Genomic DNA, 70,655 nt, shown 5'->3' on the forward strand with positions numbered 1-70,655 from the left:
AACAAAGCAGGATCATCAAAAAAAAATGAAAACCACTGGAGATGAGTCTGCTGCCATGCCTCAAGCTGTACATGTAAACAGGTCACTGGCATACAGACTGCATTTGGAGATTCTGGATATTGATTCAGGTAACTTCTGTTTCAACACAATTTCAGTTTAACTGTTGCTCAAAGTGTCATTAATTCTTATACCTTGTAGTCTCTGCTGTTCATAAAACAGTATATTCAGTGAATGAGAGCTCAGGTTGAAAAAGAAGAATTCATAGGAGAGTTTTTTTACTCTCATCTACTAAAAAGTGGGTCTATTGAAGAAAGTGACCATGGGTATCCTGTATCAGCTGTATAAATTGTACTATTTAGGTGTTGCATGTAAGTGCTACAATCCCAACTGGATGTGTGACTTAGTAAAACACATTTAGAACCTTACTCTGAATTGGGCCTTGACTCAGATTTTCTTCATCCTAAAATACAGAGAGGTCACGTCTAACGAGTTAAGTTGCTTGCAAGAAGACAAACATCTGTTGTTGTATTTCAGACTGGCAGCAGATGCAGGAAGTTTGTATGTTGGTGCAAAACTGCTCTTGTGTCACTGGAGAAAATCGCCTATGTGTAACCAGAACGTACCGAAGTGATACGATATGAACATCTAAATGCTAAATACCTTGTTCATTTAGCTTCAAAGTCCAGAGAAAATGTGATATCAGTGAAACTTGTCTTTAAATGACCAATAAAAAAATATGCTGCTTACATTTACTATCTTATCAGAATTATTTCCTAAGAGAAAATAAGCATGACTGTATTAATAAATCTTATATTTATGAGAGGAGAGAGAGTGTCCTCTCAACCTTTGCTAAGTTTAATTGCATTGGGGTTTTTTTTGATGGTAACTATGTTGTGTGCTGATGAGTGTCTTCTAATCAGTCTTTTTAGTTTTCCTGTAGTGGAGGATTGTGGCTGTGACCCAGATATTGAGAATGAGCATGGTTATGAAGCGGATGAGAACTAAAAAGGAAAAACAAACAAGCAAACAAACAAAAACATTAAGCATAAATCCAAAAGAATCAACTGCTGACATTTCATAGAATCAACCAGGTTTGAAGAGACCTCCACGATCATCCACTCCAACCTAGCACCCAGCCCTGGCCAATCAACCAGACCTTGGCACTAAGTGCCTCAGCCAGGCTTTGCTTCAACACCTCCAGCAACAGCGACTCCACCACCTCCCTGGGCAGCCCATTCCAATGCCAATCACTCTCTCTGACAACAACTTCCTCCTAATATCCAGCCCAGACCTCCCCCACCACAACTTGAGACTCTGTCCCCTTCTTCTGTTGCTGCTTGCCTAGGAGAAGAGACCAACTCCACCTGGCTACAGCCTCCCTTCAGGGAGTTGTAGACAGCAATGAGGTCTGCCCTGAGCCTCCTCTTCTGCAGGCTGCACACCCCCAGCTCCCTCAGCCTCTCCTCACAGGGCTGTGTTCCAGGCCTCTCACCAGCTTCACCACCCTTCTCTGGATACCTTCCAGTATCTCAACATCTCTCTTGAATTGAGGAGCCCAGAACTGGACACAGTGCTCAGAAGACACATCATTTTGTAAACCTTAAGTAGTGTACAAAAACAGCCTGGTTCCCACTCTGCAACTCTGTTTATTCTATTAGTTTAAATTACCATATTCAGCAACCCAAAAATTCTCAAGGTAAGTAGAGCAGAGAAAAGCATTTAGCTGTTGCAAATGATACTGGAAAATAATGCACTACATTTTGCTTCCTTTATGATGAAACCAGGAGTAGCTGCTTGATGTATAAATACATAAATTCGTATTTACACCTAAAATTAAACTCTGGGGCCACAGCTTACGTGTCCTTTCTAGTTGCATGTGATGTTTATAATAAAAGGGTTATTTCCTACTGCCATCTGTTAAGGTTAGGCTTCAGAGAGACAGGAAATACTTGTATCTGTCAGATTTTAATGAGGGGAAATCTGATGACTGAGGAAGAAGAAGCTTGATTAACTTTCAGATAGTTTAGAATCCAAAATAAGCACAGTATCTCTACCTGTGAGACCACAATTTAAAGCAGATGTGTATCTAATATTCCAGTTGGTACCTGGAACATTCACAGAAACAGAAAACTTGTTTCAGAAAGGTGGTATTTGAGAGTTTCATGCATGTGTACAAAACCAGGACAACCATGCCAAAGCTTTCAATACTAGAAGGTAACTGTGAACATTTTCCATTATAGCAGCACCGTATCAATATTTGTCTAAGTGCAAGGTCCTGCATTTGGGTCGAGCCAATCCTAAGCACAAATCCAGGCTGGGCAGTGAGTGCCTGGAGAGCAGCCCTGAGGAGAGGGACTTGGGGGTGCTGCTGGACAAGAAGCTCAACAGGAGCCAGCAGTGTGCACTTGCAGCCCAAAAAGCCAAGCAGAGACTGGGCTGCAGCAGGAGAAGTGTGGCCAGCAGGGCCAGGGAGGTGATTCTCCCCCTCTACCTGGAGTACTGCATCCAGTTCTGGAGCCCCTATTACAAGAAGGATGCAGATGTGCTGGAGCATGTCCAGAGAAGGGCCACAAGGATGCTCAGAGGGCTGCAGCAGCTCTGCTATGAGGACAGACTGAAAGAGTTGGGGCTGTGCAGGCTGCAGAAGAGGAGGCTCCCAGGTGACCTTCTTGTGGCTTTCCAATATCTGAAAGGGGCCTACAAAAAAGCTGAGGAGGGACTTTTTAGGCTCTCAGGGAGCAAAGCTGAAAGTGGGTAGGTTCAGAGTGGAGGTGAGGAGGATGTTCTTCACCATGAGTGGTGAGAGCCTGGAACGGGTTGCCCAGGGAGGCAGTTGAGGCCCCACCCCTGGAAGTGTTTAAGGCCAGGATCCAGCTTCGTCGCCTTTCCCTGGACACATTCCAGCACAATGTGATGTTGTCTTGATTTTTGAGCTATTTAAAATTTACTGCACCCCTTAGTTCTTTCATTTTCACAGGGCTGGTAAAACGATGCTTAATAAACAGCTTTATAAAGGAATCAAGCTTGAAATTATATATTCGAAGGCAGGGCTTTGTGAGTGCCTTACCAGCCTACCATTTCATTTTCAGCCCAACATAAATATTCTGCATGTTGTGATTAAAACTGCTCATTTAATAAGCTGAACCTCAGTTCTCTAGAATAGTGTTTTTTTAATCCACAAACTCCAAAATAAGAAAAGGAAACTCAACAGTGAAAATCCATCACCCGATTATTACAGAATTTTGCAGTTCTGTTTTACTTAATGTATTTAAAGATTTTAAATGCTTTATTCTGGTATCTTCATAACTTTTCTTAGTGCTTTTGCCTTTTGAAAGAAACTGATTTGGGACTGTTTGTCACCATGTGATAAGCATAAGCAGGTGCTTTTATTTTTCTCCAGGTATTTGACTGACTTGTAACCCTCTACTACTTTTTTAACAGCAACTCCTTCCCTCACTGTGTTAACCCACCAGGTTCATGGCTTCTTCTTCTGAGACCAGGCAAGTGCTTTTACACAGCAGCTGAAAACTACCATGGCAGCTGTTCACAGTATCACAGTATCATCAGGGTTGGAAGAGACCTCACAGATCATCAAGTCCAACCCTTTACCACAGAGCTCAAGGCTAGACCATGGCACCAAGTGCCACGTCCAACCTTGCCTTGAAGTTCCTTGCAAAGGTGGAGCGTCCCATGCTTTACTCACCTACAAGTGCCATTGGAATGGGCTGCCCAAGAAGGTGGTGGAGTCACCGTCCCTAGAGGTGTTCAAGAAAAGCCTAGATGAGGCACTTAGTGCCATGGTCTGGTTGACTGGCTAGGGATGGGTGCTAGGTTGGACTGGATGATCTGTGAGGTCTCTTCCAACCTGGTTGATTCTATGATTCTAAGATCATTTGTAGTCATTACAGTTATAAATACTCTTGCTGTAAATGGAATGAATTGTGATTAGTGGACTACGTGTGACACATTTATACCGTGCTTTACTCACCTACAAGATCATTCGTAGTCATTACAGTTGTAAATATTCTGGCTGTAATATGAATGAATTGTGATTAGTGGACTACATAGGACACATTTATATGTTCAGAATGTGATGAAATACCTGGTTTGAAATGGTGGCTAATCGTGCATGAAAATATACATTGTGTAGACACTGCCACTCTTAGTGCATCCACTCCCTTTTATCTTCATAGAAGAGGCTTTCAAGGCTGAGTGACACTGTGTTAAGGGTCTTTTTAAATTGGAAAATCACTGATAGAATTTTTAGATCTGTATCTATCTAACTCTAATATTGGACTGGCTGTGGTTTACTGCTTCTCTTTCTACTCAGCCTCCTCCTTCAGCAGTTGATAGCAAGCTACACCCACAATCAAGCTAGCATGACTTAACCATTGTGAACTCGCATGCACACTTGTAGCCTTCTGCAGATCTGAGGAATTCAACTTTCCTTCCCACAGCAAATTTAAACATTAATTATTTCTCATTTGCAGCAGACTATAAAACCAGATACAAAGTTTGTTGCCATCATTCAGCCAACATACCACAGCTTCTCATTACTGACTTAAAAACATTTGTTTCACAGGGAAATAGATCCTTAGTTGATAGTAAGGCTATTTTAAAGAAGTTTTGTGAATATGACAAAGACACTTCTGACAAATGGCTGTAGTAAAACTGTTCATGCAGACCAGTTGGTAATTAACACATAGACTGCAAAGATCACTGCTCTTGGTACATTCTTAATTTCTCCTCTGTTGAGAAATGTATTCTCATGTAGTCATAAAGATATTTAGCATTAAGTGTATATTCATTCATAATCCAGGATGACTTAGATAAGCATTGTCTGCTTGTTTAACTTAAAATCTAGCACCTTTGCATGACTTAATTACCTACTAGAACACTGAAATCTTTTCTTCATAAAGACACTCAGCTATTTCAACTGTACCAGGTTACCTTGACCATATTTGCATGATTTCTAAGTCAAGAGTGTCACTGTGGCAGAGGTTGCGTCAATGATAAAATCTGATCTCAAGAGACTGTGTGGTATCCGAGTTTCAGAAGTCAGCAGTAAGGGAAACTGTATTAGGTGAGGATTTTTACCTACTATGACTGAGTGAAGGCTTAGTCAAAGAGGCACTAGGAGGAGATGGGCCTTTAAAGAAGGAAAACTCAGTGTTTTGCACCAAGCTGCCCATGTCTTACTTGCGCAGGTATATGCAGACATAGTCCAGGTCAAGGCGCTCACTTGTCCAGACTCTTTTGTCTGCCAGAGGCACCGCAGCTGAGCCACCTTACTGGCTGCACTGATGAATGTGCAGAGATTCTGAAAGGCAGGTACAAAAAAGAGACAGAACTCTTGATTCAGCCATTGTCTTAGCTGAATGTTTAGCTTATGGCTGTTAGCATGTAAGTTATCAAAAAACAGGGCTAGCTTTTTCACTTAGAGTTTACAACTATTGCAACCTGAGCATTTCAGCTTCTAAGGAACTGTGAAGCAAAACACTGAAGTTGCCAGAAGCCTCATCTAGGGTAGGGTGTCCCTGCCCATGGCAGAGGGGGTGGAACTAGATGATCCTTGTGGTCCCTTCCAACCCTGATTGATTCCATGATTCTAAGTGACTGATTTCTAAGCTACTGGCCAGAAAGAAGCTCAAAGAGCACCACTGCTGTTGGCAAATGTTTGATAGAGGCAAATACAATAGGAAGCAAAGACATAAAAAAGCCTCTCAACCTGCTGCATAAAACTGTTTATGAAAGTTAGCTAAAATGAGACTGATCTAGTCTAAACAGCAAGTTTGATTCAGACCATCTGTTACCATTATGTCTGGCAAACTAGGCCATAAAAGAATGAGGAAACTGACAAGAATGTGTGGAAAATTAGTCCAATTGGTGGGAAAAAAATAATGAACAGAACAGACTACTCAGTCTGTCATCCTTTAGGGGGATTTTGCAAAGGCAGTGGGTAGAGGAGACCTCCACACAAATATCTGTGCCATGCCTAGACAATTTCCCTTGGAAGTTAAGGGTAAGCATTAGGCTTAGAAGCTCTTATCCTTATTTATATCATCTTTTGCATTAGCAACTGCAGTTCATCTCAATTGAGTTTTAAGTCTCTTCTGATAAGAAGGGCTGAGACTATCTTTAACCTGTGCAAGGAATTATCAGATCATATTTTATTGCAAAATGCTAAGAGGAAAGGAGAAAAAAATCTTGTTAAGTATTTAACATTCCCTACTTCAAATACTTTTACTGATCCTCTTTTCACAGTATCACAGTATCACCAAGGTTGGAAGAGACCTCACAGATCATCAAGTCCAACCCTTTACCACAGAGCTCAAGGCTAGACCATGGCACCAAGTGCCACGTCCAATCCTGCCTTGAACAGCTCCAGGGATGGCGACTCCACCACCTCCCCGGGCAGCCCATTCCAGTGTCCAATGACTCTCTCAGTGAAGAACTTTCTCCTCACCTCCATCCTAAATTTCCCCCGGTGCAGCCTGAGGCTGTGTCCTCTCGTTCTGGTGCTGGCCACCTTAGAGAAGAGAGCAACCTCCTCCTGGCTACAACCACCCCTCAGGTAGTTGTAGACAGCAATAAGGTCCTCCCATGTTGAAGGGTTATTAGTGGCGATTATGACATGATGACTGAAAACATGAATCTTTTTTCACCAAGAGTGCACTTGTAGCCCAGAAAGCCAACCAGAGCCTGGGCTGCATCAGGAGAAGTGTGGCCAGCAGGTGGAGGGAAGTGATTCATGGTCTACTTGATTGGATAGGGCTGGGGGACAGGTTGGACTGGATGATCTTGGGGGTCTCTTCCAACCTGGTTGATTCTATGATTCCATGATTCTCCCCTTCTACTGTGCTCTGCTGAGACTCCATGTGGAGTACTGCATCCAGTTCTGGAGCCCCTATTACAAGAGGAATGTGGACACACTATGAGGACAGATTGAAAGAGTTGGGACTGTTCAGTCTGAAGAAGAGAAGACTCCGAGGTGACCTTAGTGTGGCCTTCCAGTATCTGCAGGGGGCCTACAAAAAAGCTGAGGTGAGACATTTTAGGCTGTCAGGGAGTGGCAGGACTAAGGGGAATGGAGCAAAGCTGGAGGTGGGGAGCTTGAGAGTGGAGGTGAGGAGGAAGTTGTTGAGCATGAGAGTGGTGAGAGGCTGGAATGGGTTGCCCAGGGAGGTGGTTGAGGCCCCATGGCTGGAGGTGTTTAAGCCAGGCTGGATGAGGTTCTGGCCAGCCTTCTCTGGGGTAGGGTGTCCCTGCCCATGGTAGGGTGGGCTGCAACTAGATGATCTTTGTGGTCCCTTCCAACCCTGACTGGTTCTATGATTCTATGAGAGATTTCACTGATAAAGACTTTCAGAGGGCAAAGGTAATTTCACGTCAAATTCAAATCATTTTGCTGCACTTACCATAGCCAGGTCTATTATCCACTTCTGCAGTGTTAGCATGTACCAGCCCCCCCAGAATCTGACATTTTATTAAGTTTCATAGCACTGAAAAATCAAGGATACCAAAGCTCTTGAAACTGCCTGAGGAATTAAGATTTTTTTTTTTTTAAACATCTGGAAATAATCTTACTGAAGCTGTAACAGACTACACAATCTATGTAAAATGTATTAAGGAGTGGTTGAAACACTAAGTATTCCTATTTTCCACACTGTTTCTGGTTGAATATTGCCTGCAGTTTAAGATCTGCTCCAAAGCACAAAACTTGACATTTCATGCCAAGTCTATTGAAAGAAAAAAGCCAAACACTGCTGCATTCCTCACAGCAACTACAATCTGCATGGATAGGAATCAAAGGGGGGAAAAAAGAGCTTTTCCACTTTGCATCTCTAGTATAGAATTGGTCTTATTGCTTTATCAGTTGTAGGCCTTCTCCAGCACCATTACATATAAAGCTTACTCCTTGTAGAGATTTGACAGGACTAGGGGGAATGGAGCAAAGCTGGAGGTGGGGAGATTCAGAGTGGAGGTGAGGAGGAAGTTGTTGATCATGAGAGTGGTGAGAGCCTGGAATGGGTTGCTCAGGGAGGTGGTTGAGGGCTCATCCCTGCAGGTGTTTAAGGCCAGGCTGCATGGGGCTCTGGCCAGCCTGCTCTAGGGTAGGGTGTCCCTGCCCATGGCAAGGGGGTTGGAACTAGATGATTCTTGTGGTCCCTTCCAACCCTGACTGATTCTATGATTTTACTACTATCCCAGAAATCAGCATGTGAATGTGGAATGCACATCAAGGGGTGGCTGAAAATTATTTACAATGGTAGCACAAAACAAATTCTGCTGAAAATTATTTACAGTGGTAGCACAAAACAAATTCTGCTGAAAATTATTTACAATGGTAGCACAAAACAAATTCTGCTGAAAATTATTTACAATGGAAGCACAAAACAAATTCTGTCAGAGCTGCTATGGAAAGAATGACCAAACAAACTACATAAAGCACAATGCCCCAATTTGAAAGGATACATGACTGCATAGAACAAAGCTCCTTTCGTGTTCCCACTGAAATGCAGAATAAGCCAAAGGAGAATGACATCTGAAATACATAAAAGATTGCTCATCAGAGAAGGGAGAGGAGAGGTCCAAATCCACTCCTAGACAGTTCCCATTTGGCACCATGCCTACAAAAATGTTTATTGCAGGTTTTACCTCTCAAGTTTGATTCACGTTCAAAACATTGCAAGCTCTAAAAATGAAGCTCTTAAGAGTCTGGGGTATTTAGAATGCTTCTCTCCCAAGGAATGACTGGATAAAGGATGAGCTTACACTGCAACTCCATGTATGAGATGTTTATCCTCCACCTGACATTGTCTTTTCATAAAATTTATTAAGATTTCAATTATATCTGAGGTGTTCATTCACCTGACATTGTCTTTTCATAAAATATATTAAGATTTCAATTATATCTGAGATGTTCATTCACCTGACATTGTCTTTTCATAAAATGTAATAAGAATTCCATTATATCTGAGATGTTCTTTCCCCCTTCCAGACAGGAACTGGTCAGTGGATTCACAGCACTGCAGTGGAGCACTGTACCTACACGCAGAGCCTTGTAAGTGCTGAACAAGTATTTCCAAAACATTTCCAATTACCTTGTGCAATGATGATGGGATATTCCAGGTATGTCTGCAGAGGGTAACCATAATAGATCTGGTACCTCAGAAACACAAGGAAGCTGAACAGAAAGACACAAAACAGTGTGAATGCATGAAGGGACAGGACAGCGCCTTCTCAACTCAACTGTTTTGGTTGCACCAAAAGGCTCCAGATGAGTGTAACTGCCTAAGTGATCAAACAAGTATGAAGACAAAGTTCAAGCCTGATGATTCTGTCATCAAAGACTGGATGAGGCACTTAGTGCCACGGTCTTGTTGACTGAATAGGGATGGGTACTAGGTTGGACTGGTTGATCTTGGAGGTCTCTTCCAACCTGGTTGATTCTATGATTCTATGATCTCTTTCTGTTACCCCTCAAATAGAGTAAGATGCAGAGAGCTGCCCACACTTCTGTCTCACAAGTGGGTAAGATATAATTTTATTCATTTACAACTGATGAGAAAGAAAGGCTTCCAGACCTAGAAGACACCTTCTCTTTGTAATTGCCTTCAGATCTCTGCAATAAGTTCTTTCTTTCTTTATGTTTGTAGTTCAGTTCAGGTTCATTAAGCAAGTTTTAGAGGAGTAGTCAAAATCATCCAGGTGGCCTAGACTACACTGTTACAAGCCTGGCCTGTGTACTAGTACCCAGACCAAGTCTGTTCTTAAGTGAACCAAACAATGTCAATTGTCCCTCCTACCATTCCACAGTGTAGTATCTAAAGGGAAATTAACTTTTATCAAGTTTTCTTTACTTTCTTTGACTTTCATGCAAGGCCATGGGGTTTGACAGGAATTTCAAGGCTACAAAGAAAACACAAAGGCCTCTTAGGGCACAGTTTTAAGTAAGGAAAGCTTGTTGGGTTTCCAGCATAGAAAACTGTCTGCCATGTGAGAAACTTGTGCCCAGGTGGCCAAGAGAGCCAGTGGCATCCTGGCTTGGATCAGGAACAGCGTGGCCAGTAGGACAAGGGAGGTTATTCTGCCTCTGTACTCAGCACTGGTCAGGCCACACCTTGAGTGCTGTGTCCAGTTCTGGGCCCCTCAATTCAAGAGAGATGTTGAGATACTGGAATGTGTCCAGAGGAAGGCGACGAACCTGGTGAGGGGCCTGGAGCACAGCCCTGTGAGGAGAGGCTGAGGGAGCTGGGGGTGTGCAGCCTGCAGAAGAGGAGGCTCAGGGCTGATCTCATTGCTGTCTACAACTCCCTGAAGGGAGGCTGTAGCCAGGTGGAGTTGGTCTCTTCTGCCAGGCAAGCAGCAACAGACAAAGGGGACACAGTCTCAAGGTGTGCTGGGGGAGGTCTAGGCTGGATGTTAGGAGGAAGTTGTTGGCAGAGAGAGTGATTGGCATTGGAATGGGCTGCCCAGGGAGGTGGTGGAGTCGCCGTCCCTGGAGGTGTTCAAGCAAAGCCTGGATGGGGCACTTAGTGCCATGGTCTAGTTGACTGTATAGGGCTGGGTGAGAGGTTGGCCTGGATGATCTTGGGTGTCTCTTCCAACCTGCTTGATTCTAGGATTCTGTGGTTCAATGACTCTATGATTCTATGATTTTATGGCTCCTTGCCATGAGCACCAGGCTTCTGTGTCACTCCTCTGCCAGGTCCCTGCACACTGACACTGTAGACCTATCCTAGTTTGCAACAGTAGCCCACAAGAACTAGAACCTGAGGTGTATTAAGGGTAAACAGCAACAACAGGGTTTAAGTGCCATGGAGAAATGCAGTCAGGGAATGGCAGCAGTGGAGACCATGGGAAGTCTGCACAGCTGCATGCAGAAATGTGTCTGTAATGTAAGCCTCTGCAGCACCCAGCCATGGTCAGCAGCTCTGCCCCAAACAGAAGGTGAGACACCGCCGCACTCAGAATCAACATGCCGTTTTCCTGAGGTAATTGTTCTGACTAAAATCCCATTTCTAGCGTGGTGTAGAGAGCTGACAGCCATCTAGCTGAATGTTCTGGCCACCTCCACCGCTGGGTTTGGCAAAGACAAGGCTGCTCAAGGTATTTCTCTGACGCGCTTGTACCCACACCTGCAAGTGCGGGCACACAGCTTCTCTGTTTTTCATTCCACACGATCCTCTCCCGGCGGGATTTAACAAGGCTCATTACAAATGACAGCTCTCTGGAGTCTGGCATTGGCTGTGTTTTTCTTAAGGAATGATTACGTTTTGCTTCGTGGGGTGAGAGAAGCCTGTCTAACTGGTAGAATCACCTGCACAACAGGCCACACGGACCATTTAGTAGCCTAAATATGTGGCTGGGACCCAAGGGCAGGTGTTGGCTCCAGCTACATGGGTGGCCTGGGTTGGTTTTGAGCGAATTTTAAAAGGCATTTCCCTTTAACCAAGAGCACGGAAGCGCTTTAAACCAGCAAGTTTCTGCTCCGCAGAGGCTGTACGCCCAGCGAAGGCAGGACGAGGCATCCGCATGTGACAGCATCGCAGCCAAGCGCCAGCAGTTTCGGCGCAGGCTGCCCCGCAGTTAGAGGAAGGAGGAGTGGGTTTAAAACCCCAGGGAGCAGGGACTGTTCGCCGCCCGCTTCGAGCTGCCACTCAGTACACTCTCCTGCGTGACCAGCGCTGGGAAGGAAGTGATTTCCTTACTGACTGCAGCAGCAAAGAACTCCCCAGCACCTTAGCCTCTCCTTCCCCGCCCGCCTCCGAGGGAAGCCCCGCCGAGGAGAGGCGCGACCGGTGGGCTCCGTGTTGTCCCCGAGTCCTGCTCCCTGCCCCGCTACCGCTGCCTTACCCGGCCAGCTCCAACAGCAGGCTGCCCACGCTGACCCCCCGCGCCGACCTGGCCGCCAGCACCGCCGCCAGCTGCGGCACCTTGATCACCGTGCACACTGCCCAGGTGCTCCAGTGGGCCAGGTCCAAGAGCGTCGGCGCCATCCCGCTGCGGCCCGGAACGGGGAACCGCCGTGCTGCGCGGCGTGGCAGGGTGGGGCGGGCACCGCGCCCGGCCCGGCCCTGCCCTGCCCTGCTGCGCGGGGGCGGCTGTCACGGAGCGCTCATGGCGCCCGCGGGGTGCGCAGGCTGCCGGGGCTGGCACCGGGCATCCCTGCTCCGCGTTAGCCTCGGGCCTTGCCGAGCGTGAGGTGGCTACCGGGTGTTTCGGCCAGCCCCTGGGGGAACAGAGCGGCTTCCAGTCAGCCGCCCGAGAAGGGCGTCCCCACCACCCTCCCTGCGCCGTCCCCCCGCACGGTGAGCGAGGGAGTGGGGCTGGGGGCGCTCGTCTCTCCCGGGCCATCTCTGTGCCGCCGGGGGAGGCTTACCCACAGCAAAAGTTCCTCGGTGTCAGGTCTGAGAAACGTTAAGCTCCAGGTTGAGCACATTGGTCCTGAAATTACTCTTCATGACCTTAAACCCCACAAAACAGTAACTGTGAGATTCCGTTTTGGTGTGACAGGTTAGCCACAAGTTGTGTGTCCGCCCAGGAGCAGCGTGTGGGTCGGTTCTTGGTTTGGAGCTGTCTGCTGGAGGTTTTTCCTCCTCGCAGTGTTGGGACTCCAGTGTTCCAGCTCCTGTTTAGAATCATGGAATCATAGAATCAACCAGGTTGGAAGAGACCTCCAAGATCACCCAGTCCAACCTAGCACCCAGCCCTGTCCAGTCAAACAAACCATGGCACTAAGTGCCTCATCCAGTCTTTCCCTGCACACCTCCAGGGACTGTGACTCCACCACCTCCCTGGGCAGCCCATTCCAATGCCAATCACTCTCTCTGCCAACAACTTCCTCCTAACATCCAGCCTGTACTTCCCTCGGCACAACTTGAGACTGTGTCCCCTTGTTCTACTGGTGGCTGCCTGGGACAAGAGACCAACCCCCACCTTGCCTACAACCTCCCTTCAGGTAGTTTTCCACATCCCTCTGCCTGGATCACTGCAGTGCCAATTCCTGCTGCAGGGACGGTTAGGTTCTTACAGTGACACTTTTGGTTGCACAGAAAGAAAGTTCAGCAAAATCAAAAGTTTCTGAATGTTGAACTTGTCAGGTTATTGGAGATGGAGCAACTTGCCTGAAACGTACACCTACCCACCAGACATGGTTACACACAAAACCAGCAATGGGTGCTTTTGTTCTCAGCAGCTTGTCAGAACTATGTAAGAGCAGTTACCCAAGGAACATACACTTGTACTCATGCGGAATCTTGGCGCTTTCATGCTTACACAGGGCTGGGACTGCTCAGAGTATCAAATCACAGACTTGCCTGGAGCACAGAATGGTGGAAGTTGGAAGGGACCTTTGAAGATCATAGAATCATAGAGTCAGTCAGTGTTGGAAGGGACCACAAGGATCATCTAGTTCCAACCCCCCTGACATGGGCAGGGACACCCTACCCTAGAGCAGGCTGACCACAGCCTCATCCAGCCTGGCCTTAAACACCTCCAGGGATAAGGTCTCAACCACCTCCCTGGGCAACCCAGTCCAGCCTCTCACCACTCTCATGCTAAACAACTTCCTCCTCACCTCCACTCTGAATCTCCCCACCTCCAGCATTGCTCCATTCCCCCTAGTCCTGGCACTTCTGAGACCCTAAAAGGTCCCTCCTCAACATTTTTGTAGGCCTCCATCAGATTCTGGAAGGCCACAGTAAGGTCACCTCACAGTGTCCTCTTCTCCAGAATGAACAGCCCCAGCTCTTTCAGTCTGTCCTCATAGCAGAGATGCTCAAGCCCTCTGAGCATCCTCCTGCCCCTTCTCACCCCGTGGGAGAATTGTGTACTTGAATCATAGAATCATAGAATCAACCAGTTTGGAAGAGACCTCCAAGATCATCCAGTCCAACCTATTCCCCAGCCCTATCCAGTCCAGATTGTTTCTGAGAGGGCTGTTGTGTTTCTGTATTGCATCTTTTAATCTTGTGTATTTCTGCATATAGCTGTAGATATTGTAAACACCTGCTTGTATATTGTGCTAAGCTGTCAACATAAAGCTTCATTCTTCATTCTTAATTTCCAGCTTGGCTGAGTCTAGTTTGGGTGATTTTCTTAAGTGTGGGGGGGCAGGTAACACCCAAACCGTCACACCCATCACACAAGATTAAGATAGCTCGTTCAAAATTAAGTCTGAAGTGTAGCTGTGTCTGTCATTTCAGATAATCTGAGAATAATAGATAAGTATTTGAGGCAGAAGTTGCATATCTGCATTATTGTGTGGTTGCTGATCCAGCAGAGTGCTGTAAAATGTCTGTAATATGTATCCTGCTAGAATATCCTGCTGAGCTGATTCCAAGCTGATAAGCAGATCCATAAGCATGTTTTCATTCAACTACATGGACAGAGGCATTGAGTGCACCCTCAGCAAGTTTGGTGATGACACCAAGCTGTGTGGTGCAGCAGACAGGCTGGAGGGCAGGGATCCATCCAGAGGGTCCTGGACAGGCTGTACAGGTGGGCACAAGCCAACCTCAGGAGGTTCAAGTGCAAGGTCCTGGGTCGAGGCAATGCCAAGCACAAATCCAGGCTGGGCAGTGACTGTCTGGAGGGCAGCCCTGAGGAGAGGGACTTGGGGGTGCTGGTACATGGGAAGCTCAACATGAGCCAGCAGCAACTTGCAGCCCAGAAAGCCAGCCAGATCCTGGGCTGCATCAGAAGTGTGGCCAGCAGGTGGAGGGAGGTGATTTTCCCCCTCTACTTCGCTCTACTGAGACCCCACCTGGAGTATTGCATCCAGTTCTGGGGCCCCTATTACAAGAGAGATGTGGATTGTGGATATGATTCTACTTTTATGTTTTAAAAAAGACATGAAATGGTTATCTTCAGTCAGCATTCCAGCATTTAAGAGATGCATCCTGCTCTGCACTGCAAGCAGTCAGATAAACAAAACGGTTTACTGTGCTTCTGCTCTCCTATCCAGGCAATGATAGAGCTCTACATCTGTTTACTGACCACTTAAGTAGCAGCTTAGGGAAAGAACAGACGTCACAGTGCTGGACAGCCCTGTTCAAGGTTATGACAAAAAATTAATCTGTGAAGAGTGTAAGAAATAAATCCTGTTCTGTTTAAATGACTGAGTTTTAGATAACATTTCAGACTCTTCTACTTGGGTAGTTGCAGCAGAATGCAGAACAGCTTTACATTATAGTTCAGTGAATAAATTCATTACTTTCAAGCCTACAGTGCAGACTGCCTGTTCTGCAGCAGATGGGCAGTGATTTAACACTGCTGCACCTCAAATAGGAATGCAAAAGTTGATTCCTACTTAGGAAAAAAAAATAGAGAGGGAGGGAAAATAATCTTTCTGTAATAACCAAAGACAGAAAGCCAAACCAGAAATTTTGTTAGCTTATCATAGCTGAGTTTTTAAGCAAAATAATGCCTTGAACTTTGTGGTTTTGCAAGGAATGTAGAGAGTGCTGCTCTCTTGCTCGTTATTTCCACAGCCTACCACGTTAACTAGGAGTAGTTTGTTTTATACATAATTGGTGTTTAAGTTCCAGCTTAACATAAAAGGAGCTTCATAAGTGGGGAAGCTGTGGGGATAGAGACACTCCCAAGAGGTGTGTGAAGCAGGGCTGGGAAGGGCAGATTGGCCAGGAACAGCCTGAGTGATGGTGGCTTTGCTGACTTACCCTGAGAAGAGAATGTGGCACTGTGTGAGCACATAGTCCAGGAAACAAACCAGAGAAATCCATAGTGCAGTTGCAGAGCTGTGATCTCTTTGGGATCAGAGGGACAGGGTGGCATAGTTCATAGCAAGTGCTGTGAGGGAAGAATGCAAGATTTTTTTTCCCCAAAGCAGGAAGGAAAATGAGTGGAGTTTTCCTCCACTTTGGAGTGAGCAGCTTGCTGACTGTGATCTGCGAGGCTGGGATTGAAGGGGAGACCAGTACAGGGAATACTGAGAGGGCACCTGCTATAAATTACCTGATCAGAAAGAGGAAGTAGATGAAGCCTTAAATATCCAGGGAAAAAAAAAGCTCAAAGTTGTATGCCTAAGCTCCCTTGGGAATGTAAAATTGCTCTGACGTCTGGAGGAGCCACCTGGTGAGTTTAAAGCAGTCCAAAAGATTTTTCTGGGGCAACAAGAGCTTTTTAATTTTTTTTTTTACCCAGCTGCTAGATTTGTTACTCAGAAACAAGGAGGAACTAGTAGGCAGTGTACAGGACAAGGGAAGCCTTGGCAGCAGTGACTACAGCACCTTGGAACTGAGATCCTAAGCAAAGTCAGGAAGATAAAAAGAGATTCAGAGCTTCAGAAAAACACAGTTTACCTTGTTTGGGAAACCTCTCTGTCAGGATCCTCTCAGAAAACTGCCATGGAGGTGTTCTGGTTTGAGACTAACTGGGGTATTTCACTGAGAGAAATTAAATCCTTAGCTGTCAGAAGAAAGGAAAGAAAACAACCTGTGTCCTCTATCACCCATTCTTCTGCTGAGAAACGCAGCTGGTCAGAATATAGATAAGACACTCACTTCTCACACACTGCCCAGCTTTCACTTTGGGCTGTGCCTTCTTTCTGGCGGTCTGGTCTCTGTGGCTGCCTCTGCCTTAACTCTAATCCAATCTAACCCTTTTTCCTCTAACCTTGTGCTAGTTTGAAGCAAGCTGGAATGTTTTGGTAAAAGAGCTAGATAATGGGCAGTGAAAAAGTAAACATGGTTGTGTCTCTTCGCTCACAGACCCGCTGAGAGTTCTGGGAAGAAGAAGGAAAACATTTGATAATATTCTCCATTTTGTCTTTCATTCTGCCTTTGCCTTCAGACCTAGTCACATCTCCTTAACTCCACTGCCACTAACCTTCCTTCTTAACCTCTTGGCTGCACCTCTATTCTTCCTGGGAACTGGGGTAAGGTTGAGAGGGACAGGGGGAAGGTGCAGGGGTGGTTTGAGAGCCCCTCCTGGGGACTCAGGTTTCTGGGAGGGGAGTTGTGCTTCTGTATTGTTTATCCTTTGTATATTTCTGTTTATAACTGTATATATTGGAAATAGCTGCTTGGATATTGTGCTGCTTGTAAAATAAATAGCTTCATTTATATTCCTGGAGTCCCTTCTGAGTTAGCTGGGGCAAATACAAAGTGTGGGGGGTGGGTAAGAGCCCAAACCATCACAAACCTCCTTATCCTCTTTTTTTTTTTTTTTTTTTTTTTTTTTTTGACATCTCACCTCAGATCTCCAGATTTATCACGTGAGATACACATGGGTTGATTTGGTTATTTCTGAAGGGAGGGAAAGAGAGAGGAGGAAGGGGAGATTGGGTCGGGAACCCTCCTGGGGACTCTGATTGTTTCTGGGAGGGCTGTTGTGTTTCTGTATTACTTTCACCTTGTGTATTTCTGCATATGGCTGCATATATTCTAAATATCTGCTTGGATATTGTGCTAAGCTGTAAATACAAAGCTTCCTTTGTTAATTTCCATCCATATGAGTCTAGTCTGGGTGATTTCATAAGAGTGGGAGGTGGGTAACACCCAAACCATCACAGGAGGATAATGGAGACTAGGATGGTGCACCCTGAAGGGTGGTTGTGGCCAGGAGGAGGTTGCTGTCTTCTCTCAGGTGGCCAGCACCAGAATGAGAGGACACAGCCTCAAGCTATGCCAGGGGAAATTTAGGCTGGAGGTGAGGAGAAAGTTCTTCACTGAGAGAGTCATTGGACACTGGAATGGGCTGCCCGGGGAGGTGGTGGAGTCACCGTCCCTGGAGCTGTTCAAGGCAAGGTTGGATGTGGCACTTGGTGCCATGGTCTAGCCTTGAGCTCTGTGGTAAAGGGTTGGACTTGATGATCTGTGAGGTCTCTTCCAACCCTGATGATACTGAGACACTGTGATATTCAAAACCAACATGCTTATAGCAGTCTTGTCCAGTGAGCTGAAATTTGAGCACATGTAGCAGAGGAGCAGCTTAGATGAAGAGGCAACACCTACCTGAACCGAAAAACCAAAAGGGAGCGTTTGGAAGATAAAAGCAGGCATAAGCTAGCCAGGCAATACAACAGCATTGCCCAGGCATGAGGGAATAGAGTTCAGAAATCAAAGCTCACCTGGAGTTGAAATTGGCAAAGGATGTTAACACCACCCAGAGAAACTTCTGTAATTACTTTGACAACAAAGAAAGGTGAAGGAAAATGTGGACACATTGTTTGACAGGTATGGGGACCTGCTTAAGAAAGCTGTGGAAAAAGCCAGGGTGCTTGGTGTTTCTCAGTTCTGACTAGCAAGGTCTGCTTACAAGCCTCTCAGGTTCCCTGAGCTTAGTGGCACAGAGAGAGCAAAATGCTAACCATGATAGAGAAGTCAGGGACTACAGAAGCAAACTGAGCATACTGCTCTGTTGGACCACATGGGGTACATCTGAGGGTGCTGAAGGAGCTGGTCATTATTAATGTAAGGCTGCTAGCCATTTTTCATATTTGGAAGGTTGTGGTTATCAGGGGTGATCTCTGATGACTGGAAAAAGGCAAATCTCCTGTGGCTTTGCAAGAAGGAGGATTGAGAGCACAATGGGCTGGTCAACCTAACCTTGGTTACAAGGAAAATCATGGAGCAAGCTGCATAAAAGCCAAGACACTGATTGGGAGCAGCCAGTTTGGACTTAGCAAGAGCAAACAGAACCTGAATGAACTTGATTGCCTTCCCTGAGAGAGATGGCTTGGATGGGGGAAGTGCAGTGGATGTCTTTTACCTTGACTTCAGTAAGGCTTCTGATGCTGTCTTGCTTAGCATGCCTGTAGTGGAAGTGGGGAAATTCTGTCTGGATGGGAAGACTACAGGGTTGGTAGAAAAACAAGCAGACAGGCTCAGACAATAGCAGTTAGTGGGCTGACATCCAGTGAGTGGCCAGATTGTGGGTGGTGTTTCTCTGGGGCTGATTTTTGGGCCAATATTCTTTTAAGGTTTGCATTAACAATCTGGCTGAGGGGTGGAGTGCATTTTCAGCAGTACTGTGGAGGGGTGGTTGTGGCCAGGGGGAGGTTGCTCTCTTCTCTCAGGTGGCCAGCACCAGAACGAGAGGGCACAGCCTCAAGCTACATCAGGGGAAATTTAGGCTTGAGGTGAGGAGAAAGTTCTTCACTGAGAGAGTCATTGGATACTGGAATGGGCTGCCAGGGGAGGTGGTGGCTTGGTTTGGTCCTCTTTCTCATCACTATCTACAGCTGTGTACTAGTTTGAGGCTAACTGGAATATTTTAGTGAGAGATATTGGATCATAGGCTGTGAAAAGGAAGTAATGGTGATGTCTACTTCACTCGTAGACTTGCTGAGATGTATAAAAACAAGAACATAAATACAGATAACAGAGTTGCTCTCTCTGGCTGAGGCTGCCTCCCTTCTCTCCCTAACCTACTGCCTGTGTAACTAATCCTTCTGCTTTCTAACCCCCCTGGCCAATTCTCCAAACTCACCTTGCATGTAAGGCAAAGTCTGGGATAAGCTAGAGGAGTGGAAAGGAGGTGGAAGGGTGGTTGGGAGCCCATCCTGGGGACTCTGATTTCTGAGTGTTGTGTTTCTGTATTACCTTTAACTTGTATATTTGTGTATCTAGCTGTATGCATTGTAAATATCTGCTTGTAGGTTGTGCTAAGCTGTAAATAGAAAGCTCCATTCCTTAATTTCCAGCTTGGCTGAGTCTAGTCTGGGTGATTTCATAAGAGTGGGGAGGGGAACTGGCAAACCATCACAAGTTGAAATCAGAGTTACTGTTACATTTGTTAACTGACAGACTGTATAAAATGTATCCCGTGAAGAGAATTGCTCATTAGTAAATGGGGAAGGTAGACACAGAACTTGATCAGGTCAGAGTCATTGACTGAAACTAGATCTCATCATTTTTGTAGCTATTGTGTTTTTATGTTTGGAGATTACTTCTTAGCATGATTTTTCAATCATTATATGCCAATTGAGAACTACCTCTGGATATTCCCTGGGTTAGGAAACTGTTGAGAGACATTTGCAATGGTTTTGCTTCACCAACTTGACAGAAGAGTCTTACACTGAGCTGGTAGATACTTGCAAATTCCTTTTCTAAGTACCGGTGGATTTGTGGGCAAGTACAGCTTCTGAGAGAGGCTTTGAGAAGGTTACAAGCTGAGGTCAGTCTGTGGCATCTGTGCCCTCTGGCAGGAGAGTCCTCTGGGGAGAGTTGTTATTGAGAGAACAGTGCAAGCAGCTCTTCAGCCTTCAGCAGAACTTCTGGATTTCTTGGAAAAGCATCTGTGCTTCAAAGAATTCATACAGGTAAACAGAAACTTTTCTGCAGAGGGAAAAGCACACCTGACATGGATTCAGAATAATGAGCAGAGCTTACAAGACAGACATAGAATCATAGAATCAACCAGGTTGGAAGAGACCTCCAAGATCATCCACTCCAACCTAGCACCCAGCCCTAACCAATCAACTAGACCATGGCACTAAGTGCCTCCTCCAGGCTTTTCTTGAAGACCCCCAGGGATGGTGCCTCCACCACCTCCCTGGGCAGCCCATTCCAATGGCAAATCACTCTCTCTGGGAAGAACTTCTTCCTAATATCCAGCCTATACCTACCCTGGCACAACTTGAGACTGTGTCCCCTTGTTCTATTGCTGGTTGCCTGGGAGAAGAGACCAACCCCCACCTGGCTACAACCTCCCTTCAGGTAGTTGTAGACAGTAATAAGATCACCTCTGAGCCTCCTCTTCTCCAGGCTAAACAGGCCCAGCTCCCTCAGCCTCTCTCATAGGATTTGTGCTCCAGACATCCTGATTTAGGAAAGGTTTACTAATTTCTGTCCAAGCAGGATTTAGGAATAGAAGCTTGAGGCACTAATAAATTATTGTTGATTTATAAAATGGAACAAATTGAAAGAAAAACATCCCACTTAGAAAATAATTTGCCCAGGGAGGTGGGGGAGTCTCCGTCCCTAGAGGTGTTCAAGACAAGCCTGGATGAGGCACTTAGTGCCATGGTCTAGTTGACTGGATAGGGCTGGGTGCTAGGTTGGACTGGATGATCTTGGAGGTCTCTTCCAACCTGGTTGATTCTGTGATTCTATAATTGTCTGCTGTGAGATGAACTTCAATTCAGAAAGTTTGTTCTCTAGAGTGGTCTTTATAGAAAGCAAAAGATGTGAATGTGTTTGTGTATAATGCATACAAACATGTGGTGCCTGGACTGACAGCATTGTCAATCCAATCACAAAACCACTGTAGTTGGAAAGGACTTTGAAGACCATCAAGTCCAACCATTGTCTAACTCTGCCAAGGCCACTACTATTCCACATCCTTGAGCACCATATCCAGATGGCTTTTCCCATTCCTGTTCTAGGAATCTTGCTGCTTATGCAGTAATTTTCATGGCATGATAACACCTCTGTAGGAAAACTCAGTTATTTTGTTTACTTTAGATTAGTTTAAAGGTCAAGACATCTTTCAATGCAGTTTCTAAGAAACACAGTTGGGTTTACAACCATCACTGATCTTGTAAATAAAATGTCATAGTTAAGATGCCACCTGGCAACTATATACAAAAGCTACTCTAAAAATATGAGAAAGACAGACTAATATGGTGTTACATATCATAGAATCATAGAATCAACCAGGTTGGAAGAGACCTCCAAGATCTTCTAGCCCAACCTGTCCCAGCTTGGACCCAGCCCTGTCCAATCAACTGGACCATGGCACTAAGTGCATCATCTAGTCTTTTTTTTTTAAACACCTCCAGGAATGGTGACTCCACCACCTCCCTGGGCAGCCCATTCCAATGCCAATCACTCTCTATGGGAAGAACTTCCTCCTAGCATCCAGCCTAAACCTTCCCTGTCACAACTTCAGACTGTTCTGTTGCTGTTTGCTTAGGACAAGAGACTGACCCCCACCTGGCTACAACCTCCCTTCAGGTAGTTGTTATATTTTGTTACAAAATATAATTTTGACACCTTGTAATTATAAATGGAATTAAAAATGTGAACCCACAAAACCTGGAGGCACTGAAAAAAATCTGTGCATCAGGTTACCATTGATAGTAACAATCTTTACAAGTCCATCAGAGAAAGCAGCGTATCTAGCTGCAGAGTTAAAGTAATGTAGCTCCTCATTTGTTGTGCTAGTTTGAGGCAAATTGGAATATTTTAATGAGAAAAATTAGATGACAGGCTGTGAAAAGGAAAAAATGGTGATGTCTACTTCACTCATAGGCTTGCTGAGATGCATAAAAACAAGAACACGAAACATAGGTAAGGCAGAGCAGGAGAGTCAAAGTGTGTAGGTCTCTGTTGCAGTTGGTGCCTGTGCTTTTGTCCTTGGGCTTCTTCTGTGTAACTACTCCTTCTGCTTTCTAACCTCCCTTGCCAATCCTCCAAACTCACATTGCATGTAAGGCAAACTCTGGGACAAGATAGAGGGGTGGAAAAAAGGTGGGAGGGTGGTTGGGAGCCCTTCCTGGGGACTCTGATTTATGGGAGGAGTGTTGTGTTTCTGTATTACCTCTAACTTGTCTATGTCCATATATAGCTGTAAATATCTGCTTGTATATTGTGCTAAGCTGTAAATGTAAAGCTTCATTTCTTAATTTCCAGCTGGCTGAGTCTAGTTTGGGTGATTTCATAAGGGGGGGGGGGGGGGGGGGGGGGGGGGGGGGTAACTCCCAAACCATCACACTTGTTCTCTTTAGCTGAAAGAAATACACAGAATTAGTTGACTAAACATATATATAATCTCCTGTTTGAGATCTGGCAGCAAAAGGGGGAAAAGCTTATAAAGTTGAAGAGCAAGTGACACACAATAATAACTCCTTACAAGAAGCTTACTACACAATCTCTTTAATAAATGGAATTCTCACTGATTATGTACAGACTGCAAAGTTTTTGCCATCTCATCCTGTCTTTCCAAGAGACTCTGCTTATGTAAATAAGGATTAATCCTCAAATTGAGTTATGGCAAAAAACGATTGTGAAATTTGAGATGAAAAAGATGTCTAAAGGATATCTGCTGCTTTCTTCTACTCACACATGCTAAGGTGGTTCAGCACCTCAGATACTCCCAAAAGGTCTCATCTGAAGGTTGCTGTACGTGGTAGAGACATAGAAACTAATTGTGGAAACACAGCACTGCCAAGGCAGAGTAGAGCAGAAAATAATTTGCACTTCCAAGGAAGGTGTAATAATTGAACAAAAGAAGATGTCCAGCTCTACACAATGGTCACATATCACATGGATTATCAGATCTGTTCCACGTGGGAAACTTCTGTTCTCTGAGCAGTTACTTCCCCCTTAGAGACAGTCATTAAGATATCAACTGCTTAAATGTTGCTATTGATTTCAGTGGATAATGGGAATGAAGAGGAATTTTAGAACTGAACAGAACTACTCATATTCAGCTGTTACCCACCAGCATTTTAAAGGCATGCCAGTGAACTTAATTAGAAAGGCAAGGTACTAACTTAATTCCACATCACAAAGGACTGTACGGTTGTGGGTTGCTGTGATCTTGCAACGAGGAATAGAGCTACATTTTCCAAGGTTGCACACTTCAGCAATTAAGCCAAAAATCCTTGCATATTTTGGCTCCACTTCAGATGTACCTCCAGAATTTTCTCTTGTGATGTGTTGAGCTGAAGTGACCTGTGCAAGGAAGTTGGTGCCATGGTCTAACCTTGAGCTCTGTGGTAAAGGGTTGGACTTGATGATCTGTGAGGTCTCTTCCAACCCTGATGATACTGTGATACTGTGAAGTACAGCTGAGGAGGAGTGTACAAGGGTCGTATCGTGCTGTATACGTGCGATCACTGCATGAGCTGCCTGGCATCCTAATGGGTGCTGCATCTAATTAATGACACAATCAAAAGTATACTTCATTAACAAAGGCTTCCTGACATTATTAGAAGAAAAGTAATGTATTGCCATTCATACATGTGATAGAAGACACAGCCTCAGGCTGCGCCAGGGGAGATTTAGGCTGGAGGTGAGGAGAAAGTTCTTCACTGAGAGAGTCATTGGACACTGGAATGGGCTGCCCGGGGAGGTGGTGGAGTCGCCGTCCCTGGAGCTGTTCAAGGCAGGATTGGACGTGGCACTTGGTGCCATGGTCTAGCCTTGAGCTCTGTGGTAAAGGGTTGGACTTGATGATCTGTGAGGTCTCTTCCAACCCTGATGATACTATGATATGAATGACATGAATGTGCTCTTTGAGAAGCATTCTTATGTGGCTGTTAGGAGGGCGTGAGTCAAGCCTTTCCCTTGTGTAATTAAAGGGAGCACACTAAATTTTGTGAAAGGCATTTTCTATGAGTAGTTAAAAGAAATAGAAATGTAATTTCTAGCAAAAATAATCCAAAAGTGAGGTGATTGGACTCTATTTTAGAGGTGCAATCTATTTGAACTTGGTTATTCTCGAAACAAATTGGGGTTTATTAAGTCTTTTTCTGAGTGTGTTTGAAAAATGTTTGCAGAGTGTGTTCTGGTCCCAGCAGTTGCACCATAGCTGGGGAAAAGGTCTTCACATGCTCATTCAGTGTATATGCACTAAAAGGCAAACCTAATTAAATGTTCTTGATGGATGTGGCTGCCCAGGGAGGTGGTGGAGGCACCGTCCCTGGAGGTCTTCAAGAAAAGACAGGATGAGGCACTTAGTGCCATGGTCTAGTTGACTGGCTAGGGCTGGGTGCTAGGTTGGACTGGATGATCTTGGAGGTCTCTTCCAACCTGGTTGATTCTATGATTCTATGTGTGTGTATAATCTTCAGAGGCGCTGATTCATAGAATCATAGACTCGTAGAACAGTTTAAATTGGAATGGACCTCAAAGCTCATCCAGTTCCAACCCCTTGCCATAGGCAGGGACACTTCCCAACAGAACAGGTTGCTCAAGGCCCCATCCAACCTAGCCTTGAACACCTCCAGCCCCAACTCTCAGATTCCTCAGGGAATCATAAAATAGAATCATAGAACCAGTCAGGGTTGGAAGGGACCACAAGAATCATCTAGTTCCAACCCCCTTGCTATGGGCAGGGAAACCCTACCCTAGAGCAGGCTGGACAGAGCCTCATCCAGCCTGGCCTTAAACACCTCCCTGGGCAACCTATTCCAGCCTCTCACCACTCTCATGCTCAACAACTTCCTCCTCACCTCCACTCTGAATCTCCCCATCTCCAGCTTCACTCCATTCCCCCTAGTCCTGACACTCCCTGAGAGCCTCAAAAGTCCCTCCTCAGCTTTTTTATAGGCCCCCTTCAGATACTGGAAGGCCACAGGAAGGTCACCTGGGAGCCTCCTATTCTCCAGAAGGACTTCCTGCACTCCAGTTACCATCACTGTTTCTCTAGACTCTGCTTAGTGGCCCACATCTTTAGAGTAACACAGGGAAGGTCTTGTTCAAAACTGAGAGCAGTGCTTCAGCTGAAACACTGCCAGTGCTGAAGTGGAAGGATTAAATCTTGCACTGCTTAGACCATCCTGTTTGCTTACCCTCCAGGTTGTGGGAACTCTTTGGGAGAGGGAGTTTCTGGATCACGCACAACAGGCAGAGTCCAGAATCTGGAATTATTTAATGTCCCTCGAAATTAAAAGGGAATTGTGTAACACTGCCTTGCTTTAACTTCATGTCGTCTTCAGTGCATTACTTGATGTGGATTGAGTGCCATCTGGAGGTAAGGAAACATGGAGCTCTGTATGACTGCATGCTGAAAAACAAAATCTCCATGTTTTATAGATGCAGTGTTCTTACAAGAGTAGGAACTTGAGCCTGACAGGTACTGGACATCTGCCACTCAGTATAGAGCTTATGACCCATATCAAGACTTGAGGCTGCTTTGTACGTCTCAGAGTAAGATGTGAAAGTGTAATGAATTTCAGTGTTCTGCAATCACCAATAAATATATAACCTCTGGTGGCCTGTGCCTGCTTTTGAAAAACAGCTCTGGACAACACATGGATAATAGGCTGGATGTTAGGAGGAAGTTGTTGGCAGAGAGAGTGATTGGCATTGGAATGGGCTGCCCAGGGAGGTGGTGGAGTTGTCGTCCCTGGGAGTGCTCAAGGAAAGCCTGGATGAGGCACTCAGTGCCATGGTCTAGTTGATTGGACAGGGCTGGTTGATAGATTGGCCTGGATGATCTTGGAGGTCTCTTCCGACCTGGTTGATTCTATGATCCTTCAGATAGCTTAGCAGTCACATTGAAAGCCTTAGTCCTCCAGTTATTGCTGTGTTGGGGAAGCCACGAGGAGAACTGTTTGGTACTATGAATTTTGGAGTGGGATTTAACTCTTTTTTTTTTCCCCCACAGAGACCTCTCCGAAGTTGAGAGTGATCACAGTTCCATACCATCTCTTTTGCTTTTGAATTGACCTCTGCTGCTGAAGTTTGATCATAAAAGCAAGTAGCCTCAACTGCAAATCATAAGTATACACCTCAGTCCCATGACAGATTACAGCCTGTCATAAGAAGCAATGCTTAAGGCTTCTTTGTTGCTCTCTGCCTGCAACTGAGCATGATCCTACAGAAGCTACATACAGTTCAAAATGCAAATATTTTGTGTACACTCTCTGTGCCCTGCTGCCTGCTGCTTTTGCTCTGCAGAGCAAACAGGTCATAAATAAAGTTTGCACTTACGTAATGAAGATGTGTTAGTGAACAGGCTGTAGGTATTGTGGCAGTTTAGCTTGGTGATGGTTTCTCAGGACAATCACAGATTTTTGGAACTATGAACCTCTTAAATTCAAGATTGTAAATTCAAGAGTGTATGGTTGCTGAGCCAGTATGCCTTGGGAGCAAAATGTGAAAGCCTTCTTTACTGTCAGTGAGTTTCTATCAGCTAAACCAGAAATAAAACAACCAAAAACCAAGCAGAAACTCACAGAAAACCCACACACCAACCAATCAACCAACCAATAAAACCAAACCCACCAACCAATAAAACCAAACCCACTAGTAAGAGAAGGGAATGAATCACCATCTCTGGAGGTATTTAAATGACACATAGACTTGGTGCTAAGGGACACAGTTTAGGACCAGACTTGGTAGATCAGATAGTGGTTGGACTTGATGATTTCAGAGGTCTTTTCCAACCAAAATGATTCTATTATTCTATGAGTTTGAGAGTGGCAAGTAAGGAGAAACAAAAATGACAGCCAACATGAAAATCATTGGTCTTCCTCCCACAGTAGGGAGGGATGGAAAAGCACAGAACATATCTCATGTGCCTTCTGTTTGATTCTTTAGAGCAAGCCTAAACATGCAGATGTCGGAAGCTGAGTCCTTGGCTAACTGTATGAAATGCAGCGAGTTGCTGCATTTTGGTGTGCTAGCTTTCAGAAGGGAAAGCACATTGTTTATGTTGGAATCTATCTGAGCAGGTCTCCATTAATTGTTTCTTTTCAGGAGATGAAAATTCAGGATGAAGTTGCCTTTCAGCTGTCATCTTGTTCTTCCTCATGTTAGTGGCCACCTTCTGTAGACTTGCATGGGAGAATGGATGAGACCAGTAGCATTAGCACTCTGTATATGGCCCAGTCACCCCAAATACAAAGAGGATTGTCTGCTGTGGCATTGTTGGACAACATCCACCCTTGGTTTTGAAAGAAAATCCATCCTACACAATGGTATGGGTCTCCCTGAGAAAAAGAAAGCTTTGTTTCCATGCTATGGAGCCTGTTGGCTGGAACCATTCAACTTGCTTTGTTGCTATAGTATTTTTAGTGAAGCACTAGGAAACCTGCAGGTCATCCTCGAGTTTCCTCTTCCGTGCTCCACTGCTGAAGAAGTAATCCATGTTTACCAGAGCCCTTCCAGGTTCAGTATTCATTCGACTGCCAATGATCTGGTTGGTTGAGTTGGGAACTTTGCTTGAGAACACAGGCATATAGTTTGGCAGTGGCTTCTGCTCCTTTTTCTTACCCTGGATAAAACAATAGCTGTTAGTAAGTTGTGCTTGTTTGAAGCTAGATAGAATGTTTTGGTGAGAATTAGATTGTAGGCTGTGAAAAGCGAACCATGGTGATGTCTACTTCACTCATAGGCTTGCTGAGATGCATAAAAACAAGAATATAAATATAGATAATGCAGTTGCTCTCTGGTTTTGGCTGCTTCTCTTCTCTCTCTCTAACCTGCTGTCTGTGTGACTAATCCATCTGCTTCCTAACTCCCCTGGCCAACCCTCCAAACTCACCTTGAATGTAAGGCAAGTCTGGGATAAGGTAGAGGGGTGGAAAGAAGGTGGAAGGGTGGTTGGGAGCCCCTGCTGGGGACTCTGATTTCTGGGAGGGCTGTTGTGTTTCTGTGTTACTTTTCAATTTGTGTATTTCTGTATATAGTTGTAGATACTGTAAATATCTGCTTGTATATTGTACTAAGTTGTAAATATAAAGCTTCATTTAATTTCCAGCCACTGAGTCTAGTCTGGGTGATTTTTCTTAAGTGTGGGGGCAGGTAACACCCAAACCATCACATAAGTTTTCAGAATTACATCCATTGCTTGTTACAAAAGAAATGGTACTGAAATTATTATTAATATCAGCTTTTTCACTTTTGACATTAGAATTTTCATGTACTTTAAACTGTCACACTGAGTGTACATGAAAGTATTGAAGAAATAGAGTAAATTAATAGAGATAAAAGAAATAAATAGAGTATAAGTTTTTTTTTCCTGTCATCTTATGTGGGAATAGCATAACACAGGGAAATGAATAGTTTTCAGATGTGTTGAATAAAATATCACTGAGTGTTCATGAAAGTATTGAAGAAATAGAGTAAATTAATAGAGATAAAAGAAATAAATAGAGTATTAATTTTTCCTGTTGTCTTATATGAGAATAATAGCATAACACAGGAAAATGAATAGTTTTCAGATGTGTTGAATAAAATATCACTGAGTGTTCATGAAAGTACTGAAGAAATAGAGTAAATTAATAGAGATAGGGGGGAAAAATAGAGTATTAATTTTTCCTGTTGTCTTATATGGGAATAGCATAACACAGGGAAGTGACTGATTTTCAGATGTGTTGAATAAAATGTCAGCTGAGACAGAAGTTAGCCTGCTCTGGAATCCTCTTTAGCATCTTCATAGATGACCTGGATGAGGGCATGGAGTCAGTCATCAGCAAGTTTGCAGACAGCTGGGGGCAGATGTGACTGAGTTGGAGGGCAGAAGGGCTCTGCAGCAGGACCTTGACCGCCTGCACAGATGGGCAGAGTCCAATGGGATGGGGTTCAATAGCTCCAAGTGCAGGGTGCTGCACTTTGGCCACAACAACCCCATGCAGAGATACAGGCTAGGGTTGGAGTGGCTGGAGAGCAGCCAGACAGAGAGGGATCTGGGGGTGCTGATTGATACCCACCTGAACATGAGCCAGCAGTGTGCCCAGGTGGCCAAGAGAGCCAGTGGCATCCTGGCCTGCATCAGGAATGGTGTGGTCAGCAGGAGCAGGGAGGTCATTCTGCCCCTGTACTCTGCACTGGTTAGACCACACCTTGAGTGCTGTGTTCAGTTCTGGGCCCCCCAGTTTAGGAGGGACATTGAGATGCTTGAGCATGTCCAGAGAAGGGCGACGAGGCTGGGGAGAGGCCTTGAGCACAGCCCTACGAGGAGAGGCTGAGGGAGCTGGGATTGGTTAGCCTGGAGAAGAGGAGGCTCAGGGGTGACCTTATTGCTGTCTACAACTACCTGAGGGGTGGTTGTGGCCAGGAGGAGGTTGCTCTCTTCTCTCAGGTGGCCAGCACCAGAACGAGAGGACACAGCCTCAGGCTGCACCAGGGGAGATTTAGGCTGGAGGTGAGGAGAAAGTTCTTCACTGAGAGAGTCATTGGACACTGGAATGGGCTGCCCGGGGAGGTGGTGGAGTCGCCGTCCCTGGAGCTGTTCAAGGCAGGATTGGACGTGGCACTTGGTGCCATGGTCTAGCCTTGAGCTCTGTGGTAAAGGGTTGGACTTGATGATCTGTGAGGTCTCTTCCAACCTTGGTGATACTGTGATACTGTGATACTGTGGTTGTGCTATGTGAGGGGTTTTGTTTGGTTTATACTAAGTGGCTTGGATTTCAGCATGATAACAGTGTTGGTTCTTGTAGCACTTGTCTTTCCACAATGCTGCTAATACTGAAGTAAATCAAACACACATACACCATATTTCTTTGTGGTGTAGGTAGCAGATGAAAGGCACTTCAGTTCTCTTTTCTTTTTCATGAATATTTTATCCTTAAAGCATTAGCCAATTATGCCTAAATATGCTTTGCTTTGAAATATTAGCCTGGCTTGACTGGATGAAAACTAAAAAGAGCCTGGATTACAGTTAGGTGTTTGTTTGAAACTTACCATTTGGTCATAGTCCTTTAGGAAACTCCAGTTCTGGTGCCTTGGAATAGAAAGTAAAAATTCAATGTAAAAATGGCTGTCTTGAATTAAATTAGTTACAATTGGTTGTGTTTTAATGCCCATTTAACAGCTCAGATTGATACTTACAGCTCAGGTCTTACACATGCAAATTCTTTGTACTGAAACCTGTCTTTTTGGTGGTGAAGCCCAGAGCTTGCTTTATTCCTGTACTATATGAGGAGTAGTAGTGTTTTCACTAGAGGAAAATGGAGATAACATGTCCATACTGCATCCCCTGTGCAAATGCAGATAAATTGGCAAAGTCCTGAGTCACTCTAGCACACTTTTGTCCCATGCCTTGAGTTAAACAGCTTCTTGTTTTCCAAATGGCTGACAGTCTGCTGGCAGAAGTCCCTGGTAGGAATTCCCAGAGTCGTATTTGTTACATGCAGGCACCCACAGGAGTATTTGTGCAGATAGGCAGCTGTGCTAGGAGCAAACTGAAGAGTCAGAAGACCTGAGGTTTGCTCTTCAGCTCTGTTCTATATCTGGCATGGGACTACAGGGTTTGATTTTCCATCCCCTGCTTTTCCTGGCCCGAGGTGGAGAAAACACAAGTTCACTTGCTACTGTATAGGAGTACTGTGAGGTCAAGAGAGGAGACCATTATCTACAGCTGTTTGCAGCAAGGCTCAAGGGACCTGGGTGACTCTGAGCTTTGTCTGTGCAGCATGGCATGGAAGCTCACTGATCTAGTGCTGAAGCTGTATACCCTTCCAAGCTGAACTCACCTGTACAGCGTCTCCATGTACCACATGGAGCTGGGAGCTGTGCTACGCTCCTCTGTCCAGTGCAAATATGCCCTAAGTGATTCTTGTGTTTCTCACTCTCTATCTTGCTATACCAGCACAGAGGTCTTAAATTTCTTCAACCTGCTGTGCCAGCCACTACCTGAACTTGGTGCTAATTACTGAGAAATGCTGTATTGCAGACATTTGCCTATATCTGCTTCAAGTCATGTCACCAACACATGTCAGTCTTCCCCGTTATTGTTTCTGGGGTAGGGGTGTGGAGCTGAAGGACAGTGAAGAAGTTCCCCCTTGTGTTGAGGCAGAATCTCTTTTACTGCAACTTACACCCATTGCTCCTTGTCCTTGTCCTTGCGTGTACACATGCAATGTCAGCTTTAACTGAGTAGACACCACTGACCTGAAAGTAGTCTGCTGAATCTGGCTTTAGGCATTCATCCTTCACACTTCTGCCCTACCCTTTTACATGAGTTTCTGTTTCCATGGCTAAGACAGGAGAAGAGGAGATGCATCAGCTGTATGATCTGTTATGGCTTAAGACTGGAGAAGAGGAGATGCATCAGCTGTATGATGTGTTATGGCTAAGACTGGAGAAGAGGAGATGCATCAGCTGTATGATGTGTTATGGCTAAGACTGGAGAAGAGGAGATGCATCAGCTGTATGATCTGTTATGGCTTAAGGCTGGAGAAGAGGAGATGCATCAGCTGTATGATCTGTTATGGCTAAGACTGGAGAAGAGGAGATGCATCAGCTGTATGATGTGTTATGGCTTAAGGCTGGAGAAGAGGAGATGCATCAGCTGTATGATCTGTTATGGCTTAAGGCTGGAGAAGAGGAGATGCATCAGCTGTATGATCTGTTATGGCTTAAGACTGGAGAAGAGGAGATGCATCAGCTGTATGATGTGTTATGGCTTAAGACTGGAGAAGAGGAGATGCATCAGCTGTATGATGTGTTATGGCTTAAGACTGGAGAAGAGGAGATGCATCAGCTGTATGATCTGTTATGACTAAGACTGGAGAAGAGGAGATGCATCAGCTGTATGATCTGTTATGGCTAAGACTGGAGAAGAGGAGATACATTAGCTGTATGATCTTACCCACAAAAGTGAGTTTTCACCAATATCCATGATTTAGACTCTCAGAGGACAGACACAGAGACTCCCTCCTGCTAACTTTGCTAGGGAAAGGGTATGGAAAATGCTGGACCTGTTTGGAAAAGCCCGTGTGCACAATTAGGAGAGAGTAATGTTGGCACCATGGCCCTGGTTTTTAGCCTTTTCCTCAGGTAAAAGGAGCCAAACAAAAGTGTAAATGCATCTCCAAGGACACCAGAGATGTGATTGTACTTCCTCCAGAAGGCTGAGGAGGACAGGGATTTTCAGATGGTTTCTGTCACAGTTCTAAAAAATCCTGAGAGAGATGTTCCGTTTCCTCCCTTTCCTTTCACTTTGCTAGTGTGCAGTCTGATTTTACTTTGTATTCCAAGGACAGTCTTCTAATAGGCATGCTCATGCTGTGTACTGAAGGGCAAGCATAAACACACAAGATATGTGGCAGAGACAAAGAGGAGCCTCATTTGGGGTTCTTTTAGGTCAGTGGTGTCTACTCAGTTAAAGCTGACATTGCATGTGTACATGCAAGGACAAGGACAAGGAGCAATGGGTGTAAGTTGCAGTAAAAGAGGTTCTGCCTCAACACAAGGGGGAACTTCTTCACTGTAAGGGTCACAGAGCACTGCAACAGGCTTTCTAGAGAGGTTGTGGGGTCTTCTTCTATGGAGACTTTCAAGGCCTGTCTGGATGTGTTCCTGTGTGATCTGTGTTAGATAGGATTGTCCTGCTCTGGCCAGGGAGGTTGGACTCGATGGGTCCCTTCCAACCCCTAACATCCTGTGAGCCTGTGATGTACTCTAACAACGGGGCATGTTGGATAGATTGACAGGGGATTTGGAATACAGACTCATACTTTGGCAGAACACTCTGTTCAGCTTCTATTCCAGCCATTTCCAAGAGTACAAGAAGAGGTGATAGTATCAGCGTGTCTGCAATGAACTGTAAGGGTTGGCACATTTACATCTTCCTTATGGAAATCTCTGTAATGCTAAAAGATAGCTTAATGTGCAATTCTGTACATCTCTTTTCAGCTTAAGCCCATCGTGCCAGGAGATATTAGTATGGATTTTGTCCAGTGAAGGAAAACAGAGGTGAGACAGTCTTAGAAAGAAAAGTGTTAAGGTCTGGTCCAAACTCCCTGCAGAAGAAAGTTTCCTCTAATACTGTACACTTTGCATCCATCCCTAAAACTGTCAGGCAGTATCAATACCATTGTCAAGATGAGTAGAAGAGGCATGAATGAGTGACTTACCAGATTTTTCTTCCTCTTTGTTCAGCCTCCACAGACTCTCTCCAAACCTTATCCTGTTGAACCTGGTCCTCCTGCAGCGCTGGCTGCTTGTCTGGCAAGGCCTGAGTAACTGGGTGTGCAGAAACAGCTCTTCTGGGTTGGGTGCTGCTGAAAGACACAGGTGGAGCTGAGGCTGCTTGCTCATGAGGTGTGGTTGCTGGTTCCCAAGACCTAACCAATTGGTCTCTTCTGCCAGGCAACCAGCAACAGAAGAAGGGGACACAGTCTCAAATTGTGCTGGGGGAAGTCTAGGCTGGATGTTAGGAGGCTCAGGGGTGACCTTATTGCTGTCTACAACTACCTGAGGGGTGGTTGTGGCCAGGAGGAGGTTGCTCTCTTCTCTCAGGTGGCCAGCACCAGAACAAGAGGACACAGCCTCAGGCTGTGCCAGGGGAGATTTAGGCTGGAGGTGAGGAGAAAGTTCTTCACTGAGAGAGTCATTGGACACTGGAATGGGCTGCCCGGGGAGGTGGTGGAGTCGCCGTCCCTGGAGCTGTTCAAGGCAGGACTGGACGTGGCACTTGGTGCCATGGTCTGGCCTTGAGCTCTGTGGTAAAGGGTTGGACTTGATGATCTATGAGGTCTCTTCCAACCTTGGTGGTGATACTGTGAAGTTGTTGTCAGAGAGAGTGATTGGCATTGGGATGGGCTGCCCAGGGAGGTGGTGGAGTCACCATCCCTGGAGGTGTTCAAGCAAAGCCTGGCTGAGGCACTTAGTGCCATGGTCTGGTTGGTTGGCTGGGGCTGGCTGCTAGGTTGGAGTGGATGATCTTGGAGGTCTCTTCCAACCTGCTTGATTCTATGATTCTATTTCTCCTGAATCCAGAAGCCTTCCCCAGCTTGTCCATTTTGAGAGTCCCTGTATCCTCAGTATTGTTAGGTATATTGTGACTGCTAGGAAACTCAAACCTGCTATTATTTGCATATTCAAACCTCCTTCTCTCCTAGCATTTTCTTGTATCTGTTGATTTGGAGTGCTTTCAGAAAATGAGCGTTCACAGCAGCACTGACAGGCAATTTCCAGCACTGTTTTACTTCCCTCTTTCTTAATGCTCCTTTCCTACTGCTTCATGTTACTTTGTTGCTTGAATGCTGAGGGAGTTTTCATGGTAACTGCAATTTTGTAGGATATAACTGTTGCTGAAAGCCATTGGATCTCCTGCTGTAACCAACAAGCTCCTAGCTTATGAGGTGGTTACTGCTGCTTGCAGCTGAGATCATCCTTTATTCAAAGTCCCCAGAGCGATGAAATCAGGTTTAGCAGCAAAGGGTGCTGTGGAGACTGCTGCTGAGTCTGTCAGGAGGGCTTTTGCTGTGCTTGTGTAGCAGAAGGCAAAAGCTCTTGAAAGCTGCTGGTTCCCTGGGTGTGTTTGCTGTCTGCACTGGAAACAAGCATGGAGAAGAGGAGGCTCAGGAGTGATCTCATTGCTGTCTCCAACTACCTGAAGGGAGATTGTAACCAGGTGGGGTTGGTCTCTTCTCCCAGACAACCAGCAACAGAAGAAGGGCACACAGTCTCAAATTGTGCCAGGGGAGGTCTAGGCTGGATGTTAGGAGGAAGTTCTTGCCAGAGAGAGTGATTTGCTTTGGAATGGGCTGCCCAGGGGGGTGGTGGAGGCACCATCCCTGGAGGTGTTGAAGCCAAGCCTGGCTGAGGCACTTAGTGCCATGGTCTGGTTGATTGGATAGGGCTGGGTGCTAGATTGGACTGGATGATCTTGGAGGTCTTTTCCAGCCTTCTTGATTCTATGATTCTATGATTCTGTGATTCTGTGATTCTATTCACCACAAAGGCTGTGGACACCCAGTGGGACACCTGCTGGGGCCTTGAATTCAATCTGTTTAAGATATCTGTGCTTTGAAGGATCCTTCAGATTTTATTTTTAAGGCAGCCAGAGATCACCAAAAGTCCTTTTTAAGTGGTTAGAGATGTCTGCAGAAGGTATTACGCAACCACAAGAAGTAGTTTTAAGTCACTTTAAGGGATTATTAGTATACAAAGTGAGAATGTTCAAAACAGTGTCTAAAATATCATTGTTTGTCTTTGAAATAAGACTGTTGGGCTTCCGTGGCGTGAAGTTGCTTCCTCAAGTGTTTGTGACCTTGCAGGGAAATGCAGTATTTTAAGTACTAATTTCCTCTGAAACTCTTGCCTCAATTCGAGAGAGATGTTGAGATGCTGGAATGTGTCCAGAGAAGGACAAGGAAGCTGGTGAGGGGCCTGGAGCACAGCCCTGTGAGGAGAGGCTGAGGGAGCTGGGGGTGTGCAGCCTGCAGAAGGGGAGGCTCAGGGCTGACCTCATGGCTGTCTACAGCTATGTATAAATAGGCTGACTTTAAAAAAGCATTATCATAATATGACTTTAAAATTTACCAAATACCATTTCAAACCCAAACAACTTAGAGTTGGTGTTTTGAAAACTGTTCCAGTTTCTGTTGGGACCAGAAGTCATTTAGGGAGTGGTTATCCACTCACCATGGTGAGTGCAAGGATGACATTTCTGGACATTACTTTCTGCATGTACTAGTAGCCCATTTAGGCTAATTACTGGATTAACAGCTCAGCCAAACTGCTGCAGATACTGAACTGTTTCTCTTCATATTACTATCTGCTAGCCAAGTATTTTATTTGTTCATTACAACTTCTTGGGGCATTTGAGCAGGGGAGTCATTTGTGTTGGTATGACTGATGTAATCTGTGCCTCTTTTCATCCTGTAGTATCATAGATTGATATTTGACTTCCTGCCATAGAATCAACCTGGTTGGAAGAAACTTCCAAGCTAATCCAGTCCACCTATCAGCCAGCCCTACCCAATCAACTACACCATGGCACTAAGTGCTTCAGCCAGGCTTTGCTTCAACATCTCCAGGGAGGGCAACTCCACCACCTCCCTGGGCAGCCCATTCCAATGCCAATCACTCTCTCTGCCAACAACTTCCTCCTAACATCCAGCCTCTGCCTCGCCTGGCACAACTTGAGACTGTGTCCCCTTTTTCTGTTGCTGGTTGTCTGGCAGAAGAGACCAACCCCACCTGGCTACAGCCTCCCTTCAGGTAGCTGTAGACAGCACCTGAGCCTCCTCTTCTCCAGACTAAACAAATATCTTTATTTTTTCTGTTTTGGGGACCTGAAGCTTGAAAAAAAATTATGTTTATCACTACAGGAGGTGGTACCTTTGCTTAGGAGTTAGTTTGGGAATTAGTTTACCTGACCAGCAGTGTTGGTGCCAAACATTCTGCAGAAGAACTGGACTAAAGTTAGTCTGTTGTTGTTGCCAGAAAAGTGATGATATGAAAAGTGATTTTGTGAAAAAAAAATATATGAGTTGCTTCTCCCTTTTAAAGGAAAATATTTGAGAGGATTTTTATGGGCTAAAAAAAGGTTCAGGTGTTTAGACAAAGCATCTTTATTTGACCACAAGAGGGTATTGCAGTATCAGTTATGCAAGATTTGAGCTCATGTTCATCTTTATATGCACTGCCTTACTTATAAAATACACAGTTCTGGAAACTGATCATTTACATTGGGAGTAGTCAAGAAAGTCAGGTTTTGTATGCCAGTGTTTGGTGTCCTTCTTCAGAGGCAATTTCTGAGCTGTATTTTTGTTGTTGTTGATTGGTTGGTTTTGGGGGTTTGTTTTTTGGTTTTTGGGGTTTTTTTTTTAGGTTTGAGGGTTTTTTCTTCCTAAATTTTGTGTAGTTTTTCCATACTAACAAGTTACAAGTCACAAGTTTTCATAGTAAGAAGTAACAAGACCTCATTGCTGTCTGCAACTACCTGAAGGGAGGCTGTAACCAGGTGGGGTTGGTCTCTTCTGCCAGGCAAGCAGCAACAGCACAAGGGGACAGAGTCTCAAGTTGTGTTGGGGGAGGTCTAGGCTGGATGTTAGGAGGAATTTGTTGCCAGAGAGAGTGATTGGCTTTGGAATGGGCTGCCCAGGGAGGTGCTGGAGTCGCTGTTGCTGGAGGTGTTGAAGCAAAGCCTGGCTGAGGCGCTTAGTGCCATGGTCTGGTTGATTGGACAGGACTGGTTGATAGGTCAGAGTGGATGATCTTGGAGGTCTCTTCCAACCAGGTTGATTCTATTCTATTCTATTCTATTCTATTCTATTCTATTCTATTCTATTCTATTCTATTCTATTCTATTCTATTCCATTCCGTTCCATTCTGTTCCATTCCATTCCGTTCTATTCTGTTCTGTTCTGTTCTGTTCCATTCCATTCCGTTCCATTCCATTCCATTCCATTCCGTTCTATTCTGTTCTGTTCCGTTCCATTCCATTCCGTTCCATTCCATTCCGTTCCATTCCATTCCGTTCTATTCTGTTCTGTTCCATTCCATTCCATTCCATTCCGTTCCATTCCATTCCATTCCATTCCGTTCCATTCCATTCCGTTCTATTCTGTTCTGTTCCATTCCATTCCATTCCATTCCGTTCCATTCCATTCCATTCCATTCCGTTCCATTCCATTCCGTTCCATTCCATTCCGTTCCGTTCCATTCCGTTCCGTTCCATTCCGTTCCATTCCATTCCGTTCCGTTCCATTCCGTTCCGTTCTATTCCGTTCCGTTCTATTCCGTTCTGTTCTGTTCTGTTCTGTTCTGTTCCATTCCATTCCATTCCATTCCATTCTGTTCTATCTAGCTGCTTGGTTAAGGGCCCTGTGCACTACGTTTTGCCACAGCTTTCACAAAACCCAATCTTGTCTTAATGGAGCTTTGCCGAGCGAGTCTGGCAGGTTGAGTGTCTGTTGCGTTGGCAGTGTACAGATACCACCAAGGGAATGTCTGCTTCCAGTGACACAGTCTGACACTTCAAAATAAAATCAAAGCTGTAATGCAGGCTGCTGGAAATCTGGTGTGAATTTTTTTTTTTTTTGGGTCCTCTTATAATATAAATTCTAGTGTTAGAAATTATGTTAGATACTGCTGTGAAGTTCACTTAAAACAAAAAATAGTTTAAAATAGAGTCATTATTAAAAAAAAAAGGGGGGGGGGGGAACTATTAATCAGCAGCTATTCTACAGAATATGCAAGCTCATTTCTTTAGAGTCTGGTTGAAATGGATGAGTCCAGCATATTTAGAGAGGGTCTTCTCCCCCTCTACTCTCTCCTGGTGAGACCACATTTAGAGTGTTGTGTCCAGTTTTGTCCTCTACAATTCAGGAGAGACAGAGACCTGCTGGAGAGAGTCCAACAGAGAGCCGCAGGGATGATTAGGGGACTTGAGCATCTTCCCTACTAAGACAGACTGAGAGTCTTGGGGCTGTTTATTTTGGAGAAGAGAAAACTGAGAGGAGATCTCATCAATGTGTACAAATATCTAAAGAGTGGGTCTCAAGCAGATGGGGTCATTCTCTTCTTGGTGGGGCACAGTAGTAAGACAAGGAACAATGGATAAAAACTGGAACATAAAAGGTTTTACCTCAACATGATGAGAAACTTCTTTATAGTGAGGGTGACAGAACCCTGGAAAAGGCTGTCCAGAGAGGTTGTGGAGTTTCCTTCTCTGGAGACTTTCAAAACCTGCCTGGATGCATTCCTGTGCAGACTACCTTAGGGGATCCTACTTTGTCAGGGGGGTTGGACTCTATGACCTCTGGAGGTCCCTTCCAACCTCTAATGTTCTGTGATTCTGTTCTGTGATTCTGCTTAAACCTGCTGCCTGAGCAAGGTGATGGGATTTTAGAGAGGGAATGCTGCAGGGCTGGTGTGTGAGTAGTGATGTTTGATGGAATTATCTGGTTGGAGGAGAAAGACCTGTCAATATAAGAAGTGTACCTCAATGTCTGAGGTATGTTTTCAGTTACTGTTTCACACAATTACAGTCTTAGAGGCTAAATCCTGCTAGAAGTGCAGGACAACTGAAGTTGCCTTCATAGGACACAGGTGTTCATGTCACATCCTCACCACAGCAGGGAGCTCTGGTTACTGCATAGTGGAGCTTGGCTTTCTTCTGTTCATCCTCACTGTTTTCTTGCACAGCTCATTAACAGTTCTAAGAGAATTTCAGCGTATGAAGTGATTAAATACTTCTGAAAAGGCTGTGTTTCATGCTGCTTAAATACTAAGGCAGCAGTTTGGCCTCTGAAATCTGTCATAGCCCAGCTTTTTTGTGGTCCTGTGGTAGGCATCTGTTAAGAGGATCAGCTTACAGGTCAGTTTGCAACAGCAGAGAAGCTGCTTCACAAATACTACAGAAATCAGTTTTCTGTCTCTGCTCTGTTTAGCCTGGAGAAGAGGAGGCTCAGGGCTGACCTCATTGCTGTCTACAACTACCTGAAGGGAGGCTGTAGCCAGGTGGGGTTGGTCTCTTCTGCCAGGCAACTAGCAAAAGAAGGGGACACAGTCTCAAGTTGTGCCAGGGGAGGTCTGGGCTGGATGTTAGGAGGAAGTTGTTGGCAGAGAGAGTGATTGGCATTGGAATGGGCTGCCCAGGGAGGTGGTGGAGTCGCTGTCCCTTGAAGTGTTCAAGCAAAGCCTGGCTGAGGCACTTAGTGCCATGGTCTGGTTGCTTGGCCAGGGCTGGGTGCTAGGTTGGACTGAATGATCTTGGAGGTCTCTTCCAACCTGATCGATTCTATGACTCTATGATCCCTGGGACACTGTAATGCACATAAATTATTTTACCCTATGAATTACAATATTCCAGTCTATATCATTACATAGTTCAATGCTCAGGATGTTGAATAGTTTTCTATGATGATGATGTTTCTTTACTGCCTCCTCTAGCAGTTGGTAGTCTGTTGATCTGCGCATTGTGTGTTTCATTTACTATCTGCTTACCATAATCAGCAGGGACATTAACTTTCTGTTTTGATGTAAGATACCAAAAATTTTCTGCTGCAAGTTAGGCAAAGTTTTCAATATGAAGCACCTGAGATTTGGTTTAAATCATGTCTCTGGCTATTGAGTGAAAGGGACTTGTTTGTTTCAAATGTTCCTAACCTTTTCAAGTTCTGATGGCTGAGAATTGAGCAACTCTCTTTAAGGTTTTTTTTCAAGATAACTGTCAGAGTCTAAAATTGGGAAGCCTTTTCTGAACATGTCAATCACAGGCTTTATCTGTTTTTCAGCAAAGCTTTTAGTATCTTCACTGCAGCTATTAACTGTAGAAGCTAGTGTTAAATCACACTTCAGGCTCATGTTGGGGATTAGAAGGAAGTTCTTCCTATATAACTTTCCCATAAGTGGGGGTAGAGGAGTTTGTATGTAGCTCTTTGTTTGACACACTAGAATCTGCTGGCAAGTTTCATGAGAGTTGTGGTCTGAAGGGACCTCAAGAGGTCTCTAGCCCAACCTGCTCCTCGGAGCACAGTCAGCTATGAGATCAAGTCAGCTGGTCAGGGCTTTATGCAACCGATCACAGAATCATAGAATCTTATAGAATGGATTGGTCATAGAATCATAGAATCCATCAGGATGGGAAGGGATAATAAGGATTACCTAGGTCCAAAGCCCCTGCCATGGGCAGGGACACTACCCTAGAGCAGGCTGGTCAGAGCCTCATCCAGCCTGCCCTTAAACATCTCCAGGGATGATCTTGAAAGCCTCCAAGAATGAGACTGCACAATCATCATAGAATCATAGAATCAACCAGGTTGGAAGAGACCTCCAAGATCATCCACTCCAACCTATCCCCCAGCCCTAGCCAGTCAACTAGACCATGGCACTAAGTGCCTCAGCCAGGCTTTTCCTGAACACCTCCAGGGACAGTGACTCCACCACCTCCCTGGGCAGCCCATTCCAATGCCAATCACTCTCTCTGCCAACAACTTCCTCTTAACATCCAGCCTATACTTTGCCCAGCACAACTTGAGACTGTGTCCCCTTGTTCTATTGCTGATTGCCTGGGAGAAGAGGCCACCCCCCACCTGGCTACAATGTCACCATGTTTTTGGGTGATGAGTCTCTCATTTGGCTGTCCTTAATGATGAAGAAATTTAGTATTATACACAGCCAGAGCCTCTCTTGTTTCAACTTCTGCCCATTTTATTTTGTCTTCCCATGAGGTACTGCTGTGAGCAGCCTGGCTGTGTCTTTCCAGTAACCTCCATGCAGGTACTGGGAGACTGCTCCTGGGTGTTCCCACAGTGTTCTCTGCGCTAGACTCTGCGGGATTTGATCACTGGACACATTGCCTGTGTAACAAAAATCTGCCAGGTCTATATTTAACTCACTCCATTCTTTTTTCCCTGCCTAATCTCACCACAAACACTGCTCCATGCCCAGCAGGGCAAATACTCCATGAGACCTAGAGATGAAACAGCATACTGGGAAAGCAGAGTCTGTTCTGCCATTCTTTTCTTGGATCACCTGCACTGCTCTGTAGTTCAGTTCAGCTTTTTCCCTTCTATGGTTGTAGAGAGCTTCTTTGTTTTGCTGTGGAGATGGAAACGTTTGCTCCCTGAAGAAATGGGCAGCAAGAACAACGTGAAATCTTCCTGGATGTGTCTGGAGATTTGTATTTTTAGCTCAATTGAGCAACACTTCCCCTGCAAATACTCAAACAGTAAGGCAAAAGCAAAAGGAAAACAGCTGCGACCCTACACCTTAAGGCCAAAGCAGCCAAAGAGACTTTGAGCAGTTTTCAGGCAGACTTCCTTGTACCAGATGCTTTATTAAAGATTCTATTACAGTTTAATGAGGAGAGTGGGAGCCTGACTCTTAGGCTGGGCTATTTTCCAGTTTCCAGGACAGGTCTCTGTTTTTAGGAAGCCCTTTGCTCAGGTTAGTGCTTAAGCTCTGAAAGTGTCCAAAGCAGTAGAGAGCTGTGCAATTGAAAATACAGCTGCAGAGTTAGATTAAAATCCTGCAGGTCCTCCACCTGGCTCACAACAAGCCCATGGTGAGCTACACACTGGAGGATGTGCGGTTGGAAAGCTGCAACCTGGAGAGGGATGTGGGGTATTGGTTGATAGCTGACTGAACACGAGTCAGCAGTGTGCCCAGGTGGCCAAGAATGGCATCCTGGCTTGTATGAGAAACACTGCAGCAGCAGGAACAGGGAGGTGATCACCCCCTCGTACTCAGCACTGGTGAGGACACTTCTCCAGTATCGCTTCAGTTCTGGGGCCCTTAGGACAGGAAGGATATTGAGGAGCTGGAGCATGGCCAGAGATGATCAGTGAGGCTCATGAAGGGCCTGGAGCACAGGGCCTGTGAGAAGCATCTGAGGGAGCTGGGGTTATTTAGTCTGGAGAAGAGGAGGCTGAGGGGAGCCCTCATCACTCTCTACAAGTAGCTGAAGCAAAGCTGGAGCAAGGAGGAGTCTAGCCCCTTCTTGATGACAAGTGGCAGGACCAGAGGAAATGGTTACAAGCTGTGACAGGAGAAGTTTATGCAGGATGTTAGGAAATATTTCTTCACTGAAAAGGTTCTTAAGTATTGGAATGGTCTGACCAGGGTGGTGGTGGAATCATCGTCCTTAGGGGTGTTCAAGTGCCATCTGGACCTGCTGCTTAGGGACATGGTCTGGTGTTGACCCTTCAGTGCTGGGTTGAAGGTTGGACTGGATGATCTTGGAGGTCTCTTCCAACCAGGTATATTCTGTGATTCTTACAACTGACCACTAAATGAGAAAAGGTCAAGAGTGTATCCTACATTTTTGTAAACTATTTGCATAATCTACACACATAGAATCATAGAATCATGGAATCAACCAGGTTGGAAGAGACCTCTAAGGTCATCCACTCCAACCTAGCATCCAGCCCTGTCCAGTCAACTAGACCATGGCACTAAGTGCCTCAGCCAGGCTTTGCTTGAACACCTCCAGGAACAGTGACTCCTCCACCTCCCTGGGCAGCCCATTCCAATGCCAATCACTCTCTCTGACAACAACTTCCTCCTAACATCCAGCCTAGACCCCCCTGGCACAACTTGAGACTGTGTCCCCTTCTTCTGTTGCTGCTTGCCTGGCAGAAGAGACCAACCCCACCTGGCTACAGCCTCCCTTCAGGTAGCTGTAGACAGCAATGAGGTTACCCCAAAGCCTCTTCTGCAGGCTGCACACCCCCAGCAACCTCAGCCTCTCCTCACAGGGCTGTGCTCCAGACCCCTCAGTAGCTTTGTTACCCTTCTCTGGACACACTCCAGTATCTCAACGTCTCTCTTGAATTGAGGAGCCCAGAACTGAACACAGGACTCAAGGTATGGCCCCAAAAACATCCAACAACTAAAAGAGGTCTTTCAAACTGCTGCTTCTTTTCAAAACTTCTATCACAACATGCAGATTAAAGTACAGTTTTTAACCTAAACCAACCAAGCAACCAATGTTTATTTTGCTTTTTTACCTACCTTTTCTTATGGTGAGTGTCCAAATCCATATCCTTAGAATAAGGACTTCTCAGCACCATGGTGTGTGACAGCTGCTTTGCTTTATGCTTTCTGCTTTATGGACTCCACTCTTGGCACTGCTGTAAGCTGGGAGAAGTAAACAGACTTTGAGAAAAAGATCACACCATAGCAACCCTCAGCTCCTGTTTACAGTTCAAATAAACCTCTGTGCCTTGGAACTTTACATCCTGAGGAATTTTCTAAACCAGTTCACTAATTGGTTTGATAACAAATGGATAAATGCAGATAAGTTGAAGAGGAATTTACATTCAATATTTAAATGGTGCATAATTTTAGGTTTTGAAAGCTGCCAGTAAACAATAAATCACAGACACTCCATGGGGAGAGGGTATAAATTTTTTTTACTTATTTATTATACTGGAAAATTCATGACAGTTCTGAGGAAGAGGTTCATCACAGTATCACAGTATCACAGTATCATCAGGGTTGGAAGAGACCTCATAGATCATCAAGTCCAACCCTTTACCACAGAGCTCAAGGCCAGACCATGGCACCAAGTGCCACGTCCAACCTTGCCTTGAACAGCTCCAGGGACGGCGACTCCACCACCTCCCCGGGCAGCCCATTCCAGTGTCCAATGACTCTCTCAGGGAAGAACTTTCTCCTCACCTCCAGCCTAAATCTCCCCTGGCGTAGCTTGAGGCTGTGTCCTCTCGTTCTGGTGCTGGCCACCTGAGAGAAGAGAGCAACCTCCTCCTGGCCACAACCACCCCTCAGGTAGTTGTAGACAGCAATAAGGTCACCCCTGAGCCTCCTCTTCTCCAGGCTAAACAATCCCAGCTCCCTCAGCCTCTCCTCGTAGGGCTGTGCTCAAGGCCTCTCACCAGCCTCGTCGCCCTTCTCTGGACACGCTCAAGCATCTCAATGTCCCTCCTAAACTGGGGGGCCCAGAACTGAACACAGTACTCAAGGTGTGGTCTAACCAGTGCAGAGTACAGGGGCAGAATGACCTCCCTGCTCCTGCTGACCACACCATTCCTGATGCAGGCCAGGATGCCACTGGCTCTCTTGGCCACCTGGGCACACTGCTGGCTCATGTAAGCATTTGGCAGAGTATGAGTCCTCCTGGTGAAATCAATATTAAAACTCCCTTTGTTTGATGTTCCATGTCTGTTTTGAAACCCCAAACCTCTCTGAATTGGTTGAAGAAGTAGGATTTATTCAAACAAAACTTAGAGAATCATAGAATCAGTCAGGATTGGAAGGGACCAGTGGAGTCACCATCCCTGGAGGTGTTCAAGCAAAGCGTGCATGAGGCACTTAGTGCCGTGGTCTGGTTGACTGGATAGGGCTGGGTTGCTAGGTTGGACTGGATGAGCTTGGAGATCTCTTCCAACCTGGCTGATTCTATGATTCTATGATGCAGCCAGTTCCAACCCCCCTGCCATGCCCAGGGACATCCTACCCTAGAGCAGGCTGCTCATCCAGCCTGGCCTTAAACACCTCCAGGGATGGGGTCTCAATCACCTCCCTGGGCAACCCATTCCAGCCTCTCACCACCCTCATTCTCAACAACTTCCTCCTCACATCCACTCTCAATCTCCCCACCTCCAGCTTTGCTCCATTCCCCATAGTCCTGTCACTCCCTGGTAGCCTAAAAAGTGCCTCCCCAGCTTTTTTGTGGGTGACTCCTGGTGGCCAAGGTGGGCGTTTTGCTCAACGAAAGCTAGTGGAGTAAGTTATGTGCTTCTGAAAATCCTGGTTGTGTGGGGATTCTGGGCCTTTAAAGGATGTGCCAGGAAAAGGACATGTTTTCCTTTCAGCAGCCCATGCCAAGACACCACTGCTAGCAGTGCTTTGTGCTTGTTGCCTTTTCTTAACATGCAGATTGGCAATATTTTATTCCAAAGTGTAAACGGTCCTTATTCCTTAGAGATTTCACCCCAGATGTCAGTCCTTCAGCTGGCTTACCTTTGTATGTGGCCAGTGGTGCAGAAAGGGATGGGGAGGGATCAGGGCAGGGAGAGTGAACCCTCATTTCATTTTTCAACCAGGCATCTCCTTCCCTGGAGACTTCCAAGGCATGTCTCAATGCTTTCCTCTGTGATCTGTGCTAGATTGTGTGTTCCTGCTCTGGCAAAGGGGTTGGACTTGGTGATCTCCTTGGGTCCCTTCCAACCTATAATATCTTGTGATCCTGTGTGATCCCATGAAAGCATGGTCAGGGGAAGGGTCAGTTTGAGATGGAGTTGCTGTTATGGAGGATCTAGTATCTGGTAAGGCACTCATGGGGTTTGACACACAATGTGGCTGGAGGAGCTGGTTAGGAAGCAGAGCAAGGTTGGATATGTGATGATGTGATTCTGCTTTGGCTCCTGTTCATGTTTGTGTGTATTGTGGGATAATTTGAATAACAAATGTGCTGTCTGGGCATTTGATGGCATAGCTTCTGATGATGTTACTGGACAAATGAAACACACATAATCCCAGCCAAACCTGGGCTGGGCAGCTGGTCCAGTGGTTGTGAGCTGGGTTCACTGTTCAGAAGATGATTGCTTTAGCACAAGAAGCTGTGTTGCAATGCTGTTCAATGCTCTCAGGCAATGTGCTAAATGTGGCAGTGTGCAGTTACATGACTGGAATTTTAAAATCCTGTCTAAGTGGCAAATCTGACATCTGTGATCCTCAAATGAACCAGATGAAGCATACCTTGTAGAACATTATTTATCTCTTCTGTGCTGGGATGAAGAAATTAGGATTAGATGCAACCCTTGAATTCATTCTCTACAGCATATAGAGCAGAGGAACCAGAGACCACCAGGTATAGGGACACCTGTACCTGCACACCCTCAGGAGCTCAGCAGAGTGCATGCAACGGTGGCACAGAAGGGGCATTTGCTGGTTGGTACTGGAGAGGTGAGAAGCCTATGGGGCAGTCCTGGGGAGTGACATGGGCTGAGTGATGAAGTGGGTGGTGGGAGGCAAGTGTGGACACACTGGGGTAGTATTGCAGCAGGAGTGGTATTGATACGTATTTTGGGGGATGTGGTATGTGGCACCCATGGGAAGGGGCCATGAACACCAGGAACAGCCTCCATCAGCACAGGAAGCCAACAAACAGATGTGGTTTTAATATGGAGCAGCTGGGAAATCTTGAGGGTACCTCCACCCTGAAGGAAATTATTAGGAGAAATAATAGCAACTGAAGATCAGTGCAACATGAGACTGAAGTCCAGGGGTAGCTGATCCTCACAGAGCATCCGACCCAGTCCTTGCTCAGAGCTGACCTGCAATGCACACAGATGCAGGTTTGTGCCTCTTCTCTCCCATCTTCCTTACGTAGTGTAAAGGTGAGAGAAAAGTCAGGCTTCTACATGGTGCTTGCTGCTATAGAAACCATGAGGTCTGTGGCAATGTGTCCTGCTGTGGAGGCACAGCAAGCAGCAGCTCCAGACTATGGGATCCTTAACCTGCACTGTCAGTTTTCAGTATTTTTGACCAAAGGCCAGCTGCCTTCTGAATTGCTTTTTAACACTGGAAGTAAAGATGCCAAATGGCTGGGGCTGGAAAGAAATCCATTGCTTTGTAGTACAAAGGTTTGTCTTCTATTTTAAGTCTGTTGCAAAGTATGAATGACATTAAGCCTCTGCTGGTTTGAGCTGCAGTTGTAGCTTTCCCTGGGAAGTCTCTTTCAGCCATTCTCTCCATTTTTACTCTGCTCTTGTTAGACCCCACCTGGAATACTGTGTGCAGTTCTGGAGCCCACAGCACAACAGGACATGGAACTGTTAGAGTGAGTCCAGAGGAGGCCACGAAGATAGAATCATAGAATCATAGAATCAACCAGGTTGGAAGAGACCTCCAAGATCACCCAGTCCAACCTATCACCCAGCCCTATCCAATCAACCAGACCATGGCACTAAGTGCCTCAGCCAGGCTTTTCTTGAAGACCCCCAGGGACGGTGCCTCCACCACCTCCCTGGGCAGCCCTTTCCAATGCCAATCACTCTCTCTGTGAAGAACTTCTTCCTAATATCCAGCCTATACCTACCCTGGCACAACTTGAGACTGTGTCCCCTTGTTCTATTGCTGGTTGCCTGGGAGAAGAGGCCACCCCCCACCTGGCTACAATGCATCAGAGGGCTGGAGCAGCTCTGCTATGAGATCAGGCTACAAGAGTTAGAGCTCTGCAGCCTGGAGAAGGCTTCAAGGAGACCTTATAGTGGCCTTCCAGTATCTGAAGAGAGCCTTCAGGAAGGCTGGGGATGGACTATTTACAAGGTCTTGTAATGACAGGCCAAGGGGGAACAGGTTTCAACTGGCAGAGGGAAGATTCAAACTAGATGTTAGGAAGAAGTTCTTTCCAGTGAGGATGGTGAGACACTGGCACAGGTTGCCCGGAGAGGTTATGGCTGCTCCCTCCCTGGAGGTGTTCAAGACCAGGTTGGATGAGGCCTTGAGCAACCTGTTCTAGTGGGAGGTGTCCCTGCCTATGGCAGGGGGTTGGAATTGGATGATCTTTGAGGTCCCTTCCAATCTAAACCATTCTATGATTCTGTGATATCTGTGTCCCTCCAACAGGAGAGGAGAAGCACCATTAAAGGAGGTGATATTTGAAAAGCACCATGTCTGCTAAACCTTTCATGCTAGTGTTAAGGTAAAATGTCTATAAAATGACTGCAACTCTGATGAGTATTTCTGAAGTCAGAGGAGGATGGAGCTGTCAACTGTGAAGGGAGAAAAGCAATCTAGTATTGATCCCTCAGTCAATAGAGCAGTCCTGCTAATGCTTGTAATTCTAATTCCTGTCACTAGAAAACAAATAGAACAAGGAGGAAACAACCACAGAATATCCCAAAGACATCTGGAGTGCTGTCTGCTGAAAGTAAAAAGGAGATTTGGTGCATGAAGTATATTAAAGTGTTTTCTTCTTTAGAGGTGACAGGATCTCTAGCTGAAGTAAAAGGGAGCTGCTTTGTGAAAATCCAAGTTCTGGATTATAGAATCATAGAATCAACCAGGTTGGAAGAGACCTCCAAGATCATCCACTCCAACCTAGCACACAGCCCTGTCCAATCAACTAGACCATGGCACTAAGTGCCTCATTCAGTCTTTCCTTGAACACCTCCAGGGATGGTGACTCCAGCACCTCCCTGGGCAGCCCATTCCAATGCCAATCACTCTCTCTGCCAACAACTTCTTCCTAACCCAATGCCAATCACTCTCTCTGCCAACAACTTCTTCCTAACATCCAGCCTAGACCTCCCCTGGCACAACTTGAGACTGTGTAACCTTCTTCTGTTGCTGCTTGCCTGGCAGAAGAGATCAACCCCACCTGGCTACAGCCTCCCTTCAGGGAGTTGTAGACAGCAATGAGGTCAGCCCTGAGCCTCCAGGCAAAGGCAATATCTCAAAAGCATTTACCTGGGAAACAGATCTGCATCTCTCTGATGAGAACAGCAGCAGACAAACAAACATCAACAGCAGCAGCAACCAAACCAACATGGGAGATACAGTACAAAATTACAGTTCTCTTTTCCTTGACCAGGATTAGCTTGTCTTGAGCACTGTCGTGTGGTGTGCATCCTCAGTGAAAATAGGCTTCCAGGAAACCTGAACAGGAGCTTTCTGCAAAGGAGAGGAGAAGGACAGGCAACAAGGACAGAGTCTAAAACCAGTTGCTTTCATCACCAGTACTACAATCTAAAACACAGGGAGTTCTACCTCAACACAACAGTGAGGGTGATGGAGCATTGGCACAGGCTGCCCAGAGATTTGTGGAGTCTTTCTCTGGAGGCTTTCAAAACCTACCTGAATGTGTTCCTGTGTGACCTGCCTTAGGTGATCCTGCTTTAGCAAAGGGCTTGGACTAGATGATCTCTGGAGGTCTCTTCCAGCCCCTACTGTGATTCTCTGATTTAGCATACCATCATCCAGAGCAGGCAACAACAACAAAAAAGGCAGAGACTAACCCTTTTTTCCCCCTTTAAGTGATTTTTCCAGTGGCTGCACTATGTTAAACTCATGCAAAGCAGCATCTCAGAGTACAGCCAGAGAAGCTGTAGGCAGGTGGTGTCAGCAAGATAATTCACAGACAGACTAATCAGGTCCCACCTCTTTGGCTTTGCATAGCCTCTTCCTGTGGTCCTGCTGGGTGCATTAACCCAGCCAGACTGTGACTGTTGCTAACCTGAGGTCTTCTTACAAGAATTAGCCTTGCTCCAGGACTTTCCCCAGAAACACACCCAGAAGCTTGTTGTGGAGCACCCAGGGTTTGGGTTCCAGTGCTAAGCAGTTAATTGAACACCTTTTGGCATTCAAGGTACAAAACCCTGAAGGCTTATACAAGTGTTTTGCTGTACCCAAAGCTCTCAGTTGCTCCTCTTTCCATCTTCTCTCATTCCAGGGAGACACTCACCTTCAGAGGACCTTTACCTTCTATAGAGGTTTTCTTCTATTTGCAGCAAGTTTATCTTCACTTTGCTGTTATCTTCTTCAGGTGTCCTAACCTAATGCCCAGAGGTAAGTGGCTAAAATTCCAATCTTGGTGCTGTACTATTGGCCCCAGCAGGAGTTTGCATTTGACTTCTGTAGCCCCAAAGAGTGGCAGTTTCATTAGATTGCCCTGTAAAGCATTTAAGAATTTAGGCTGCTTATTTCAACAGAGACTTGTTTGCAGGATTTGAACCTCTCTTGGATTTCAATGCTGTTATCTTGGAGTCCTGCTGGCAAAATAGGACTAGAGCAGAGGAAAAGCAGGGACTGTATATGGAGATTGGTGAGCTGCTGGGGAGGGGAAGGATCACAGCTTTGAATCCTGTCCTGTGATGGTTTGGGTGTTCCCTACCCCCCCACACTTTGGAAATCACCCAGACTAGACTCAGCCAGCTCTGGAAATGTGTATGAAGCTTTTATATTTACAGCTTAGCACAATATACCAGCAGATATTTACAGTATATACAGTTACAGACAGAAATAGACAAGGTAAAAGGTAATACCCGCCTGAACATGAGTCAGCAGTGTGCCCAGGTGGCCCAGAGAGCCAGTGGCATCCTGGCCTGCATCAGGAATGGTGTGGTCAGCAGGAGCAGGGAGGTCATTCTGCCCCTGTACTCTGCACTGGTTAGACCACACCTTGAGTGCTGTGTTCAGTTCTGGGCCCCCCAGTTTAGGAGGGACATTGAGATGCTTGAGCGTGTCCAGAGAAGGGCGACGAGGCTGGGGAGAGGCCTTGAGCACAGCCCTACGAGGAGAGGCTGAGGGAGCTGGGATTGGTTAGCCTGGAGAAGAGGAGGCTCAGAGGTGACCTTATTGGTGTCTGCAACTACCTGAGGGGAGGTTGTGGCCAGAGGGAGGTTGTTCTCTTCTCTCAGGTGGCCAGCTCCAGAACAAGAGGACACAGCCTCAGGCTGTGCCAGGGGAGATTTAGGCTGGAGGTGAGGAGAAAGTTCTTCCCTGAGAGAGTCATTGGACACTGGAATGGGCTGCCCGGGGAGGTGGTGGAGTCGCCGTCCCTGGAGCTGTTCAAGGCAGGATTGGACGTGGCACTTGGTGCCATGGTCTGGCCTTGAGCTCTGTGGTAAAGGGTTGGACTTGATGATCTGTGAGGTCTCTTCCAACCCTGATGATACTGTGATACTGTGATACTGTGAATACAGAAACACAACAGCCCTCCCAGAAACCTGAGTCCCCAGGAGGAGCTCCCAACCACCCTTCCACCTTCTCCCATCCCTCTCAACCTAACCCCAGTCCCAAGGAAGAATGGAGGTTTGACCAGGGGGTTAGGAAGCAAAGTGGATTAATCAGAGAGACAGCAGAGAGGCTAGAGAGAGAAAATAAAATGCATCTCTGAGTGCCCCAGCAGAAGAAGCAGTGCCTTATCTATGTTTGAATTCATGTTCTTCTACATCTCAGCAAGCCTATGAGGGAAGTAGACATCAGCCTGTTTCTCTTTCCAGCCTGTGATCTAATCCTTCTCATCAAAGCATTCTAGCTAGCTTCAAACTGGCACATGGCCTCTACTTCTGTGAGTGAGAATCTAATTCTGCAAGGTTTTACATTGCTTTATCCATCTCCTCTCCTATGCTATGTGCCCAGCAGCCTTCCTCTTGGGGAAGAAAAGTTCCAGGGGAGAAAACATCACAGTGAAATGTCAGGGCTTCTTCAGGTACCTCTGAGGACCTTCTGCAAACCCAGGGTATTCTCAAACTGTAAAACCAACCAGGCAGGTATGGGGCTGACAAACTGCTGTACAGCAGCTATTAGAGAGTGCATGCTGAAGGACAGATGCTGGCCTACCACCTCTGCTTGGAAAGCAGTAGCCAGTCAGGTGCTGTCAGAAGTAAAGTTTCTCTAGATTGGAGCTCTTGTAGAATGAGGAATCTGGCAAACTGCAAGACCAAGTCTTTCTGGAAAGGCTGCATGATTTACTCACCCACTTCTCCTTAGTTTTGAATAATCTAGGATTATCACTGCCAGACAAACTAAATTAGTCCTGCCATAAGCTCTCAAAGCCAGGCAGCAGCAAAACCAGCTCAGGGGGGTTTGGCTTTTCTCTTTAATTTCTCAGGGCTTTGCAAGCTGTGAAAATGATGAAACAACTAAAACAATGCAAGGGGGAAGATTGTCTAGGATTATACTAAGCTTTCTGGTGGGAAGCATGCAATTATATGTTGTGTGCTGTTAGCACATGGAGTGCAATGGGACTGTAATTTTGCCTATGCTATTTCCCCTGGTTGCCAGAGAAATGATAATAAGAAAAGTCAAACTGCTTCTGGCCTTATTGATCTTCTTAAGAAACTCTCACAAATAGCATCAGATGTAATAATTATTTTCTCTTCCCTAAGCTGGTATCACAAACACCACTGTCAAAATCAGCTGGTTTATGGATGCAAAACTCTAGACAGAGAAGCATATAAAAAGACAGCCACACTGAAGGAAATGGAACAAGCACATTGAATAAAAGTAGTCATATAAAAGTAGTCATGCATATGAATGCTCTCCTTTGCTTTCTCTTGAAAAGCCTTATTGGTGCAGACTGAAATGAGACAAAAGGCCTGCCAGCTGCAAGAAAATGAGTCCTTGTTGGTGTGCTAATTTGAAGCTAGCTGGAATGTTTTGGTGAGAAGAACTAGATTACAGGCTGTGAAAGAGAAACAATGGTGATGTCTGATTCACTCATAGGCTTGCTGAGATGTAGAAGAACAAGAATTCAAACATAGATAAGGCACTTCTTGGGGCATTGCCTGAGCTGCACTTCTCTCTAGCCTCTCTGCTGTTTCTCTGACTGATCCACTTGCTTCCTGACCCCCTCCATTCTTCCTTGGGACTGGGGTAAGGTTGAGAGGGGTGGGAGAAGGTGGAAGGGTGGTTGGGAGCCCCTCCTGGGGACTCAGGTTTCTGGGAGGGGAGTTGTGTTTCTGTATTACCTTTTACCTTGTATATCTCTGTCTATAACTGCATATACTGTAAATAGCTGCTTGTATATTGAGCTAAGCTGTAAATATAAGCTTTGTTCAATTTCCAGAGCTGGCTGAGTCTAGTCTGGGTGATTTCCAAAGTTGGGGGGGGGGGGGGGGGGGGTTGGCGGAGAACACCCAAACCATTGCAGTTGGTCTGAAGATGAGTGAGTTGGTGATGAAGGCCATGTTGATGACGGAGCCAGGCTCTTCTCAAAGATGCCCAGTGACAGGACAAGGGGCAATGGGTGCAAGCTGGAGCATAGGAGGTTCCATGCTCTCTTGTTTCAGGTGGCCAGTGCCAGAACAAGAGGACACAGCCTCAGGCTGCACCAGGGGAAATTTAGGCTGGAGGTGAGGAGAAAGTTCTTCACTGAGAGAGTCATTGGACACTGGAATGGGCTGCCCGGGGAGGTGGTGGAGTCGCCGTCCCTGGGGCAGTTCAAGGCAGGATTGGACGTGGCACTTGGTGCCATGGTCTGGCCTTGAGCTCTGTGGTAAAGGGTTGGACTTGATGACCTATGAGGTCTCTTCCAACATTGATGATACTGTGATACTGTGTGTGATACTGTGATGTAAACATACTGTGAGAGTGGTAAAACGCTGGAACAGGCTGCACAGAGAGGTTGTGGAGTCTCCTTCTCTGGAGACATACAAAACCTGCCTGGATGCGTTCCTGTGTGCCCTGGCAGGTGGGTTGGACTAGGTGATCTTTTGAGGGCCCCTTCCAACCCCTAATGCTCTGTTCTGTGATGCTCTGCATTGTGCATGAATGCTCCTGCATCACACAAAACATGTCAAAAGACCAGACTGTGACCAAAGCCCAAGGGTATCACAGAGTCACAGAGTGTTAGGGGCTGGAAAGGACCTCGAAAGCTCATCCAGTCCAACCTCACCTGCCAGAGCAGGACCACCTGTACCAGATCACACAGGAATGCATCCAGGCAGGTTTTGAGTATCTCCAGAGAGGGAGACTCCACAACTCCCCTGGGCAACCTGTTCCAGTGCTCTGTCACTTTCACAGGGAAAAAAGTTTTCCTCTGTTTACATGGAACCTCCTATGCCTCAACTTCCACCCATTACCCCTTGTGCTGTCGTTGGGCATCACCAAGAAGAGGCTGGCTCCATCACTCAGCCTTTCTACATTCGTAAACATTAATGAGGTCACCTCTCAGTCTTCTCTTCTCCAAGCTGAAGAGTCCCAGCTCCCTCAGTCTCTCCTCATAAGGAAGATATTTCACTCCCTAAATCATTTCTGTGGCTCTGTGCTGGACTCTCTCAAGCAGTTCCTCATCCTTTCTGAACTGCGGGGCCCAGAAGGGGACACAGTGTTCCAGATGTGGCCTCACCAGGGTAGAGTGGATGGGGGATGGAGTGGTGAGATTTCAGGATTAAAGCAGCCTTTATCCTTGTTTCCCTCTAAGTATATGAGAAGCCCAGTGTTTTGTGCCACCATGCTGTTTCTTTTACCAGTTTGGCCTCCCAGTGGTGAGATGTTCACTGAGCATTGGAGATCTCTTGTAGGCAGACCCTGTCGTCTGCTCTGGGCACAAAAAGAGGAAGATCACAGGTGTGTCTGGAGGCTTAAAGGCTCTACCAGAGGCCAGTGTCTAGTGCCCCAGGAAGAAAGCTGCAGAAGAGGAGGCTCAGAGGTGACCTCATTGCGGTCCACAACTACCTGAAGGGAGGCTGTAGCCAGGTGGGGTTGGTCTCTTCTCACAAGCAACCAGCAACAGAACAAGGGGACACAGTTTCAAGATGTGCCAGGGAAGGCTGGATGTTAGGAGGAAGTTCTTCCCAGAGAGAGTGATTGGCATTGGAATGAGCTGCCCAAGGAGGTGGTGGAATTGCCATCCCTAGAGGTGTTCAAGGAAAGACTGAATGAGGCACTTAGTGCCATGGTCTAGTTGATTGGACAGGGCTGGGTGCTAGGTTGGACTGGATGAGCTTGGAGGTCTCTTCCCACCTGATTGATTCTATGATTCTTCCCAACAGGTCTGTGGCTGTCACTGTTCTGCAAGGTGATGTGTTAGGCTGGACAAACACTCATAGCTGTGAACGGCATCTATGTGCCTCTGCAAGATATCCTTATGCCTAGTGTTTAAAAGTTTTAAGAGCCTATTATTCAAGGCATACATAATTTAATAGTAATAATATGAATAATGGTAAGCAGCTTCTTTACTTGGCATTGAACCAGCAAAATGAGACTTTAATTTTGTGGTATCAGAGCTGATTCAGACCAGACCTCCTGTACTTAGAAAGAATCCCAACCACAAATACAGGCTGGGCAGTGACTGGCTGGAAATCAGACCTGAGGAGAGGGACTTGGGGGTGCTGCTGGATGAGAAGCTCAACAGGAGCCAGCAGTGTGCACTTGCAGCCCAGAAAGCCAAACAGATCCTGGACTACATCAGGGGAAGTGTGGCCAGCAGGTCGAGGGAGGTGATTCTCCACCTCTATTCCACTCTGCTGAGACCCCACCTGGAGTACTGCATCCAGTTCTGCAGCCTCTGTTACAAGAAGGATGTGGAGATGCTGGAGTATGTTCAGAGCAGGGCCAGGAGGATGCTCAGAGGGCTGCAGCAGCTGTGCTATGAGCACAGACTGAAAGAGTTGGGGCTGTGCAGTCTGGAGAAGAGGAGGCTCTGAGGTGACCTTCTTGTGGCCTTCCAGGATCTGAAGGGGACCTACAAAAAAGCTGGGGAGGGACTTTTGAGGCTCTCAGAGTGACAGGACTAGGGGGAATGGAGCAAAGCTGGAGGTGGGGAGACTGAGAGTGGAGGTGAGGAGGAAGTTTTTGAGCATGAGAGTGGTGAGAGGCTGGAAGGGGTTGCCCAGGGAGGTGGTTGAGTCCCCATGGCTGGAGGTGTTTCAGGCCAGGCTGGCTGAGGCTGTGTGCAGCCTGCTCTAGGGTAGGGTGTCCCTGCCCATGGCAGGGGGATTGGAACTGGCTGATCCTTGTGGTACCTTCCAGCCCTGACTGATTCTGTGATTCTATGATTCTACAATTCTGTGATTCTAAATGCCCTTCATGTGCAGAGGACTTAAAGCATTTTCCTTATTAAAGTCATGCACTGTTCTCTTGAAGTCAGTCACAGAATTGCCACGATCAGAAAAACAAAACAAAACAAAAACAGAGAAGAGAAGAGAAGAGAAGAGAAGAGAAGAGAAGAGAAGAGAAGAGAAGAGAAGAGAAGAGAAGAGAAGAGAAGAGAAGAGAAGAGGAGAAGAGGAGGAGAAGCGGAGAGGAGGAGAAGAGGGGAAGAGGAGGGGAAGAGGAGGGGAAGAGGAAGGGAAGAGGAAGGGGAAGGGGAAGGGGAAGGGGAAGGGGAAGGGGAAGGGGAAGGGGAAGGGAAAGGGGAAGGGGAAGGGGAAAGGGAAGGGGAAGGGGAAGGGGAAGGGAAAGGGAAAGGGAAAGGGAAAGGGAAAGGGAAAGGGAAAGGGAAAGGGAGAACCACAAAACCAAAACCCAAAACCAAATTCTTAACCCAATAATGTAAAACAAAAGCGTGCTTAAGCTACAGCTGTTGCTTGAGGATAGGATCAAGCTTTCAACACACTGCCCTGTTTACAGGATGCAACCTGAGAGCAATTGTAGGGTCCTAGTCTGGGCAAGAGCTTGCTGGATACCTTTGGAGGCTCTCTGGGTAGGAGGGTTGCTGGTCTGTGCCACGTGTGTTCTCCCAGCAGGTCTGTTGAGCTGCTGTCATCGGTAGCAAGGGTGTTACTAGCTCTTTTCGGGCAGTGTTTTGACAGGATGCTGGATGTGCCATCTCACAGAAGGGCTAAAAACAGCAGTGTGCTCTCAGCACAGACAAGCTCTTTGTAGAGCTTGCCTGCCAAACTCTGACGTCTCTTGCTGCTCATGGGCGGAGAGGCATCTTTTGATTCTGAGTTTCATAACTTGGTTATGTGCTTTCTAGCTGCCAGTATAAAGAGGTTTCTGAATACATGCTGCCAAATTCCAAGTTTCTACTGGAAATTTTTGGGGAAAAAAATATAAAGCAAAGAGTAAGTAATATGAAGTAGAAAAGGATGCTGCTCTTCCCTACTTTAGCTTTCAGAAATTGCTGTGCTGTTTCAGTAGAAAATGAAAAAGAACCAATATGAGGTGGAGAATGGACAGGAAAATTGTCAGCCCTCATCATTAAAGTTCATAATCACAGAATTTATAATTGCCACTCCCACCTGGAGTACTGCATCCAGTTCTGCAGCCCCTGTTACAAGAAGGTTGTGGACATGCTGGAGCGTGTCCAGAGAAGGGCCACAAGGATGCTCAGAGGGCTGCAGTACCTCTGCTGTGAGCACAGATTGAAAGAGTTGGGGCTGTGCAGTCTGGAGAAGAGGAGGCTCCCAGGTGACCTTCTTGTGGCCTTCCAGGATCTGAAGGGGGCTACAAAACAGCTGGGGAGGGACTTTTGAGGTTCTCAGGGAATGACAGGACTGGGGGGAATGGAGCAAAGCTGGAGGAGGGGAGGTTGAGCGTGGAGGTGAGAAGGAAGCTTTTCAGCATGAGAGTGGTGAGAGGCTGGACTGGGTTGCCCAGGGAGGTGGTTGAGTCCCCATGGCTGGAGGTGTTTAAGGCCAGGCTGGCTGAGGCTCTGGCCAGCCTGATCTAGGGTGAGGTGTCCCTGCCCATGTCAGGAGGGTTGGAACTGGCTGATCCTTGTGGTCCCTTCCAACCCTGACTGATTCTATGAATATTTATAGTCACAGAAAACGTGTTGTTTACACTGGGAAGGTCAAGACTTCCTGATCCCAGGCAGTCCATCAAGTCCCCCCTGCAATAAAGCTGTTGGTTTCCGCCTGAAGGATTTGTGACAATAGCTTTCAGATGCACTTGTCCTTGCACAGTCATGCAAGAAGCTCCTAGCCAAGCTGGCAGCTCATGGTTTGGACAGATTCGCTCTGTGCTGGATCAAGAACTGGCTGGATGGCAGAGCCCAGAAAGTGGTGGTGAATGCTGCCACATCCAGTTGGCAGCTGTCACTAGTGGTGTTCCCCAAGGATCAGTGCTGGGCCCAGTCCTGTTCAATATCTTTATTGATGATCTGGACCAGGGGATTGAGTCCAGCATCAGTAAGTTTGCAGATGACACCAAGCTAGGAGCAGGTGTTGATCTGTATGAAGGTAGGAGAGCCCTGAAGAGGGACCTGGCTAGGCTGGATGGGTGGGCAGAGGCCAATGGGATGAGATTGAACAAGGCCAAGTGCAGGGTTCTACACTTCGGCCACAACAACCCCAAGCAGCACTACAGGCTGGGGACTGAGTGGCTGGAGAGCAGCCAGGCAGAGAGGGACCTGGGGATACTGACAGATAGTAGGCTGAAGATGAGCCAGCAGTGTGCCCAGGTGGCCAAGAGAGCCAATGGCATCCTGGCCTGGATCAGGAACAGTGTGGCCAGTAGGATAAGGGAGGTTATTCTGCCCCTGTGCTCAGCACTGGTCAGGCCACACCTTGAGTACTGTGTCCAGTTCTGTGCTCCTCAATTCAAGAGAGATGTTGAGGTGCTGGAAGGTGTCCAGAGAAGGGCAACAAAGCTGGTGAGGGGCCTGGAACACAAACCCTATGAGGAGAGGCTGAGAGAGCTGGGGGTGTGCAGCCTGGAGAAGAGGAGGCTCAGGGGTGACCTCATTGCTGTCTACAACTACCTGCAGGGAGGCTGTAGCCAGGTGGGGGTTGGTCTCTTCTCCCAGGCAATCAGCAATAGAACAAGGGGACACAGTCTCAAGCTGTGCCGGGGTAGGTCTAGGCTGGATGTTAGGAGGAAGTTGTTGTCAGAGAGAGTGATTGGCATTGGAATGGGCTGCCCAGGGAGGTGGTGGAGTCGCTGTTGCTGGAGGTGTTGAAGCAAAGCCTGGCTGAGGCACTTAGTGCCATGGTCTACTTGACTGGATAGGGCTGGGTGCTAGGTTGGAGTGGATGATCTTGGAGGTCTCGTCCACCCTGGTTGATTCTATGATTCTATGATTCTATGCAAATGCTGATCACCTGCCTGGAAAAAGCATTGTTTCATGTTTATTAGCAATTTGGGCCCTTGCTGTTTTTCACTGGGTGGGTGGCCACCCCTGGGGAGCTCTGGCTGTGGCTCTGTGCCATGCTGAGCCAGCAGAGGGGAGGCAATGGCCATGCACCCATTTCTGCCCAGTGAAGGGAAGCACAAGCTGCAAGGAATGAGGGAATGGCTGCCTTGATTTTTAGTTTCTGACTGTGTTGTGGAGGTGCTGGAAGTGGCCTTTCTCTTGACTTGGGCAATTTGAAAGTGATGTGTTGGTAAACAACAATACACACAAGTTCCCAAAGCATTGACAGTGCACAGTTTGTACTAGAAAACACATGGCATGAAAGGGTCTCAAAGCCTCTAACAGCAGATTAATGAACCAATGTTACAGACAAGAACTTGTGAGAGAACTGCATGGCTGATAATCACATTCCTGCTAATTTTATTCTACTGGAATATTCCAAGTGTCTCTTTTCATGGCAAACCATAAAGGGCCAGACATAAATGTTCCTGATCCAGGCCAGGATGCCATTGGCTCTCCTGGCCACCTGGCCACACTGCTGGCTCATGTTCTACTATCTACCAGTACCCCCAGGTCCCTTTCTGCCTGGCTGCTCTCCAGCCACTCAGTCCCCAGCCTGTAGAGCTGCCGTGGCCATAGTGCAGAACCCTACACTTGGCCTTGTTCAATCTCATCCCATTGGCCTCTGCCCACCCATCCAGCCTGGCCAGGTCCCTCTGCAGGGCTCTCCTACCTTCCAACAGATCCACACCTACTCCTGTCTGGTTGATTCTATGATTTTATGATTCTAGCTTGGTGTTATCTGCAAACTTATTAATGATGGACTCCATCCTCTGCTCCAGATCATCAGTAAAAATGCCTCCAACAACTTTCAAGACACCAACAGAATTCCCTTCAAGCTTTGGGTATTGTCTGATACTATTTTGTGAGTAAATACTCAAAGCCTCTCTCTAAGAAACTCTGTAACCAGATTCTATTGTGCCTTTCTGTCTTAGTGGCAGGAAGGAGCCTCTCAAATACCCTGGTGGGCAAGAAGTATAATTGAAACTAAGATCTTCTTTCCAGTTTTAGTGTTTGCACTTGCTAGTTATTTCTTAAAGTGTTCTAGTTTGCCTGTTGCCTGTGTGTATGAGTATCCAAACCATGCACTTTGACCATTGTGAATATGTTCTCTGTCAAGATTTAATGTTAAAAAACAATTTTCATAGTTATTAACAGTCTTCACCTGGATGCCAAAATTGATCTTGATTATTAATTTTGCATCATTTGTAACAATACAGCAGCTGCAATGTGACATAGCATGTCTCAAATACTCTGTAGGCTGTTAAAATCTGATTCTTTTGCTTTCAACCTGCAGCATGCTCTAGAAGACCTTAAATCCTGGAGAACTTCTGCCCTTCCCAGTGTGGAATCTCTGGAAGGAAGAACTTTAGTGGATGCCTCCTGCTTTAATGGCTTTGAAGTTATGATTTTGGAGGTACTATGCCTTAATTCAGAGGGTCTTAAACACTTTCCCATCTTTACTGGGTGCAGTAGAGTTAGCAGCCATGGCAGAGCAAGACAGTTCACAGTATCACAGTATCATCAGGGTTGGAAGAGACCTCACAGATCATCAAGTCCAACCCTTTACCACAGAGCTCAAGGCTAGACCATGGCACCAAGTGCCACGTCCAACCTTGCCTTGAAGTGCCCCAGGGATGGCGACTCCACCACCTCCCCGGGCAGCCCATTCCAGTGCCCAATGACTCTCTCAGTGAAGAACTTTCTCCTCACCTCCAGCCTAAATCTCCCCTGGCGCAGCCTGAGGCTGTGTCCTCTCGTTCTGGTGCTGGCCACCTGAGAGAAGAGAGCAACCTCCTCCTGGCCACAACCACCCCTCAGGTAGCTGTAGACAGCAGAGACAGTTGTCTCTGCATGATGTTATAGATGTTAGGTCAGGGATTACTCATGCTGCTAAGCCACGTTTCTGCTTTTCTGTGTATGTGTCTGTAGATGCACTAAGGTTTCTAAGCTCCAAGATCCAAATAAGCTCCCAGGAGAAACTGGTAGCTGGAGGCTGCAATGAGCTTTTCGTTTCTGAGCTGCCTGCAAGGGCTGGGGGAGCAACTTGTGTTTCACTTGGTATGTTTCCTTAAGCAGCATCTGATGGTGGGGCTGGAGCAATGTACTCATGGCATCTTCCCTGGGTCTTGGGGAGAGGGGTGGGGTGGGAGAAGGGTCCTTCCCTAAGTACAGCCATTGCCAGTGGGAAAGAGGCACACCTGAGATAGCAGCAAGTGCAGAAGTAAAACAGCAGAGGCACTGAGTAAGACTGCCAAAGGATTTACCAGGATTTATCACTTCTGTACAGAAGAGTATTAGAACAGGCTTGTTTTCTGAAGCTGTGATTAGAGAGAGACTCTGCAGCGTTTGGTTAATGGTCCCTTGGGTCTGGAATGATTCCCAGAGTTTGAAAGAGCAAAGGGGAAATTGCAAAGAGAGCCCCAGTGGAAACCTTGACAAATTATTCAGCGTGTGGCCCCTGACCCCTAGGAAAGACTGAGGATGCAGAAGAAGCACTGGCTGAAAAAAAAAGACTGCAAGGGGGAAGCAAGAGAAGAAGAAGCCCCTGCAGCTCATTACAGTGAGAGCTATCAAAGGAGTAGAGCCACGTTCCCTAAGGCTGCACATCACTCAGTCCCGCACCATTGAGCCGCACAAATCTCTTCTTGTACCTTATCCTGTGGCTCCGAGCTCTCTGAAAAGTTGCAACACTGCAACATTAAATCTGTCTGTAGAGAGCTGGAGGGTTGGAATTAGTATTTGAACCCACCCTATCCCCTTTGTTGTTGTTGTAGGAAATGATTTCCTAGTGAGGAGGGTGCAAAGAGTTCCCATCTTTGGAGAAGCTGTCTTGGCAGCCAAGCCAATTTTAATTTCAAGTAACAGGTATGATCTAGGGTCTCATTCAAGACTGTGACAAATTGGAACTAGATGATTCCTATCAATGGAGAAAATGATAGAAAGCATAAAGGATCAATAAAGTCTGATAACCTGACTGCTGTGAGTCCAGGGACTTGTGGAAGGCGTCTTGCAGGAACTTGTGAAGAGTTGTTTTCTTTTCACACAACAAAGAACTTTCACAGGGACTTGTGAAAATAGACAAGGGATGATTCTTGTGAACTAAGAGTAGAATAAACCAGTAGATAACAGAAACTGAGATTGCATAGGCCTGCTGACCATGTAACAATACTTATACAAGAAATGCTGAGCTTACACCACAGGAGCCAAGGGGACATTGAAGAGCCATACAGAGAGATGACTCCGGCCTTGCATCTTCAAAGGAGCAACAGAGGGAAGAAGAAACTCCTCTTCCCCGAGTTTCCCCCATTCCAAGAAACAATTTGCATAAGACTGCCCTTTCTTGGAATAGTTAATGCATATCATAGAATCATAGCATCAACCAGGTTGGAAGAGACCTCCAAGATCATCCACTCCAACCTAGCACCCAGCCCTGTCCAATCAACCATGGCACTAAGTGCCTCAGCCAGGCTTTGCTTCAACACCTCCAGGCACAGCTACTCCACCACCTCTCTGGGCAGCCCTTTCCAATGCCAATCACTCTCTCTGTCAACAACTCCCTCCTAACATCCAGCCCCAGCACAGCTTGAGACTGTGTCCCCTTCTTCTGTTGCTGCTTGCCTGGCAGAAGAGACCAACCCCACCTGGCTACAGCCTCCCTTCAGGGAGTTTTAGACAGCAATGAGGTCACCCCTGAGCCTCCTCTTCTCCAGGCTGCACACCCCCAGCTCCCTCAGACTCTCCTCACAGGGTTTGTGTTCCAGGCCCCTCACCAGCTTTGTTGCCCTTCTCTGGACACCTTCCAGCACCTCAGCATCTCTCTTGAATTGAAGGGCCCAGAACTGGACACAGTACTCAAGGTGTGGCCTGACCAGTGTTGAGTACAGGGGAACAATAATCTCCCTTGTCCTGCTGGCCACACTGTTCCTTGGCCACCTGGGCACACTACTGGCTGAGAGAAATCCTTAGCTGTGAGAAGAAAGGAAAAGAACAACAGCATCCTCTATCACCCATTCTTCTGCTGAGAAATGCAGCTGGTCAATATATAGATAAGACACTCACTTCTCACACACTGCTCAGCTCTCAGTTCTGTTCCTTCTTTCTGATGGTCTAGTCTCTGTGGTTGCCTCTGCTTTAACTCTTTAATCTGTTTTAACCCTTTTTCCTCTAATATCCTTGTCATCTTTTTGACATCTCACCTCAGCTCTCTCCATATTTATCACGTGAGATACATGTGGATTGGTCTGGTTATTTCTGAAGGGAAGGAAAGAGGGAAGGGGGAAGAGGTTTGGGTTGGGAGCCCTCCTGGCAATCTGATTGTTTTGGGAGGGATTTTGTATTTCTGTATTACTTTTAACTTGCATATAACTGAATACATTTGTGTATATATCTGCTTATAAATTGTGCTAAGCTGTAAATATAGCTTCATTCCTTAACTTCCATCCAGTGGGTCGGGAGCCCTCCTGGCAATCTGATTGTTTTGGGGAGGGATTTTGTGTTTCTGCATTACTTTTAACTTGCATATAACTGAATACATTTGTGTATATATCTGCTTATAAATTGTGCTAAGCTGTAAATATAGCTTCATTCCTTAACTTCCATCCAGTGGGTCGGGAGCCCTCCTGGCAATCTGATTGTTTTGGGGAGGGATTTTGTGTTTCTGTATTACTTTTAACTTGCATATAACTGAATACATTTGTGTATATATCTGCTTATAAATTGTGCTAAGCTGTAAATATAGCTTCATTCCTTAACTTCCATCCAGTGGGTCAGGAGCCCTCCTGGCAATCTGATTGTTTTGGGAGGGATTTTGTGTTTCTGTATTACTTTTAACTTGAATATAACTGAATATATTTGTATATATATGTGCTAGTTTGAAGCTAGCTAGAATGTTTTGGTGAGAAGTAGATGATTACAGGCTGTGAAAGGAAAACAGTGGTGCTGTCTACTTACCTCACAGTCTTGCTGAACAAGAAATGAAAACATTAGATAACACTCTTGCCATTTTCTCACTCTCTCTTGGGCTGCTGGATGAGCAACATCTTACTCCCTAACCTCACCTTCCATTTGGCCTAACCCACTTTGCTTCTTAACCTCCTGGCCAAACCTCTATTCTTCCTTGAGACTAAGGTAAGGTTGAGAGGGGCAGGGGGAAGGTGAAGGGGTGGTTGAAAGCCCCTCCTGGGGACTCAGGTTTCTGGGAGGGGAGTTGTGTTTCTGTATAACCTTTTACCTTGTCTATTTCTGTCTATAACTGTGTATACTGTAAATAGCTGCTTGTATATTGTGCTAGCTGTAAATAAATAGCTTCATTCATATTCCCAGAGCTGGCTGAGTCTAGTCTGGGTATTTCTAAAGTGTGGGGTGTGGGGAACACCCAAACAGTCACGATATATCTGCTTGTAAATTGTGCTAAGCTGTAAATATAGCTTCATTCCTTAACTTCCATCCAGCTGAGTCTATTCTGGGTGATTTCATAAGTATGGGGAGCAGATAGCTCCCAAACCATCACACGGTGACAGGATGTGAAGCTTCACAGAAGTGGTGCAAACAGTGTCAATAGGTAATTTACAGCTTATCAGCAATGCACCAAGATCCTTTCTAGATCAGAGGGCAAACCACCGCATCTTACTCCATTAACACTTAAGGTATGAACTGCAACCTGGAGATGTTAGACCAACACCTCAGAGAATTTTTACAGATTAGAGCAGTTGGGAAACTCTCTAAGTTTTACTTTCTCCTGCAAATAGTAATTTGGGAAAATAGAGAGGGAAAGGGCTAAAGCTGAGGTGAAACAAAGCTTTTTGTTCTGTAAGTTTTTTCCTGTCTTCTTCAGGTTTATTGTGTGCAGGAGGAAAATGTTTCCCGGCAAGTTGCAATGATCCTGACATAAATCAGCAGGCTGTTTTTGTAAGTTGTTTGTTGCAGCTCTCCTTAGGAAGCTGTTAATTAGTTGGCAAGATCTGATGGTATGTATTTGTTTCTTTCATAGCTTACAAATTGCCACCTTGTAAGGCTGTCACTTTAGCAATTGTATCTGTTTTTTTTAACCCCGGTGAATTCTTACTCTGCTGAGAACTGAGGGACTGGGAGGTGCTCACTGCCCCTAGGCTGTACCTGCAGGGATGACTGCTTGGCTAGGACTTCATAAAGAGAATGAAGTATTCAAGGATTCAAGGTGGGAATAGTACCACTGACTGTGGCAAAGGATGTTGATGATACTCATTGATATTAGAGAATCATAGAATCAGCCAGGATTAGAAGGGACCACAAGGATCATCTAGTTCCAACCCCTCTGCCATGGGCAGGGACAGCCTACCCAAGAGCAGGCTGCACACAGCCCCATCCAGCCCGGCCTTAAACACCTCCAGCCATGGGGACTCAACCACCTCCCTGGGCAACCCATTCCAGCCTCTCACCACTCTCATGCTCAACAACTTCCTCCTCACCTCCACTCTCAATCTCCCCACCTCCAGCTTTGCTCCATTCCCCCTCAGTCCTGTCATTCCCTGAGAGCCTCAAAAGTCCCTCCTCAGCTTTTTTTGTAGGCCCCCTTCAGATCCTGGAAGGCCACAAGAAGGTCCCCTGGGAGCCTCCTCTTCTGCAGACTGAACAGCCCCAACTCTTTCAGTCTGTGCTCACAGCAGAGCTGCTGCAGCCCTCTGAGCATTCTCCTGGCCCTGCTCTGGACACACTCCAGCATCTCCACAGCCCTCTTGGCATAGGTGCTCCAGAACTGGATGCAGTACTCCAGGTGGGGTCTCAGCAGAGCACAGTAGAGGGGGAGAATCACCTCACTTGCCCTGCTGGCCACACTTCTCCTGCTGCAGCCCAGGCTCTGGTTGGCTTTCTGGGCTGCAAGTGCACACTGTTGGCTCAATATTGCCTAGTGCTGTGATAATGCAATGCCTATGGGTTCAGCTGGAGCTTATCTGAATCTCCCACATGCCTGTTTTTTAGACTGTCATCTCAATTCTATTTTACCAAATATGATTAATAAACTGTCATTGTTTCTTTCCTCTGCACTTAGATTTCTAGGCAACTCATTTAGCAGCCCTCAGTTGTGACTTTTTCAGGCTGGGGATTTCAAGTCCATTTAATCTCTTTTGCAGGCCATTTTGCACTGCTTATCCAATTCCCTACCATAGCTTTTCTATGCCCACAATGGGAGGTGGAACACAGATCAACACATGCTGTTTTTTTAGGCATTTGTGTAGCTTCACTTCAAAACTGATATGATTTCAATCATGTCCTTCTATACAGGGAGAGGCTTGGTGACATCCCCTTTGCAATCTGGGGTGGGATGCTGAAGACACTAGCTTGTGGAGTCCTTGAATAACACTTGAGTAGAATGAGCTGCTTCTCTCTGTGCTCCCATATCCAGCTCAATTGTAAATTTAAGCACAGAAAAGGCAAAACATAGTGAAATACTTCATATACAGTCAGAGAGGGACAAGAGTCACATTTTGCAAGCACCAGAAGTGTGACACTCTGTGGCTGATGCAGTTAAGCCAAGGTTCCGTAACAGTTACTACATAGAGGTTTACAGTATCACAGTATCACCAAGGTTGGAAGAGACCTCACAGATCATCAAGTCCAACCCTTTACCACAGAGCTCAAGGCTAGACCATGGCACCAAGTGCCACGTCCAATCCTGCCTGGAACTGCCCCAGGGACGGCGACTCCACCACCTCCCCGGGCAGCCCATTCCAGTGTCCAATGACTCTCTCAGTGAAGAACTTTCTCCTCACCTCCAGCCTAAATCTCCCCTGGTGCAGCCTGAGGCTGTGTCCTCTCGTTCTGGTGCTGGCCACCTGAGAGAAGAGAGCAACCTCCTCCTGGCCACAACCTCCCCTCAGGTAGTTGTAGACAGCAATAAGGTCACCCCTGAGCCTCCTCTTCTCCAGGCTAACCAATCCCAGCTCCCTCAGCCTCTCCTCGTAGGGCTGTGCTCAAGGCCTCTCCCCAGCCTCGTCGCCCTTCTCTGGACACACTCAAGCATCTCAATGTCCCTCCTAAACTAGGGGGGGAGGGAGTTTAGCAGTGAGTGCAGAACCAAATGTCATCATTTTAGCTCTTTATGCAGCACCCAGATACCAAGTTTAGTAAGCTTAAACTATTGAGAAGAGAATGAGAAGAAAAAGAGGGCTAGTATGAATGCTCTTGTCTCTACTTAACTATGTTCAGGGAGCCCTAAGCCAAGTGGTTTGTATGGCCTCTGCTCTAAAACCTTTCCAGCTTGCAGCACATCCATAACTTGCAGAAAAGTAGCAATTTAAATGTAAGCAGGAGAAGGGTTAAAGCCTCTGTCTATACTGTTTCTTTGCAGAGGACTCCTCCATCACACAAATTCCAGATGTGTGTGTAGAAAATGTAGAAAAAATACTCCTGGATAAAGGCCATCCAGAGGAGCAGAAGACTGACATATTTAGTCCAAAATAACTGAGGCTGGGAGAGACTGAATGTGTAAAGTAGGCAACCATCATAAAGCCCTCATGAGAACTAGAGGAGATTTCACCCACTACTTTACTAGGAGAGACTGAGGGAGCTGGGGTTGTTTAGCCTAGAGAAGAGGAGGCTCAGGGCTGACCTCATTGCTGTCTACAAATAGCTGAAGGGACATTGTAGCCAGGTGGGGGTGGCCTCTTCTCCCAGGCAGCCAGCAATAGAACAAGGGGACACAGTCTCAGGGTGTGCCGGGGAAAGTATAGGCTGGATGTTAGGAGGAAGTTGTTGGCAGAGAGAGTGATTGGCATTGGAATGGGCTGCCCAGGGAGATGCTGGAGGCACCAACCCTGGAGGTTTTCAAGAAAAGCCTGGCTGAGGCACTTAGTGCCATGGTCTAGTTGACTGGATAGAGTTGGGGGATAGGTTGGACTGGATGATCTTGGAGTTCTCTTCCAACCTGGTTGATTCTATGACTATATACTTCTCTAGACCCTGATGCTGCAGAGTTCAACCATCTTTCATTTTACATTGTCTATCACAGTCATTTGTATTCTTATCTCATTTCTTCTGCATGCCATGCAAGAAGCCAATTACGATTTTGAAATGCAATAGTACAATATCAGTGTGTTGGGAAAGTTAAAGTTATCTCCATGAACTAATCTCTCCCTAATGGGAGAGGTCAGGTTGGATGGGGCTCTCAGCACCCTGATCCAGTTAACCATGTCCTTGCTGACTGCATAGGGGTGGGACTAGATGACCTTTCAAGGTCCCTATGACCCAAACCATTCTGATTCTAGAGACAAAAAAAAGTCACATTCATGTTCAGATGGTCTAGCAGTTGCTATCCATTTCTGTTGCCATGGATACAACAGCAAAGCAGTAACTTCATTCAGGATTAGCTATTTTTACTGTAATTTCACAACAGGAAATTATTAGACTATTTTCCCCTCCTTTTCACCCCTAGTTTATTTATGTCATGCTTCACAGGTCTCTGCCAAGACACCATGTATTCAGTTGCTTGTGATCTGGGGCTGATTCTCTGCTGGTAGGGTGTGCAGTGCTGGTGACTTTGGGAGTCCAGTAGCTGTGATCAGTGGAGCAGGCAGCAGACTGCAGGCAGGAGACACCCAGCAGCATCATGCAGCTGTGCTGGAGCCCAGCACTGCAGGGAACTCACAATAACCCTGTCTGCAATCAAGAATTAGTACTGATAATTACATTTTTTGCTATGAAATAGAGCAAACTGCAGAGTTAGCAGAGATAAGGATTGAGCCTGCTTTAGAACCACTCTCGGGGCGTGAGGTTGGGATTGCCCTGAGCCTCCAGGGCACAGGCTCCCAGTGGGGCAGGACACCTTACTGCCAACCATCTGTTTGGATATGGTGTGAGCACCAAGCTGTGCTCTTCATTGATGGGTGGTTAACCCTCTCCAAGAGCATCCAGGATTGTACAATGCTGCTGAAGCTGCATTGTGGAGGAAGTTCTTCACAGAGAGAGTGATTGGCATTGGAATGGCTGCCCAGGGAGGTGGTGGAGTCACCTTCCCTGGAGGTGTTCAAGAGAAGTTTGGATGAGGCACTTAGTGCCATGGTCTACTTGACTGGATAGGGCTGGGTGCTAGGTTGGACTGGATGATCTTAGAGGTCTCTTTCAGCCTGGTTGATTCTGTGATTCTGTGATTCATTCAACAGTGGCACTGTGCACACTGCTACAGAGCTTCCTAAACTTGTCTCTCTGGCCATGATGACACAGGGTTGGAGTAGTTCAGAACAGTAGTAGGCAGTAAAAACAAGGACTTAAGCCTGATTCTGCAGGATCTCCAATCTAAGACCCAATGAGAGAAGTCCTATGGAATTTAACAGACACTATCTACAGATTTCTGTGGATTTTTAATAACCCTGTGAGATTCAGCCATGGAATTGTACACAAAAGCAAGAGAATCATTTAAAGCAAATGCATTTTTACTTCCTTCTTTTAAGCATTAAAAATGTTTTGCTGGACTACTGCTTTTACAGTGATCGTGTAGCTGATAGCTGCAGCAGCTTGTGTCCATCCCTTGCAGCACATGCAGGAGTTTAGGATCACAAGCAGTTCTGTATGAAGACAGGTGAATGAAAGCAGAGTGGAGGAGAAAAACCTATTAGGCAGTTCATGTTAGGAAATGCTTTAGGAAATGTGACTTTGCCTGTGGTGATGAACAGACAAGTGAACACACTGCACAGGAACTGAATGCTGATGAGATGCTCTGGGTGGGGAGTGGAGGAGTGTTCAGGCACCTGGGTGCTGGCCTTGTAGCCAGCCCAGCTGTGGAAAAGTGCATCAGGAAAACAAAACTCAGACACTCCAAGCCTCTTGTTCTGCCCAGAGGAATACAGCCATGGGTTAATCCATATGTCATCCTGCAGCAGATGTGAGAGAAAAGTGGTACAGTGTAAATCACAAGCAAATATAACCTCACAGCATGTGTCTCCTGTGACCTAGGCGACTCTGTGCAGTACTCCACATCCACATTAAAGATACATACAAAGAAAAAAATCCTTTAAAAAGAACCTTAACCCTAAAAAAAAAACCAAAACAAACAAACAAACAAACAAAACCCCCAAAATTAAACCCAAAAAAAAAAAAAGGAAAAATAAAAGAATGTGAACTTTCCCACCAGTGGACATGAGGAAGCTCTGTTCTTGCACCTTGCTGCTGCTGTGGTTTAGAAGTGATGACTTTTTCCAACTTCTGAAACACTAATAACAAGATGTTGAGCCAGAATGTGAGACATTCTTGACTTTCTCCTGGCCTCTATGGGGCTCCTCCTAAGTTTCTGCACTGTG

The 70,655-nt window shown here is 46.2% G+C and overlaps 2 protein-coding genes across 2 annotated transcripts; both read right to left on the reverse strand.

The window, feature by feature from the left end:
* Positions 1 to 820: 820 nt before the first annotated feature.
* Positions 821 to 12,019, reverse strand: SLC66A3 (solute carrier family 66 member 3). The gene is made up of 7 exons (XM_064146454.1): positions 11,860 to 12,019; positions 9,105 to 9,187; positions 8,476 to 8,545; positions 7,419 to 7,476; positions 5,200 to 5,320; positions 3,989 to 4,030; positions 821 to 1,001 (listed from the first exon to the last, which is right to left on the reverse strand). Exons 1-7 carry the CDS (start codon positions 12,000 to 12,002, stop codon positions 913 to 915), a joined length of 606 nt encoding a protein of 201 aa, XP_064002524.1. The 5' UTR covers positions 12,003 to 12,019; the 3' UTR covers positions 821 to 912.
* Positions 12,020 to 27,017: 14,998 nt separating this feature from the next.
* C7H2orf50 (chromosome 7 C2orf50 homolog) lies at positions 27,018 to 43,921 on the reverse strand. The gene is made up of 4 exons (XM_064146798.1): positions 43,842 to 43,921; positions 33,506 to 33,649; positions 30,330 to 30,369; positions 27,018 to 27,918 (listed from the first exon to the last, which is right to left on the reverse strand). Exons 1-4 carry the CDS (start codon positions 43,898 to 43,900, stop codon positions 27,727 to 27,729), a joined length of 435 nt encoding a protein of 144 aa, XP_064002868.1. The 5' UTR covers positions 43,901 to 43,921; the 3' UTR covers positions 27,018 to 27,726.
* Positions 43,922 to 70,655: the final 26,734 nt, after the last annotated feature.

The sequence above is a fragment of the Pogoniulus pusillus genome, chromosome 7 (genome assembly GCF_015220805.1).
Source record: "Pogoniulus pusillus isolate bPogPus1 chromosome 7, bPogPus1.pri, whole genome shotgun sequence".
In the NCBI taxonomy this organism is placed as follows: domain Eukaryota; kingdom Metazoa; phylum Chordata; class Aves; order Piciformes; family Lybiidae; genus Pogoniulus; species Pogoniulus pusillus.

What these genes read in the sequence shown, in the direction of transcription:
- SLC66A3 (XM_064146454.1), bottom strand. Translation starts at nt 12,002, where the DNA reads ATGGCGCCGACGCTCTTGGACCTGGCCCACTGGAGCACCTGGGCAGTG. An exon ending in CTGCTGTTGGAGCTGGCCGG is followed by an intron (nt 9,188 to 11,859) that starts GTAAGGCAGCGG and finishes CTTTCTGTTCAG; the next exon opens with CTTCCTTGTGTTTCTGAGGT. An exon ending in GCTTTGTTCTATGCAGTCAT is followed by an intron (nt 7,477 to 8,475) that starts GTATCCTTTCAA and finishes ATAAAATGTCAG; the next exon opens with ATTCTGGGGGGGCTGGTACA.
- C7H2orf50 (XM_064146798.1), bottom strand. Translation starts at nt 43,900, where the DNA reads ATGGTGCTGAGAAGTCCTTATTCTAAGGATATGGATTTGGACACTCAC. An exon ending in GACACTCACCATAAGAAAAG is followed by an intron (nt 33,650 to 43,841) that starts GTAGGTAAAAAA and finishes GTCTTTCAGCAG; the next exon opens with CACCCAACCCAGAAGAGCTG. An exon ending in TAAAGGACTATGACCAAATG is followed by an intron (nt 27,919 to 30,329) that starts GTAAGTTTCAAA and finishes TGTTTTATCCAG; the next exon opens with GGTAAGAAAAAGGAGCAGAA.